Source organism: Bufo bufo, chromosome 6 (genome assembly GCF_905171765.1).
Source record: "Bufo bufo chromosome 6, aBufBuf1.1, whole genome shotgun sequence".
Taxonomy (NCBI): domain Eukaryota; kingdom Metazoa; phylum Chordata; class Amphibia; order Anura; family Bufonidae; genus Bufo; species Bufo bufo.
This window is the reverse complement of record NC_053394.1, coordinates 25,200,496-25,272,584: the sequence shown is the minus strand read 5'-3', so window position 1 is coordinate 25,272,584 and position 72,089 is coordinate 25,200,496. Positions and strand designations below refer to the sequence as shown.

The window sequence follows — 72,089 nt, the reverse complement described above, 5'->3', positions numbered from 1 at the left end:
TTCTGTTCCGCATTTTGCGGAACGGAATTGCAGACCCATTAATTTCTATGGGGCCACACTATGTGTTGCCAGGATCCGGAAATGCGGATCCGCACTTCTGGGTCCGCAATTCCGTTCCTGAAAAAAATAGAACATGTCCTATTCTTGTCCGCAATTGCGGACAAGATTAGGCATTTTCTATTATAGTGCCGGGGATGTGCGGTACGCAAAATGCATACGGATGTGTGAATGGACCCTTAAAGGAGTTTTCTGGCCTAGTAATGCTACATACGGATGTCATCCGTTTGTTTTTTTTTGCGGACCGCAAAACACATACGGTTGTGTGTAGGGCTGAAATGATTACTCGATTAAATCGAGTAATTCGACACAAAAAAATCCTCTATGCAAATTTTTTGCATCGAAGATTCGTTTGTGTCATGTGACCATGGAGCGGGAGTGAAGCGCTTGCTATTACTCCCGCTCCGTGGTCTCCCGCTGCACTAGGAATACTCACCTTTCCTCCTGACGTACGCACGCCGTGACCTGACGCACTGTGTGACGTCAGGCGCAGAGCAGCGCGGAACGATGGAGTGTCCGCAGCGCCCCTGCTGGAAAGGTAAGTTAGTGAAACCGAGGGGGTGGGGGCTCGACTAAGGCCGGGCGCCTGGAGTGCACAGCGTCATAGAAACCAATGACACTGTGCAATCCGGGTGTCAGGAGGAGCATGGCAGCAGAGATTATGGCACAATAGGGGGAGAGCTGATGGCACAATGGGGGGAGAGCTGATGGCACAATGGGGGGAGAGCTGATGGCACAATGGGGGGAGTAAAGCTGATGGCACAATGGGGGGAGAGCTGATGGCACAATGGGGGGAGAGCTGATGGCACAATGGGGGGAGTAAAGCTGATGGCACAATGGGGGGAGAGCTGATGGCACAATGGGGGGAGAGCTGATGGCACAATGGGGGGAGTAAAGCTGATGGCACAATGGGGGGAGAGCTGATGGCACAATGGGGGGAGAGCTGATGGCACAATGGGGGGAGTGCTGATGGCACAATGGGGGGAGAGCTGATGGCACAATGGGGGGAGAGCTGATGGCACAATGGGGGGAGAGCTGATGGCACAATGGGGGGAGAGCTGATGGCACAATGGGGGGAGAGCTGATGGCACAATGGGGGGAGAGCTGATGGCACAATGGGGGGAGAGATGATGACACAGTGGCGGGAGAGATGATGACACAAGGGGTAGAGATGATGGCACTGGGGGAGTAAAGCTGATGGCACAAGGGGGGAGAGATGATGGCACTGGGGGAGTAAAGCTGATGGCACAAGGGGGGACAGATGATGGCACAATGGGGGGAGAGCTGATGGCACAAGGGGGGAGAGCTGATGGCACAAGGGGGTTAGAGGTGATGGCACAAGGGGGTTAATGATGATGGCACAAGTGGTGAGAGATAATGGCACTGGGGGAGTAAAGCTGATGGCACAAGGGAGGGGAGTGATGGCACAAGGGGGCAGAGCTGATGGCACAAGGGGGCAGAGCTGATGGCACAAGGGGGGAGAGATGATGGTACAAGGGGGAGAGATGATGGCACTGGGGGGGCAGAGCTGATTGCTATGGGGTGGGGATGAGCTGATGGCACTGGGGTGGGTGAGAGCTGATGGCACTGGGGGAGTGGAGCTGATGGCACTAGGGTGGGGGGAGAGCTGATGGCACTGGGGGGAAGGAGAGCTGATGGCACTTGGTGGGAGAGAGCTGATGGCACTGGGGGAACGGACCTGATGGCACTGGGGGATAGTGGAGCTGATGACACTGGGGGGGAACAGAGCTGATGGCACTGGGGGGAACTGATGCACTTTGGCTGATCGCACAGTGGGGAACGAAGGGTGTTGGGGACTAATGGCAGGGGGTCTGATGAGTTTTTATAAAGGAAAACAGTATATTAATTATTTTTTTCTTATTAGATTACTCGATTAATTGTAAAAAATAATCGATAGAATACTCGATTACTAAAATAATCGTTTACTGCAGCCCTGGTTGTGTGCATGTACTCACAACACCTATGGCTCTACCGCGTGACCCATAAAAAATAACAATTTCACAGCCTGTCTGCGGTCCCGGCGTGGCAGTTCTGTTACCGCCTGCTTCCAGTCCCCGCAGGATCGGGAAGTGGCTGGTTTCTGTGACCGTTGTGGCCAATCACAGGGCCTCAGCGGTCACATCTGATTGAACGCTATGTCATTGGCCACAGCAGTCATGGGACCAGAAGCAGTCAGGAATGGAGCAGCGGCGTGTGCACGGCAGGACCAGGGACAGGTGAGTTGTTTTTTTTTTTATGGGCCGCACATTAGGACCATAGCGGTTGTCGCTCCTGTTACAGACGACGCCAAATATACCAAATAGCGTTTGGCGTTAGATAAATTTGTCTCAAATGCAGACTCAAAATAAATAACTGACTTAAAAAATCTCCCCCCCCACTCACAATGGCTGCTGGGGCTATTGTTGCGGCGGCCATGATTATGACTGGCCAGTCTCACTGCACCCCCTCACATGACGTCATCCTGTTCCCACGTGGCGAACCTTCCTCTGAGAGCCCACACAAAGGTCCTGGAGACCATTTTGCTAACTATCCCCACATATACGAACCAGATTTGCATATTCGCATAATTATAATAAAGATCTTCTTTGGGGGGGGGGGTCTAGTAGCGGCCCCCACCAGGAGCGAGTACCGCTATTCTCTCCTGGCTAAGGAAGATGTGCGCCCACCACAGCCATGACGGCATCTGCTGGCCCGAGCGGCGCTTCATGTGCGAATACACAGGAATCAATATTGGGCGCGGAGGGCACATTACACCCGTGACACAGTTGGTTAGTTTGGAAAAGAAGAAGCGACGCGAGAGAACAGATTGTCACAGCAGAAGACACGGGAAGGCTCGGAGCGCGGCAGAGCAGTAAACGAGCCATTATTTCGCTGATCAAAAGCCGACAAGAGAGAAGCTGAGGCTTCCAGCCCGTTCATTAGCAGCCGGCCCTCCGCCGTCACCACCACTCCATTATATTTAGATTAGAAATGAAATGTGGGCCTCCAAATGGTGCTGGGCCTGTCGATGAACCAAAGACAAAGCCCTGCCAACCACTGTGATATCTGTTTCTGGGAAAGCTGGGTGACAACCATGTCACCGTTACAGCTCCACAGGTAAATCAGCCTCACAACACAAGAGAACAGGGTTGCCCATAGCAACCAATCAGAGCGCAGCTTTCATTTCTCAACAGCAGAATACAAAATGAAAGCTGCGGTTTTGATTGGTTGCTACGGGCAACAAAGACAGTTTCATGAATCTCCCCCATTGTATGTTTGGCCTAGGTTGGTTGGTGCCCTGTGCATGACCTTCTATTGACACCTTCAATTATGATGTATGCACAGGGGCGGATTTAGCATTTCTGGGGCCCCAAACAAAGCTATGTCTGGGAGCCCCCAGTGCACTGCTAAGCTGTGCCCTGTCATCCTGCTAAGCCCCACCCCATCTTACTACTTAGTCCCACCCCCATCACCTCCCAGCTTAGCAGGGCAGGAATGGGCCCCCTCCTATGCCGGGCCCCTGTGCTTTTTTTTTCAGCCAACTGCTTGTAGCCAGTAGGGGCCAATCCTGATCTCTAGGGCCCCAAGCATTCGCTTGGTTGACATGGTGGTAAAGTCCGCCCCTGAGTGCCCAAGTCATACCCTGCCCAGTCAATAAACTATTGAATGCACCCCCTTCAGTAGCCATAGGTGATGCGCTTAAGTGATCCCGCATCCGTCCCATCCCTAAAAAAGTGCAAGAGGCAGATTATTCCTCGTTTTTAGAGGCCAAAGAGCCACAAGTACATTTTCTCAGCCCTAATACCCTTCAAAGTGCACCCCCTTCAGTAGCCATAGGTGATGTGCTTAAGGCGCAGGGTGCGCAACTGTTCCCGCATCCGTCCAATCCCTGAAAAAGTGCTAGAGGCAGAAAGAGCCCTAATACCCCCCAAAGTGCCAGTGATACATTCCTCGTCTGATGCAGGTTCAGATGTCTTGTGATGATGCCATCCATGACAGCACCAGGTGGCACGCCATAGGGGCAGCTCCACAACTTGCCCTATGGATAAAGCATTGCTGCCCACACGGGACAGAAGGTGTATAGCGTGCGTTTAGCACCTCAGACTCATATATACGGCAAGAATAACTAGCAGTAGATCTCAGAAGAGCAAAAAGATTTAAAAAAAGCCTCCAATTTTGGGTAAATAAGATGCAGAGGAAATACAGACGTGTAAGTGCACCCTGCAGAAGTCCAGGAAAGCTGAGGGAACTGTAATGGCATCTACAATGGTTGTCACCCAGCTTTCCCAGACAGTGATGTAACTTAAAGGGGTTGTCCCATGAAAAATATTCTGCATTTTTCCAGCCAGCACCTGGATCTGAATACTTTTGTAATTGCATGTAATTAAAAATGTAGTTTCACCTCTGAGCTATTCACTGAAATCTATCTGTATAGCGCCACCTGCTGTTGGCTCTTTTTCTCTGTCCTGCTCACGGAGATGCAAGCAGATGCTCAGTGCCATCCTTCTACTGCCACCAGCTGCAGTAGACAGGACGTGCCCCCGGCACGTCCCCTAAGCTGCCAGCATCTAGCCGAGCAATGAATGAGGAGATCTCTGGATCCATGTGAGGTCCAGGGCTGGTTCTAGCTCTGTTAGAAGAGAGTGTCATGAGCTGTATGATGTCCGATTAGTTTTTTTCATTCATCATGGGACAACCCCTTTAAGAATGAAGAGACTGAATTTTTATTTTTATTTTTTTAAATGGGGTTATTATTTTGGGGTGGAGGTGGCTGTATAAAGTGGTAGGACCAGGATGCAGGAAAACAAGAACCCTACGAGGGGCGTCCCGGTCCCTTGCGCAGGATTTCGCGATTCAGTAAGATAAAGTCAGTGTTTTAAATGATGGGGGTGGTAGTATTTTACTGATAAATGTAAATCCTCCCAGCATCAGGGGTGGCGTTCTTCAAAGGATGGCGACCAGGCTGTCTCGGGGGAGCCGCGGCCGCGTTCTGTTAAGTGGAGATAAGAGAATAGACGCGATGTTCTGCCTGTGGCTCTCCAGCTGCTGCGGCAGGTGAAGCACCGACGTCTACCTCTGTTCTAGACCGCGCAGAGCTGAGGACGTCGTGACAATAACAGGCATCGCAGCTTGTCTACGCCTGGGCTACAAAAATGGTGACGAGCGCACCTAACCCAGGAATAGGGTTTTTAATCGGCAGCTTTTTAATATACTTTGTGGTTTAGTTTTCTCACCTTCTTTAAGATCTCTGCTTGCTGTCAGTGAATGCGAGTATTGTTTAAAGTAGAGCCGAAGAAAAAATAAAAACATTTTGACCAAATGCTGCTCACAGTCTAGTGTCTATAGATGGATACATTTTTCCTGCACTGATACATTGTAACAAATTATCAGGACAGAAGAGAGGTTTGCAGTTGCTGATGTGGAGGCAGGTAACACAACTGCTATGGGGCCCGTGGTGAGGGGGGCCGGGTCCACCATCTTCTGCTTCCTGACACAAAGCCACCGCAATCTCCTGCAGCCACCACCGGGGACTATGGCTTTACTTGTATTTTCTTCTCTATACTATAGGAGGAATTCAGTTTGGCCTAAAATTTCAAAACTTCTTCTTACTTCTCTCACCAGTTCATGCCAGAAATTGGTGTAAATTATTCTGCAAATCAAGACCTGTGCGCGGCACGCATTGATCTCACTTTCTGCAGGGTGGAAAGGCAAAAATGTGCCAAATTTATTAGGAAATACTTTGCCGTACTATTACAGTCTGGTGCGGAAAAGAATTAAATCACAGTAGAGCTCCCCCTAGTGGCGGCTACAAACATCCAGAATTTTATCGACCCCCTATAAAGATACATTGTGACATTTTAACAGTGCGGAGCTCTGGAGCCGTTTATCCACCGTCACATTTTCCCAATGACACCCAAAATGCCTCAGTGCCCTCCCAATAAGTAATATGGCCAGCAGAGTGTCAGTAACATTAGAGTATATGTATAATTAGTGACTCCAACTAAGCAGCACTGTCTGTTGGAGTCAGTGATAGTTGGAAACCTGTCCCATCGGAGGCTCAGGCTTCTGCTCTGCCTCTCCTCCATGCTTTATACTGCAGCTGCTTATTTAGATTGCCTCTTGTGCATGCTTAGCAGGAAGTCAGAGCCGAGACAACTTCTATTATAGCAAGCAATTAGATAATTGGTGGGTGCCAGCTTTTGGCTCTGTGCCCCACTATGTACCCTACCAGCCTGCGCAGGTGTCCTTATAGCTGCCAAATGGATAGTGTCAGACTGTGCAGGGACACCTCCTCCACTGGTAACACCCATCTGGACCTTTACTGCAGACTGCTGGCAGTTCATTCATAAACTTCTAGTAGGAATAATAAAGGAATGGCACAACATAGAATTGATGCTCCAGAATTATTACTGTAACAGAGATGGCAGTGGAGGATACAGGACCACTGGGCACCGCATTACATTACGTGTAGTATGTCGTTATGCAACAGGTGTAAATTTAGAGGGGTGGTCTATGTAGGCCGAGGGTGTGGTCAGGCTAAAAGTGGGCATGGCCTACACAGCCCATATAGGGAATATTACTTAGGCCATGAAACATTGACTAATAGTGTAAAACTGTGGTGCAAAATGACGCGTCTGAAGTCACGCTTAAATATGTCTAAAATGAGATGCAGCACATTGAAAATTCACAATAGTAAATGGGCCAACGCCAGGAGACCACCACGAAACGTAAGTGGCGTAAACCGATGCAATTTCAAGGGTAAACTAATTGGTACAGATTGCAAGCTCTTGGGGCTCACCATTGGAAAGTATAATGTGGAGATTGGGACGACTGTAAAACCGACTCGGAGGGAAAATAACGGAAAGGTCAATTCTGTTCACAATAATAACATTTCCGGCGCTCTCGCTCTGGTTATTACTCTTCGGGGATGACGAGCGCCTCCTCGCCTCTGACAATTAGATGAATGAGAACCGTTTCTGTTGTTTCTATTGTATTTTTAATAAGAACGTCTCCAGGTTTTAGCTTTTCTTGTTTTCAATTCCGAGCGATAAAATGTGCAAATCTCACCAGCACGGGTCCAGGGCAATTTACTGGACGGGCCCCAGCGCCAGGAACGGTCCCAGGCCCCGGTACTGAGGCAAGATTTACAACGCCAAGGGGCACCAGCCGCACAGAGGAGGTTTATGCTGCTATTCTTTACCCTTTCACTGCTGGAAAGATTTTCATTCTTGAACCACACAAATTAAATCTGAATTATAAAATTAGAAATTGTCCTGTATATAGTATCTTAGACACTGGGCACATTGTGAAAATTCCTCCTCACTCTTTGAAGTCATGGTTGCTTTTATGCAATTTTGCATCAAATCATATTTGTGCCTTATAGAACTCCTTCCCAAGCAATCCCTCACATAACCACCAGAATTAAAGAGGAATGTAAAAATAAATTCCCCATTAAAAGTGTCCTGTCTGACCCAGGAAGAAGTACAACAGCAACTTAAAAAGATTAAAATAGGCAAATCGCCAGGACCAGATGGCATACACCCCCGTATCCTAAGGGAATTAAGTAATGTCATAGCCAGACCCTTATTTCTGATATTTGTGGACTCTGTACTGACAGGGAATGTCCCACAGGATTGGCGTATAGCAAATGTGGTGCCAATATTCAAAAAGGGTCCAAAAACAGAGCCTGGAAACTATAGGCCGGTAAGTTTAACATCTGTCGTGGGTAAACTGTTTGAAGGTTTTCTGAGAGATGCTATCTTAGAGCATCTCAACGGAAATAAGCAAATAACGCCATATCAGCATGGCTTCATGAGGGATCGGTCATGTCTAACTAATTTAATCAGTTTCTATGAGGAGGTAAGTTCTAGACTTGACAGCGGCGAATCAATGGATGTCGTGTATCTGGACTTCTCCAAAGCATTTGACACTGTACCACATAAAAGGTTAGTATATAAAATGAGAATGCTCGGACTGGGAGAAAACGTCTGTATGTGGGTAAGTAACTGGCTGAGTGATCGAAAACAGAGGGTGGTTATTAACGGTACATACTCAGATTGGGTCACTGTCACTAGTGGAGTACCTCAGGGGTCAGTATTGGGCCCTATTCTCTTCAATATATTTATTAATGATCTTGTAGAAGGCTTGCATAGTAAAATATCAATTTTTGCAGATGACACTAAACTGTGTAACGTAATTAACACTGAAGAGGACAGTATACTGTATATATATACTACAGAGGACAGTATACTGTATATATACTACAGAGGACAGTATACTGTATATATATACTACAGAGGACAGTATACTACTACAGAGGGATCTGGATAGATTGGAGGCTTGGGCAGATAAGTGGCAGATGAGGTTTAACACTGACAAATGTAAAGTTATGCACATGGGAAGGAATAATGCAAGTCACCCGTACATACTAAATGGTAAAACACTCGGTAACACTGACATGGAAAAGGACCTAGGAATTTTAATGAACAGCAAACTAAGCTGCAAAAACCAGTGTCAGGCAGCTGCTGCCAAGGCCAATAAGATAATGGGTTGCATCAGAAGGGGCATAGATGCCCGTGATGAGAACATAGTCCTACCACTTTACAAATCGCTATTCAGACCACACATGGAGTACTGTGTACAGTTCTGGGCTCCTGTAAACAAGGCAGACATAGCAGAGCTGGAGAGGGTCCAGAGGAGGGCAACTAAAGTAATAACTGGAATGAGGCAACTACAGTACCCTGAAAGATTATCAAAATTAGGGTTATTCACGTTAGAAAAAAGACGACTGAGGGGAGATCTAATTACTATGTATAAATATATCAGGGGTCAGTACAGAGATCACTCCCATCATCTATTTATCCCCAGGACTGTGACTGTGACGAGGGGACATCCTCTGCGTCTGGAGGAAAGAAGGTTTGTACACAAACATAGAAGAGGATTCTTTACGGTAAGAGCAGTGAGACCATGGAACTCTCTGCCTGAGGAGGTGGTGATGGTGAGTACAATAAAGGAATTCAAGAGGGGCCTGGATGTATTTCTGGAGTGTAATAATATTACAGGCTATAGCTACTAGAGAGGGGTCGTTGATCCAGGGAGTTATTCTCATACTTTATTCCCCTAAAGTGAGGACAATTGGCTTCTACCTCACAGTTTTTTTTGCCTTCCTCTGGATTAACTTGCAGGATAACAGGCCGAACTAGATGGACAGATGTCTTTTTTCGGCCTTATGTACTATGTTACTTACCGTATATAGTCTGATTAGGAGCAGGGGGATGATTACTTATGCAACTGCTCTTCTCACCCCTAAGACCTCTTGCACACGAACATATTTTCATTCAGTTTCCGTTCCGTTTTTTTTTGCAAACGGTATACCGAACCATTCATTTCAATGGGTCCACAAAAAAAATGGAAGGTACTCCGTGTGCATTCCGTTTCCGTATGTCCTATTATTGTCTGCATTACGGACAAGGATAGGACTGATCTATTAGGGGCCGGCTGTTCCCTTCCGCAAAATACGGAACGCACATGGACGTCATTCTTTTTTTGTGCAGACCGCAAAATACATACGGTCGTGTGCAACAGGCCTAATGGTGACAATCAGAGATCACATATATTCACCAACTGATAAGAAGGGCGATACCATGAAGAAAATGTCCTCCGTCTATACTCTGGGGGCAGTGGAGGCTGTAAAGGGGGGAGAGAGAGAGGACACCAACCGGCTGTGATCGGTAAGAGGAGCGATAACATGAAGAAAGGCTCCAGTGTTAGGCTACATGCACACAACTGTATGTGTTTTGCGGTCTGCAAAAAAAAAAAAAAAACCGGATGACATCCGTATGCCATCCGTTTTTTTTTTTTCAAATCCATTGTAACAATCCCTAACGGACAAGAATAGGACATGTTCTTTTTTGTTTGTGGGGCTACGGAACAGACATACCCATGCGGATAGCACACGGTGTGCTGTCCTCATTTTTTGCGGACCCATTGAATTGAACGGGTCCGCATCCTATCCGCAAAAAAACCCCGGAACGGACATGGAAACAAACAACGTGAGTGCACATGTAGCCTTCAAGTCAGACTTTAAGCCTTTCAGGCCCTGAGGTGGTTTTTTTTGCGCTCCCTGCCTTCCCAGAGCCATAACTTTTTTATTTTTCTGTTCACATAGCCATACAAGTTGTACTTTCCACCGCCACCATTTAATATTGCATATGATGTAGTGGGAAGCAATTCCACCACAGTTTTTATTTACGACCATCGATGTGCGATAAAACTGACCGATTACTTTTATTCTACAGGTCACTACAAATCCAGGGATACCTTAGGCTGCTTTCACATTAGCGTTTTTTGCTGGTTCTGGCAGGGTCCAGCAAAAACGCTTACGTTACTGATAATACAACCATCTGCGTCCGTTATGAACGGATCCGGTTGTATTATCTTTAACATTGCCAAGACGGATGCATCATTAAAGGGCTTCTGTCACCCCACTAAACTTTTTTTTTTTTGCTTACTTATAATCCCCACACTGCGATTTATGCCTACATAATGAAATTAATTATTTTGGTCCTGTAGATTTTGTTTAAAACATGCTTTTAAAATATGCAAATTACCTTGCTACCAGAAAGTAGGGCGGCTACTTGCTGGTAGCAGCCGCATCCTCCGATCCTAAAGACGCCCCCTCCGCATTGTGATTGACAGGGCCAGGGAACGGAATCGTTCTCTGCTGGCTTTGCCTGTTAGCATTCAAAATCTGGCGCCTGCGCCGCGGCCGTACCTGTCTTCAATCGGCGCAGGCGCACTGAGAGGCGGGCGCTCCATCCTCAATGCGCCTGCGCCGATGACGTCACATCTACACCCGGCGCAGGCACATTGAGGATGGAGCGGCCGAGCAAGCGGCCGCCTCTCAGTGCGCCTGCGCCAATTGAAGACAGGTACGGCCGCGGCGCAGGCGCCAGATTTTGAATGCTAACAGGCAAAGCCAGCAGAGAACGATTCCGTTCCCTGGCCCTGTCAATCACAATGCGGAGGGGGCGTCTTTAGGATTGGAGGATGCGGCTGCTACCAGCAAGTAGCCGCCCTACTTGCTGGTAGCAAGGTAATTTGCATATTTTAAAAGCATGTTTTAGGCCTCTTTCACACTTGCGTTGTCCGGATCCGGCGTGTACTCCACTTGCCGGAATTACACGCCGGATCCGGAAAAACGCAAGTGAACTGAAAGCATTTGAAGACGGATCCGTCTTCAAAATGCTTTCAGTGTTACTATGGCACCCAGGACGCTATTAAAGTCCTGGTTGCCATAGTAGTAGTGGGGAGCGGTATACTTACAGTCCGTGCGGCTCCCGGGGCGCTCCAGAATGACGTCAGAGTGCCCCATGCGCATGGATGACGTGCCATGCGATCACGTCACCCATGCACGTGGGGCACCCTGACGTCACTCTGGAGCGCCCCGGGAGCCGCACGGACGGTAAGTACACTGCTCCCCCGCTCCCCACTGCACTTTACCATGGCTGCCAGGACTTTAGCGTCCCGGCAGCCATGGTAACCATTCAGAAAAAGCTAAACGTCGGATCCGGTAATGCGCCGAAACGACGTTTAGCTTAAGGCCGGATCCGAATTAATTCCTTTCAATGGGCATTGATCCCGGATCCGGCCTTGCGGCAAGTGTTCAGGATTTTTGGCCGGAGCAAAAAGCGCAGCATGCTGCAGTATTTTCTCCGGCCAAAAAACGTTCCGTTCCGGAACTGAAGACATCCTGATGCATCCTGAACGGATTTCTCTCCATTCAGAATGCATTAGGATAAAACTGATCAGGATTCTTCCGGCATAGAGCCCCGACGACGGAACTCTATGCCGGAAGACAAGAACGCAGGTGTGAAAGAGCCCTTAAACAAAATCTACAGGACCAAAATGATTAATTTGATTATGTAGGCATACATCGCAGTGTGGGGATTATAAGTAAGCAAAAAAAAAAAAAAAAGTTTAGTGGGGTGACAGAAGCCCTTTAACTCCATTGAAAGTCAATGGGGGACGGATCAGTTTTCTATTGTGGCAGATAAAACTGATCAGTTTCCCAGGACGGAAAGCAAAATACAACATGTTGCGGTTTGCTCTCCGTTCTGGGAATGCAACTAAACGGAACGCATTTTGGAGCATTCCGTTCTGTTCAGTTTAGTTTTGTCCCCATTGACAATGAATGGGGACAAAACTGAAGCGTTTTTTTATTGAACCCCTATGACGGAACTCAATACCGGAAAATGCTAGTGTGAAAGTACCCTTATATGTATAGTTTTTCTTGCGTTTTGATAGTGATAAAAAAAAATTAAAGAAGTGGGAAAAAAAATCTGTTTTATATTTTTGTTGCCATATTTTGACCCCTATAACTTTTTTGTAACTATGTGCACGGAGCTGTATGGGGGCTCGTTTTTTGTGGGGCGATCTGAATTTTTTATTGATACCATTCTGGGGTGTGTATGACTTTTTGATCACTTTTTATTTAATTTTTCTGTAGAAAATGAAGCTTTTTTCCATTTTGCTGTTTGCCGTATGGGGAATATATTTTTATACTATGGGCGTTTTCGCACATCGCGACACCGATGATGTGTATTTTTTTAGTACTTTTATTTTGGGAAAAGGAGGGTAATTTGAATTTTTATGCTTTATTTTTAACCCCTTAGGGTCCATTCACACGTCCGTAAGTGTTTTGCGGATCCGCAAAACACGGACACCTGCAATGTGCGATCCGCACATCAGACACTATAATAGAAAATGCCTTTTCTGGTCCGCAATTGCGGACAAGAATAGGACATGTTCTATTTTTTTCCAGGAACGAAATTGCGGATCCCGAAAAAACGGATGCGGATCCTGAAAAAACGGATGGGGATCCAGGAAATGTGGATTTGCATCCGTTCAAGCCCCATTGAAAGTGAATGGGTCCGCAAATTGCGGAACGAATGAGGACCCAAATTACGGACGTGTGAATGGACCCTTAAGGACCCTGGGATTTTCCATTTTCATTTATTTATTTTTTACACTGTACACTATGCGGTAAAATTGACCAGTTATCTTCATTCTCCAGGTCAGTACGGTTCCAACGATACCACAGTTGTATAATTGTTATTGCATTTTAATACTAAAAAAAAAAAATTAAAACCTTTGAGGCAAAAAATAATTTTTTTTTTTATAACCATATTCTGTTCCCTAGAACATTTTTGTAGCTACGTGTACGGGGCTGTGTGAGGGCTTATTTTTTGCAGGTCGATCTGTTCTTTTCAGTGATACCAATTTTAAGTGTGTGCAACTTTTTGATCACTTTTTATTAAAAAATTATTGGGTAGTTGAAGTGACAAAAAATGGCAAATTGGGTGTTTTTATTTTTTTCCCCACTACGCCATTTGCCATAAATATTGTTATAATTTAATTGTATGGGCATTTTTGCACGCGGCGATGCCCATGATGTTTATTTTTTTTTAATGGTTAAGTATTTTTATTTTAAGGAAAGGGGGGTAATTTGAACTTTTTTTTTTTTTAACTTTTTTTAAAGTCACCTTGGGTGACAATAACTGGCAATCATTCGATTGCCCATAGTATTCAGTGATGTCTAAATAACCATCAATGCAGACTTCATTTGCACTATAGCTGTGATGGCTAACCTCCGGCACTCCAGCTGTGGTAAAACTACAACTCCCAAGATGCCCCCTTGTTTGGCTGTTCTCAGAACTCCAACAAAATGAATGGAGCATGCTGGGAGTCGTAGTTTCACCACAGCTGGAGTGCCGGAGGTCAGCCATCACTGCACTATAGAAATACAAGGCTGCCACCTAGTGGCCTGTATTAATATATACATCTAATTGACTCTGAAGCCGGCTTGAGGCTTCGGTCAATTAGCGCAAGGTAACAGATTCCCCGATCTCAGCCGGGGAAAGCTGTTACCGGACCCGAAGCGCGCGACTTCAGGTTCCAGTCTGCGCAGATGCCGTGGTCACATTTCACCACGGCATCTGAAGGGTAAAATAGCAGAAACCCCGCGGCTAAGGGGCCCGCTGCACGTGCGAGCGGGCGCCATGTTTAGGGATCGGACTCATGACGTACAGCTACATCATGGGTCCTTAAAGGGTTAAAAACCTTTTTTTTCCTTACACTTTTTTATAGTTCCCATAGGAAACTATAACATGCAATCATTAGATTGCTATGATCATAGACTCCAATGCACTTGCATTTAAATCTGTGATGATTTTACTACTTTCCTATGGAGCCCTATTACAGGCAAGGGCTCCATAGGAAATACTATGCAGCAGCCTCCTGTCATTCACAAGGAGAGGGGCTGCTGCACACACACTCCGGCTCCTCCGATCGCCACACGGGCGAGACGGAGCATAACCGAAAGCGTGCACCTTCGGTCATCAGTACGCTCAGATGCCGTGGTCAGGAGTGCCGAAGGTTGCTGATCCCTGTCCTAAATGGACACAGCACTTGTTAAGGTCCCTTTGTGCTAGTAATGGTTGGGGGTCCAGTTGACGGTCACTGCTCCCGTTTTCACCGCTCTCGGTGGGTCACATCCTCATTTACAAAACCTTGCTATGTCTCCAATACAGGGATGGCCAACCTGAGGCCCTCCAGCTGCTGCAAAACTACAACTCCCATCATGCCCGGACAGTCTACAGTTATCAGCCTACAGCAAGGCATGGTGGGAGTTGTAGTTTTACAACAGCTGGAGAGCCGCAGGTTGGCCATGCCTGCTCTAATACATCTAGACACCCAATGATCATTTGAAGATCTCCTATCCTTCTGTGTATCAGCTGTTACGCACATCTGTTTCCATGGTTACAGACTACAAACATGAATGTAGTCGGATCCCACAGTCACACTCCCTTTCATCAATCCCCATACTTCTTTATCAAATGCGGGCGGCACCAGACTCCTCCAAGACTTTGCAGAGTATCGCAGGAGCCAAACTCCTGGCGAAGAATCCAGATGAAGGAACAGAACACGTTCTTTTATTAATACATTGTACAATTATTATTATTATTATTATTATTAAACATTGTGAAACAAAACAAAACAAAAAAAAAAAAATGTTGTTATACTATAACCCCTATCAGGCAGAGCGAATTAGCCTTCATTGCACTCGGCCACGAGCAGTAACTCTGCAGAGCATCTGCCCTGCTGTAGAGGAATGTTAATCCACCCACATAGCTACAAGAATAATAATACAAGATGGCTGCCCCCTCATGTTGTAAGAGCCGGAGAGTGCCTTGTCCCCTCCCCCACCCAGACGTAAAAAAAAAAAAAAATAATGTCCGTCCTGCTCTCCTTTCTCAACATCACGGAAAATCTCAGACTGTCTACACCAGTGACATGCAAGCCTCGGCTCCCGGGAGGCAGTGAGACTACAACCCTCATCATACTCTGACTGCTGCATGCTGGGAGTTGGAGATTTACTATACTAGCAGAGCCTACAGCTTGCAGGTCAATGGTCTATAAGAAATAAACAAACAAAAAAACCTACATCTAGAGAATTTAAATATTAACTCCACCCCCACCGCCCCTTGCAATTCTCAGGCCCCGCCTCCCCTCTACGCAAACCCCCCATGTAACGAGACTCCATTTACCCCCTGTGTATGACCCTAACAGAAGTTTTTGCCCTCTCCCTAATGTCGCTCCCATATTTGTATCAAGCGTCTTATGTAATTTCCAGATGGGAGGTAAAAAAAAAAATTAAAAAAAGGGCAGACATTAGGATAACAAAAAAAAAAAATATAGGGGGTAGAGGGACTGGGGAGCGGTATCAGGAGATGATGCAGCGGTGAGCGGAGGGACTGGTCCCTTTCGGAATATTCAGAATCTTGTTTCAGTCGCAGACGTTCCCTGTAATGAGAGAGGAGAGCGCAGGTCACAGGAGATGAATCTTCTATACAGGGGCCTAGACCACAGGGGCTGCACAAGAAGAGGAAACTAATCTACTGATCAGCTGCAATCTGTTAGGAAACCTGCAGCGCCACCACAGGAGAAAATGAGCATTACAAGTAGTTCTTTAAAGGGCATCTGTCAGCAGTTTTGTACCTATGACGCTGGCTGACCTGTTACATGTGCACTTGGCAGCTGAAGGCATCTGTGTTGGTCCCATGTTCATATGTGCCCGCATTGCTGAGAAAAATGATGTTTTATTATATGCAAATGAGCTTCTAGGAGCAATGGGGGCGTTGCCATTACACCTAGAGGCTCTGCTCTCTCTGCAATAGTCGCACCCTCTGCAATTTGATTAAAAGGGCCAAGTGCGATGGCATTTACACTGCCTGCCCCTGTCTAAGTGGAGAGGAAGCGGCAGTTGCAGAAAGGGCAGAGCCTCCAGGTGTAATGGCAACGCCCCCGTTGCTCCTAGAGGCTCATTTGCATAAATTAAAACGTAATTTTTCTCAGCAATGCGGGCACATAGGAACATGGGACCAACACAGATGTCTTCAGCTGCCAAGCGCACATGTAACAGCTCAGCCAGTGTCATAGGTACAAAACTGCTGACAGATGCCCTTTAAAATCAATGCAAAATCTGTAAAATGTGACATACTGGGTCCTCAAGAGACATGGGCACCCATGTAAGCATTCTGCACAACGAAGGCGACCCAGTCTCAGACATCTCCTTCCAGGTTCAGGCTGAACAGGATTCTGCAGCATTCTAAAAAGGCAGCTCTCGGTGTGACTGGAGTAAGATACGATGTGAGCTGAGCAGTAAGACAAAGCATTTGCACAGTTGCTCGGCATTATAATATACACTCGGGGGACCTCGGATATTGGTGACAAAGCTCCGCTCTGCATACGCCATGTCACTCTGTCCTTTAAAAGGGAACCCGTCATCAACTTTATGCTGCCCATACTAACGGCAGCATAAGGCCTCATGCACACGACCGTGGTTTGGTTCCGCATCCGAGCCGTAGTATTTGCGGCTCGGATGCGGACCCATTCACTTCAACGGGGCTGCAAAAGATGCGGACAGCCCTCCGTGGGCTGTCCGCATCCGTTGCTCCTTTCCGTGGTCCGCAAAAAAATATATATAACCTGTCCTATTCTTGTCCGTTTTGCGGACAAGAACAGGCAGTTATATCAATGGCTGTCCGTGCCGTTCCGCAAATGGCGGAACGCACACGGACGCCATGTTTTGCGGACCGCAAAACACACAACGGTCGCGTGCATGAGGCCTAAAGTAGAGACAGGCGAGTGGATTTCAGAGGTCTGTCATTTAAAAGTTAGTGCCGATCATTGCAGACTGGGCCTGGAAAAGAGTCCCGGCCACCTGAGAAGAGTCCTGGTTATTCATGATCTCCTGCTGATGACTGACCGGCTTCTACCTAGTTGTCTCCCTTTCTCTCTAGGAGAGAACTGCCAATCATCAGCAGATGGGGGAGAGCAGGAGATTATAATAACCAGGACTCTTCTCAGGTAGGTTTGACTCTTTTCAAGGCCTGGGCTGCAATGATTATGATGCTGGTTCTCGGCAACCACTTACTTTTAGCTGATGAGTGACACAGCGCTGACATCAGCATTTCTGTCACTACTTTATACTGCCCTCAGTGAGGTCGGCGTAACGTTGATGACAGGTTCCCTTTAAAAATGTGGTCAATTGCTGACAGTGACAACCATGAGGTCTCCAGGGCAGCGAGCACAGAGAACGGCATACATAAAACATGGACGCCTCAACGGGCCTAGAAATTAGCTGAAAAACAGCCCAATAGGGCGAATAACCTCCCTCTGTCAATTACAGTGAGTTGGGGGAGGGGTAAGTCACAAGTTTCTAGCCATTTTAAAAGGCTGACAGGGCATGAAAAGGAATCGGGCCGTGAGATCCTCCACCCACGTGGGAATCGCCGCGGTATAGATGTATTCACTATTGAAAAATGACAGGTCCTAATTAGATCATCATTTTGCAATTTTCATCAGAAATAAAAACGCAGACGGGCGACGATATTGCTCAGCGGGAAGGTTTCTTGATTACACCGAACCCAAGCTGAAGCTTTTGAGGGGGCAAAAAAATAAAATAAATTTAAAATCTCAGAGCTCCACCTGCTGGTAATTACGAGGTACTGCAATGAGCACACACCTCCGAGGCAGAGAGTCTTCCATACACATGGATGACCGTTAGAGAGAATCAGAGGATTTACTTTATCAGCTCCTAACGGGCACAACGGAAAAAGAAAATGCTGCACTGCAGATCCTTATGTCTACCGTAAATATGGTTCTTGCAGGTCCCTTTAGTACGAACTCCTTAAACAGTAACTCCTTCATTTCTTTCTAAAGCGAAAATAGGAAACTTTGTAATATATCTTATTATAATAAATAATAATAATATTTATATAGCGCCACCATACTCCGCAGCGCTTTACAAGTTCACAGGGTTCATGTACAAAACAAGTAACTGGCTAATATACAACTGAAACACTAGGAGCCAGGGCCCTGCTCACAAGAGCTTGCAATCTATGAGGAATTGGGGGCGACACATAAGGTAGGATTATTAGAGAGAAAGCCTCTTTCTTCATCTATCAGCCACTAATGAAACGTCAGGTACTTGCTAATGACGTCCACAACTTTGACCTGAAAGGGAGGGTCAGCATTTTGGGACGGTAGAAACAACCCCCCGTCATTTTCCATAGATTTCTCTTTGATGTGAACGGAGTCATCTCTGTGCGCACACCTCCTCCTTGCTGACTAACATCCCGCCTGACGTCAGCGCTAGTGGCTCTGAAATCCGAAGCGAGGGGGATGTCAATAAGCGAGGAGGAGGTGTGCGTACACAGCCAGAGAGGGACCGTTATTAAGCTAAATGCGGCAATACTGTGGCGTAAAAAAGTCGCACATTATGGCGCACGCCATATGTGTGCCATAATTTGCGACTTTTTAGGCTTCTCTACACTTTTCCGAAGTGGTGAGAAAGGGGGAGGGGCTTATCTGAAGTGGGCAGGGCTTCTCGCTGCCTGCTGTATTTACTATAACGAAAAAATGTGGGGGATTCAGTCAGCACAACCCTGTATGCAGGTGCACATCGCTATGGCGAAATACATATACAAACGCAAAATACAAATGCAATAGCACTCTGCAACCAGCACTCTGCCCTGCCTCTATGCTGGATGTTGAATGAGGCATTGGTGTACATTTTGGCCAAAGCGTAATAAGCCACTCACCACGTCAAGGTCGCCTCTATGAGTGGTCCCTAACACTAGTACCTACCTGTCATGGGCCATGATAGCCACACAAAGTCCAGGGAGCGCAGGTACAGCATCCATGCCAGGCACACTCTGCTTTTAACCCCGTCCGGTGCCATGACAGCTTTCATCGGATCCAGGGATGCAAGTACCAACATGCATGCTGAGCCCACCATATACTTCTCCTGGAGCCAAATGGCCACTGGTAGGTGCTATATAAGCAGACTCAGTTTTATACTGACTTTAAAACCAGCCTCCAGGGCAGACTAACTGGTCAGGTGTGCATGACTCAAAGGAGATCGCCACGCCTCCAATATATACTACAAAGAAAAAATGTGGGGGGTCAGCCCGCACAACCCTGTATGTGGTGCACATCACTATGGCGAAATACATATACAAACGCAAAAACACAAATGCAATAGCACTCTGCAACCAGCACTCTGCCCTGCCTCTATGCTGGATGTTGAATGAGGCATTGGTGTACATTTTGGCCAAAGCGTAATAAGCCATTTGGCTCCAGGAGAAGTATATTGTGGGCTCAGCATGCATGTTGGTACTTGCATCCCTGGATCCGATGAAAGCTGTCACGGCACCGGACGGGGTTAAAAGCAGAGTGTGCTTGGCGTGCATGCTGTGCCTGCGCTCCCTGGACTTTGTGTGGCTGTCATGGCCCATAACAGGTAGGTACTAGTGTTAGGGACCACTCCATAGAGGCGACCTTGACGTGGTGAGTGGCTTATTACGCTTTGGCCAAAATGTACACCAATGCCTCATCCAGCATAGAGGCAGGGCAGAGTGCTGGTTGCAGAGTGCTATTGCATTTGTATTTTGCGTTTGTATATGTATTTCGCCATAGCGATGTGCACCTGCATACAGGGTTGTGCTGACTGAATCCCCCACATTTTTTCTTTGTAGTATATATTGGAGGCGTGGCGATCTCCATGCAGTCATGCACACCTGACCAGTTAGTCTGCCCTGGAGGCTGGTTTTAAAGTCAGTATAAAACTGAGTCTACCAGTGGCCATTTGGCTCCAGGAGAAGTATATGGTGGGCTCAGCATGCATGTTGGTACTTGCATCCCTGGATCCGATGAAAGCTGTCATGGCACCGGACGGGGTTAAAAGCAAGTGTGCCTGGCGTGCATGCTGTGCCTGCGCTCCCTGGACTTTGTGTGGCTATCATGGCCCATAACAGGTAGGAACTAGTGTTAGGGACCAATCATGGAGGCGACCTTGACGTGGTGAGTGGCTTATTACGCTTTGGCCAAAATGTACACCAATGCCTCATTCAGCATCCAGCATAGAGGCAGGGCAGAGTGCTGGTTGCAGAGTGCTATTGCATTTGTATTTTGCGTTTGTATTTACTATAACGTTCGCCAGAAAGTGGCGCAAATTATAGCTGAAGTCTACGCCAGACTGTAGCTGGCGTAGACTTCAGTTTCTGGGGCACGGCAGGGCACAGAGGCACCCGATTTGTTAATAGGCTTTTGCCTCTTAATAAATTAGGCGCATCTCATGCCACAGCAGAGAGATCATGACTGGCGGAGGGATGCGTCAGTCTGCCCCCCCATGACTCTGCAAGTCTTCTGCATCACCTCCAGGTATCGTGTTTGCGTTCATCACGCTCCAGTATTACCGCACGTAACAAGGGCACTTTTCCTACCGTCCCCATGCAGTCAGTTTGATACCCAAAAGGCTGATAATGGGTTTCCTTAAGAGAACAGTAAAATTCGACCCCCCCCCTTACAATTATTTTCCTAAACATGGCCATGAAGGTCTTGTTTCTTGCTTGACGAGCTGCAGATATTTTGGAGAAACGTATACAGCGCTCAGTTCATTCTATGATAAAAATCATGGGGGGGGGGGGGGGGGACGAATTAAGGTACATCTTATTTAGTAAAGTCAATTTCTTTACACCTCATTACATTGTAATGGAGAGCAGTCGCAGGGGGTGCACTGGGGGAGCTAATATAAAGGGGAGGGGGCAGATTACATAAACTTTGGCACAGTTTTTACTGGAACGAATGGAAAATATTCTCCCCGAGTGTGATAATCATGAGGCAGGTTAGTGTATGCCCACATCAGACTAAAAGGCTGCGGATTTGGCACCAAAGAAAAAAAATAATATACAAAAAATAATAATAATAATTAAAAAAAATATATATAAAAATCAGCTGTACTTTACAGTACCAGCGATGTGATTTTAGAAACCTCACCCGCCTGCTGTAAATTGGTGGTGCGGATTTTAAATCTGTAGCTGCGGTTTAGTGTTAGACCATTAAAATGTATTGCCTCCGTGGAGGCAAAATTCGCTCAAAACTTCGGTGTTCATTTCTGCATTTTTAAAAACGTTTTAAAATAGCAATCCGAAGTGGGGTTTAATACCGAGGGAGGCAATACATTTTAACACACGTTGCTGCGGCTCCGCTCCACACTTTGAAACTGCTGCGCAAAACAGCATTTGAACTCACCTATCACCAGTCGTATCTGCGAGACGGCCTAATCGTGCTGTCTTCAGGTCCCTGGATGGCGAGCTGCTCCTCTGCGCCGCCTCGCCTCCTGTATGGCAGCCCCCTCTGGTTCCTGTAACGGGAGGTCCCTCTCTGCCATTCATCATCAAACTCGGCAGCATCATCTGTAGTGGAAGACATAAAGCGTAGAGTAGTCGTAGACAGCGGCGCGGAGGGGCAGAACTACATTGAGACTCCAGTGGCGGTGCACATCCGCTCCGTTCTCGGGGTCTCCATCTCCGTTAGCGGAGGCTGTTTTCACGCTCGCCAGCACGTGAGAGGCCCTCTGCAAGGCTATGGTATACAGCGCCTCTACAATCACATAGGGAGCGGCAGCCTTAAGTAATACTTATCATTCCGAATTGTGATCAGGATTCTGGAGGGACACACATTCATATCTGAGGCTCAGGAGAGGAGACAGACTGCGCTCTGCGCAGCAGCATGTCACAGGCAATGTGAAAGTCGTTAGTTGGCAGTAGCCATACATCACCTACAGAAGGAGGCAGCAGAACATTACATGTCTAATGGAGGCCGGAGTTTTACATCACAAGCAGCAGCCATTACATGTGCTGCCCTCCCAGCTTTCCACCGCCACAAGCAGAGCAATCTACACGACGAGAGGCTTTTCTGCTCACTTTCATCCATGTTGATGAACTCTTGTCTTTCCTCTCGGTCTCCGGTGCGGTGGTTGTGCGAGCGCTGCATGATGTGCGACCGTTCCCTGATGTGATGTCCAATGCTCATCTGTTCCATTCCGCTGTCTGAATCCCGCACGGTGCGCCGGGTTTCACGGATCTTAAAGGAAAAGAATATATAGTTGACCTAACAAGCCCGACCCTCACCGTGTACATCCAGTATGAAGCAGCAAGGAAGCACCCGTACACGCACACGCAGTGAAGCCGGGCGTACTTGCTGCAGCCTCATCAGCGCATGCCCCAAAATGTGGACTCAACAGAGCATGTGCGGGAAATTCAGAGAGGCCGAACCCAAGTGGCACATCAATGACACTATAATGGCGATTATGACGACGGGTCGGACAGCTTGAATATTCGGACCTGGGGTAATTTTTTTTACCAAAATGCTTTTTATATATAAGCCTATAAAGAGCTGAAGAATGTGGTTATGCTGGTGGTTTAGTGCAGGAGATGATTTATTACTGCCCCTGCTGTCCCCATTGGAGTAGAGATCAGGATAGCTCATCAATATCTCACTGGTGGAAGTCTGACACCCAGCACCCATGCTGATCAGCTGCTTAACCCCTTAAGGACGCAGGGCGTACCGGTACGTCCTAACTTTAAATCGCAATTCCGGCGCCGCGGGGGTTAAACGGGATGCCGGCTGAAATCATTCAGGCGACATCCTGTCACAACGCCAGGGGGGGTCATGTGACCCCCCGTATCGGCGATCGCCGCAAGTCATTTCAGACCTGCGGTTTGCTGCGCTTTCTGCAGTTTCTGATCCGCGGGGATCAGAAAAACTTTAGTGTCCCTAAAATATAGATTTTGCACCCCTGCATGATTTTTTGCTGGCGGGCGGTGCGGCAGGCAGGATCGCGATCCCCCGCCCGCCTCCTCTTGAAAATTTGTTGGTGTCAGCCGTTGGTGTTGGTGTCAGCCGTTTAACCCTTTCCATACCGCGGTCCGTACGGACCGCTGTATGGAAAAGGTTAACAGTAAGAGGGAGCTCCCTCCCTCTCCCATCGGGGGGCTGCTGTGCCTTTGCAGCCCCCCGATGGAGAGGGAGAGAGCCCCCAGACAGCCCCCCTCCTTACCCTTCCCCGTCTGCGAAGTTCTGACCACTACTGAGCAGACGGGGAAGGTTCCCATGGCAATAGGACGCCTTCTCAGGCATCCTGCTGTCCATGGTGCTGAACAGATCTGTGCTAAAGGCATAGATCTGTTCAGACAAGTGTAAAATACAGTACAGTACAATATATATTGTTCTGTACTGTATTATACAGACATCAGACCCACTGGATCTTCAAGAACCAAGTGGGTCTGGGTCAAAAATAATAATAATAAAAAAAAAATCAAAAAAAATCAAAAATAAAAAAAAACACATTTATCACGGATTAAAAATGAAAAAAATTAAATTCCCTACACATGTTTGGTATCGCCGCGTCCGTAACGACCTGATCTATAAAACGGTCATGTTACTTTCCCCGCACAGTGAACGCCATAAAAATAAAAAAATAAAAACTATTAGGAAATTGAAATTTTGCCCACCTTACTTCCCAAAAAAGGTAATAAAAGTGATCAAAAAAGTCGCATGTACGCCAAAATAGTACCAATCAAACCGTCATCTCATCCAGCATAAATCAAACCCTACCCAAGATAATCGCCCAAAAACTGAAAAAACTATGGCTCTTAGACTATGGAGACACTAGCGTTTTAAAGTTATCAGCACTTAAAGTGACACTGGTCAGATTTGCAAAAAAATGGCCAAGTCCTTAAGGCGAAAGAGGGCTGAGTCCTTAAGGGGTTAAAGAGGCCATAGTGTTAAAGGGGTTGTCCGGGTTCAGCTCTGAACCCGGACATATCCCCGTTTGTACCCAGGCAACCCCCCCTGACTTAGGCTACTTTCACACTGGCGTTTCGGGGTCTGCCTGTGAGATCAGTTTCAAGGCTCTCACAAGCGGCCCCAAACTGATCAGTTTAGCCCCAATGCATTCTGAATGGATGCGGATCCGTTCAGAATGCATCCGTTTGGCTCCGTTCCGCTCTGGAGGCGGACACCAAAACGCTGCTTGAAGCGTTTTTGTGTCCGCCTGGCGATGCAGAGCCAAACGGATCCGTCCTGACTTACAATGTAAGTCAATGACATTGACACAATATTGGTGCAATTGTAAACGGATCCGTCCCCCATTGACTTTCAATATAAAGTCAGGACGGATCCGTTTGACTTACACTTAGACTTTTTTTGACTAAGTGATGCAGACGGATCCGTACTGAACGGATACCATCGTTTGCATTTATAGGTGCGGATCCGCACATAACGCAGGTGTTCAGCAGTTCATGCTCCGATGCTCTCCTTTGCCCTGCACTGAATCGCTCTCCTTAGGGCTGCCAGGCAGAGACTTCCGCCCACCAGTGAGCCCAGTGACCTCACCGGCACTGATGGGCAGGTTTTAGCGCTGCCCTTGCCTGTAAAACGGCTAGGGCAGCGCTAAAGCCCGCCCAACCGAACACACTGCTGGGCATAAGCCTCCGCCCGGCAGTGTGTTATTGTATATAAAAGAGCCCTTGCCCTGTGCGTTCCATGCTCCGATGCCAACATCGGGGGGGGGGCCTGGGTGAAATTATGGGTATGTCTGGGTTCAGCTCTAAACCCGGACAACCCCTTTAGGGTGATCGCCATTGCCTCCTCACAGCATGCCAAGCACAGCGCCATACATTGTATAGTGGCTATGCTTGGTATTGCAGCTCAGTCCCATTCAAGCGCCTAAAACATGTGACTGATGAGCGTGACGTCACTGGCCTATGAGGAGGGAGCAGCGCGGTGTCTTCAAAGAGCTGATCGGCAGGGTGCTGGGAGCTGGACACCCACTGATCAGACTAATTCATGGAAAAGCCCTTTAAATGGTCCCATCTCCGTCCACTACAAGGTGAGCACAGGTGCTGTGCCTGTGAGATCGCCAGGTGTTGATGCTGCAAATTAAGGAGACGAGCGGTACTGAGAAATCCCTCACCCCACCAGGTGCCGTGCGCATCTGCGAGGTCTCCTGATAAACTTTAGGGGCTCCGCTGCCCGCCATATTAGAGTACGAGATGACTGTGGAAGATGAGAAGGTCTGACAGTTGGAGGCGCTTGTCATTTGCTCCTGAGGAAGGAAAGGAAACCAAAGTGAGAATTGGGAGGAGGGGGAGGGGTGAATGGAGCTGAAAATACAACATGGTGGACTAGTCCAGCAGGAGACCAGGGCAGAGTAATCATCTACACAAGTACCAACCATGTCGGGGACGCCAGGCAATGGCACGGGTAGAAGATGTCAGACACTCACCATACCTCCCATCAGGTCATTCATCATAGAAAACATGTCCATAAATCCACCGCCCTGCACAGAAAGACACAGACATCAGTACCATGGAACGTAATCACGTTGCTTCTCTCCAACATCCCACCCTCCACATTTATGTGTGTGTGAGACCACCCATGACCAGCGTATTGTGGTGGGACAGTTTCCAAAATGGACAATCCCTTTAAAGATTGGCAATACGCCTTTTTACACTGCCAGCCTGTGCCGCCCTAGAGCTACTGTTCGATGCATAAAGGGGGCAGGTGATAAGAGATTGTGAGGGTGCGACCCTTGGGACGAGGGGCCTGCATATTGCTCTCTAAGAATCGGTAGTGCACATGTCCGTCCACCTAATGTAAACAACGCTCCATCAGCCCCACTGAAATTAAAGGGGTTTTCTGGGAGTTTTATACCGACGAGCAATCCTCAGGATAGGTGGAGGTCCGACACCCGAGACCCCCGCTGTATGAGAAAGCATGCAGTAGCGCCACGGCCTTCTCCAGCTTTTCCTAAGCCAGTGACGTCATGTTCATCCATCACTTGGTCGAGGAGCAGCTCAGCCCCATTGAAGTGAATGAGGCTGAGCGCGATACCAAGCACGGCCACTATACAATGTATGGCGCTGTGCATGGTGAGCACGGAGAAGGGAGCGGCTGCCAGCTGATCAGCCGGGGTCCCAGGTGTTGGACCCCCACCGATCACATACTGGTGTCCTATCCTGAGGATAGCTCAGCAGTATTAAAGTCTTAGAAAACCCCTTTAATGGAATAGTCCATTCAGAGAGGGGACCCCTCGTTCTCGGGATCACTGGGGGTCCCTGCAATCCAATATTTATCCCCTATCCGGTGGCCAATAAGAAGGTTTGCTCCAGTCTTTATAGGGGCGGTACAGATAAAATGTATACATACATGGATGGCCCTCATCCCACTCACCATTCCCATCATGCCAAATGGACTCAGCGCTCCCGCCTGGCGTGTACGGGGAGGGGCACCAGTCACGGGTCATGGAACAAACGAGAGAGAAGACAGACAATGAGACCGACATAGTAAATAACATGGGGGGGAGATCGGAGACGGTTAGGAGGCGTCACCTGCTGATGTCCCCCAGATTGTGGAAGCGCCGGCACACTCCCATCCGTCAGGCTCAGGAAGGGCGACATTCCAAAATTCCCGGAAAACATACGTCTCATGTGCTGACGGTGCAACGCAAACGGATCCCTGCCAGGAAGAATAATAAATCGTGGTAAGATGGGTAAGACGATAGAATATAAAGGGGAAGGAGGGAGCGGGGTCTGAGCTCACATAAGGAACATGGCCGGATCTTGGGGATCGGTGTCTCTCATGAAGCGAAACATGACGGCGGCGCTTTATGTTCAACTGGCGGATGTTTCTTAGTCGAATCTAGAGAAAAACAGGTAACAAAAGTGGACAGATCAGAGACATAGTCCTCTCCGCTATTCCTATACCCCGCGTCGCTCCTGATACCCGCACGGCCGCTACTGCATCTACCCGTCCTGCGGATCAAAACATCCGTCGATGGCGGTGGGAGAGCAGCCAATAGCAGGCCGCGATGGGGACGAGCCTCCCTAGTGTCACCTGCGATGCCAGGGAAGTTCGGAGATGCAGAGGTGGCCGTGTGCGGAGCGGGGTAAGTATCATCCATATGAGGGGCCTGAGCATTGGGGGGGGGGGAGGGGGCTGCAGGATGGGGCAGAACATGTGAATACACACCAATCAGCCAGAACATTACAGCGGATCTGTGCTATACACTGGGCGCACATTACGGCGACGCCTGCGGTGCTGCTAGTCTCCATCATAGGACAGAGGGAGCACCCACCCCCTGCCTAACTGCTCAGATGCCACTGTCACTACTGACTGTGGCAGGAGACGGGTTAAACAGCTGCAGCGGGTGGTTGTCAGCTACATTACACAATGGTACCTGCTGCATACAGAGAGGCCTCAGCTCCGTACAGCGCATATGGAAAGTCTTCTGACCCTTTCACTTTTTTCACATTTTGTTGTCGCCTTGTGTTAAAATGTAAAAAAAAAAAAAAAAATCTGGCCCCTGCGCCCCGGGACACACACACACAGGGCTCCGGCCCCTGCGCCCCGGGACACACACACACAGGGCTCCGGCCCCTGCGCCCCGGGACACACACACACAGGGCTCCGGCCCCTGCGCCCCGGGACACACACACACAGGGCTCCGGCCCCTGCGCCCCGGGACACACACACACACAGGGCTCCGGCCCCTGCGCCCCGGGACACACACACACACAGGGCTCCGGCCCCTGCGCCCCGGGACACACACACACACAGGGCTCCGGCCCCTGCGCCCCGGGACACACACACACAGGGCTCCGGCCCCTGCGCCCCGGGACACACACACACAGGGCTCCGGCCTCTGCGCCCCGGGACACACACACACAGGGCTCCGGCCTCTGCGCCCCGGGACACACACACACAGGGCTCCGGCCCCTGCGCCCCGGGACACACACACACAGGGCTCCGGCCCCTGCGCCCCGGGACACACACACACAGGGCTCCGGCCCCTGCACCCCGGGACACACACACAGGGCTCCGGCCCCTGCACCCCGGGACACACACACAGGGCTCCGGCCCCTGCACCCCGGGACACACACACAGGGCTCCGGCCCCTGCACCCCGGGACACACACACACACACAGGGCTCCGGCCCCTGCACCCCGGGACACACACACAGGGCTCCGGCCCCTGCGCCCCGGGACACACACAGGGCTCCGGCCCCTGCGCCCCGGGACACACTAGGGTTGGGCGATATACCGGTATCACGATATACCGCGGTATTAAAAAAACGGCGATATGGCGATATCGCTGTTTCCTAATTACCGCGGTATTTTGTGACGTCATAGAAGCGGTCATGTGCGCTGACCGCTTCTATCTGCGGCCGCCCGCCCCAGCATGAACCGATACTGGACATTTGCAGAGTACTTGTACTCGTGCAAATGTCCCCGATACCTGCTGGCCGCTTGCGGCGGCGCTCTTAGCAGTTCGGCGTGGGGGAAGGAATTCTGTGACTCGCATTCCCGACACCCGACCTCTGACAGGACGCTGTGATCCGCGCAGGTCACAGCGTCCTGTCAGAGGTCGGGTGCCGGGAATGTTCTTAAGTCTCTGCATTGGTGGCAGTGGGCAGTGCGCCCCCCCCCCCCAGTATTAATCATTGGTGGCAGTGGCCACAGGGTCCCCCTCCCATCATTGGTGGCAGTGGGCAGTTCCGACCGGAGTCCCAGCAGTGTAATGCTGGGGCTCCGATCGGTTACCATGGCAGCCAAGACGCTACTGAAGTCCTGGCTGCCATGGTATGTTAGTGAGCAGCATTATACTCACGTGCGCCGTGGCCGCCAGGCGCTCCTTCTTCTCATAGGCCTGTGCGGCGCATTGCTAATTCTATAAGCATTAGCAATGCGCCGCACAGACAGAAGAAGGAGCGACCGGCGGCCACAGCGCACGCGAGTATAATGGTTAATACTGGGGAGGGAGGGGGGGCGCACTGCCCACTGCCACCAATGATGGGGGGGGAGGGGGACCCTGTGGCCACTGCCACCAATAATAATACTGGGGGAGGGATTCGAGGGTTGAGTTACCAGAGGGGGCTGATAAGAGGGAGAGGCTCGGGGGCACATGAGAGGCTGATCAGAGGCTGGGGGGCTGATCAGAGGCTGGGGGCTGTTTTTTGGACTTTTCGTCTCCTTGTGGCCGCCCCATACAGTATAACGCCTCCTTGTGGCCGCCCCCATACAGTATAACGTCTCCTTGTGGCCGCCCCCATACAGTATAACGCCTCCTTGTGGCCGCCCCCATACAGTATAACGCCTCCTTGTGGCCGCCCCCATACAGTATAACGCCTCCTTGTGGCCGCCCCCATACAGTATAACGTCTCCTTGTGGCCCCAAGTGTTTTTTTCTTCTAAATGGGCATTTATCGCGATAAATTTGTTAACATCGTTATCGTGGGAATATTTTTGATATCGTCCAACCCTAGGACACACACACAGGGCTCCGGCCCCTGCGCCCCGGGACACACACACACAGGGCTCCGGCCCCTGCGCCCCGGGACACACACACACAGGGCTCCGGCCCCTGCGCCCCGGGACACACACACACAGGGCTCCGGCCCCTGCGCCCCGGGACACACACACACAGGGCTCCGGCCCCTGCGCCCCGGGACACACACACACAGGGCTCCGGCCCCTGCGCCCCGGGACACACACACACAGGGCTCCGGCCCCTGCGCCCCGGGACACACACACACAGGGCTCCGGCCCCTGCGCCCCGGGACACACACACACAGGGCTCCGGCCCCTGCGCCCCGGGACACACACACACAGGGCTCCGGCCCCTGCGCCCCGGGACACACACACACAGGGCTCCGGCCCCTGCGCCCCGGGACACACACACACAGGGCTCCGGCCCCTGCGCCCCGGGACACACACACACAGGGCTCCGGCCCCTGCGCCCCGGGACACACACACACAGGGCTCCGGCCCCTGCGCCCCGGGACACACACACACAGGGCTCCGGCCCCTGCGCCCCGGGACACACACACACAGGGCTCCGGCCCCTGCGCCCCGGGACACACACACACAGGGCTCCGGCCCCTGCGCCCCGGGACACACACACACAGGGCTCCGGCCCCTGCGCCCCGGGACACACACACACAGGGCTCCGGCCCCTGCGCCCCGGGACACACACACACAGGGCTCCGGCCCCTGCGCCCCGGGACACACACACACAGGGCTCCGGCCCCTGCGCCCCGGGACACACACACACAGGGCTCCGGCCCCTGCGCCCCGGGACACACACACACAGGGCTCCGGCCCCTGCGCCCCGGGACACACACACACAGGGCTCCGGCCCCTGCGCCCCGGGACACACACACACAGGGCTCCGGCCCCTGCGCCCCGGGACACACACACACAGGGCTCCGGCCCCTGCGCCCCGGGACACACACACACAGGGCTCCGGCCCCTGCGCCCCGGGACACACACACACAGGGCTCCGGCCCCTGCGCCCCGGGACACACACACACAGGGCTCCGGCCCCTGCGCCCCGGGACACACACACACAGGGCTCCGGCCCCTGCGCCCCGGGACACACACACACAGGGCTCCGGCCCCTGCGCCCCGGGACACACACACACAGGGCGCCGGCCCCTGCGCCCCGGGACACACACACACAGGGCTCCGGCCCCTGCGCCCCGGGACACACACACACAGGGCTCCGGCCCCTGCGCCCCGGGACACACACACACAGGGCTCCGGCCCCTGTGCCCCGGGACACACACACACAGGGCTCCGGCCCCTGCGCCCCGGGACACACACACAGGGCTCCGGCCCCTGCGCCCCGGGACACACAAGGCTTTTTAATTGCAACAATAATGTTAGCACTGCGCCCCCTGCTGTTTCTATTGAACAACCTTTCCGGGTCCACCTCAGTAGGGCCTTGCGGCCACGCATGAGGATTGCTGATCCATTCACTTGAATGGGGTCCGCGATCCGCATCCGACGGTCCCCACTGCATGCACTACTTTTTTGTGGTGCGGAGGCACGGCCAAAAAACCCACGGAAGCACTCTGAAGTGCTTCCTTGGGGTTCCTTGCATCCATTCTGCACATTCAAGTGAATGGGTCCGCATCCTTGATGTGGTGCCAGAACGGGCGGTGCCCGGATTTTGCGGACCCACTGTTTGCGGGCGGCAATACGGGCCCGGCCGGAACACGGTCCTGTGCATGAGGCCTAACTGTGCTGTAGTGGACACACATGCTCAGTCTCGCCTCTCTTTGCTCTTTCAGGTATGCGGAGGAATCCTTGTATGGGGAGGCACCAGCTTCTGAAGCTGCAGTGTCCACCCTGCAGTGATGCGCTCCTCTCTGCTATTCCTATAGACAGGCCAGGGATGCACTCTTCTCTGCTATTCCTATAGACAGGCCAGGGATGCACTCCCCTCTGCTATTCCTATAGACAGGCCAGGGATGCACTCCTCTCTGCTATTCCTATAGACAGGCCAGGGATGCACTCCTCTCTGCTATTCCTATAGACAGGCCAGGGATGCACTCCTCTCTGCTATTCCTATAGACAGGTCAGGGATGCGCTCCCCTCTGCTTCTCCCATAGACAGGTAAGGGATGCACTCCCCTCTGCTATTCCTATAGACAGGCCAGTGATGCACTCCTCTCTGCTATTCCTATAGACAGGCCAGGGATGCACTCCCCTCTGCTATTCCTATAGACAGGCCAGGGATGCACTCCTCTCTGCTATTCCTATAGACAGGTCAGGGATGCGCTCCCCTCTGCTTCTCCCATAGACAGGTAAGGGATGCACTCCCCTCTGCTATTCCTATAGACAGGCCAGTGATGCACTCCTCTCTGCTATTCCTATAGACAGGCCAGGGATGCACTCCTCTCTGCTATTCCTATAGACAGGTCAGGGATGCGCTCCCCTCTGCTTCTCCCATAGACAGGTAAGGGATGCACTCCTCTCTGCTATTCCTATAGACAGGCCAGGGATGCACTCCTCTCTGCTATTCCTATAGACAGGTCAGGGATGCGCTCCCCTCTGCTTCTCCCATAGACAGGTAAGGGATGCACTCCCCTCTGCTATTCCCATAGACAGGCCAGTGATGCACTCCTCTCTGCTATTCCTATAGACAGGCCAGGGATGCACTCCCCTCTGCTATTCCTATAGACAGGCCAGGGGTGCACTCCCCTCTGCTATTCCTATAGACAGGCCAGGGGTGCACTCCCCTCTGCTATTCCTATAGACAGGCCAGGGATGCACTCCTCTCTGCTATTCCTATAGACAGGTCAGTGATGCACTCCTCTCTGCTATTCCTATAGACAGGTCAGGGATGCACTCCCCTCTGCTTCTCCCATAGACAGGTCAGGGATGCACTCCCCTCTGCTATTCCTATAGACAGGCCAGGGGTGCACTCCTCTCTGCTATTCCTATAGACAGACCAGGGATGCGCTCCTCTCTGCTATTCCTATAGACAGGTCAGGGATGCGCTCCCCTCTGCTATTCCTATAGACAGGCCAGGGATGCACTCCCCTCTGCTATTCCTATAGACAGGCCAGGGATGCACTCCCCTCTGCTATTCCTATAGACAGGCCAGGGATGCACTCCCCTCTGCTATTCCTATAGACAGGCCAGGGATGCACTCCCCTCTGCTATTCCTCTAGACAGGCCAGGGATGCACTCCTCTCTGCTATTCCTATAGACAGGCCAGGGGTGCACTCCCCTCTGCTATTCCTATAGACAGGCCAGGGATGCACTCCTCTCTACTATTCCTATAGACAGGCCAGGGATGCACTCCTCTCTGCTATTCCTATAGACAGGCCAGGGATGCACTCCTCTCTGCTATTCCTATAGACAGGCCGGGGATGCACTCCTCTCTGCTATTCCTATAGACAGGCCAGGGATGCACTCCTCTCTGCTATTCCTATAGACAGGCCGGGGATGCACTCCTCTCTGCTATTCCTATAGACAGGTCAGTGATGCACTCCTCTCTGCTATTCCTATAGACAGGTCAGGGATGCACTCCCCTCTGCTTCTCCCATAGACAGGTCAGGGATGCGCTCCCCTCTGCTATTCCTATAGACAGGTCAGGGGTGCACTCCCCTCTGCTATTCCTATAGACAGGCCAGGGGTGCACTCCTCTCTGCTATTCCTATAGACAGACCAGGGATGCGCTCCTCTCTGCTATTCCTATAGACAGGTCAGGGATGCGCTCCTCTCTGCTATTCCTAATAGACAGGCCAGGGATGCACTCCCCTCTGCTATTCCTATAGACAGGCCAGGGATGCACTCCCCTCTGCTATTCCTATAGACAGGCCAGGGATGCACTCCTCTCTGCTATTCCTATAGACAGGCCAGGGATGCACTCCCCTCTGCTATTCCTATAAACAGGCCAGGGATGCACTCCCCTCTGCTATTCCTCTAGACAGGCCAGGGATGCACTCCTCTCTGCTATTCCTATAGACAGGCCAGGGGTGCACTCCCCTCTGCTATTCCTATAGACAGGCCAGGGATGCACTCCTCTCTACTATTCCTATAGACAGGCCAGGGATGCACTCCTCTCTGCTATTCCTATAGACAGGCCAGGGATGCACTCCTCTCTGCTATTCCTATAGACAGGCAGGGGATGCACTCCTCTCTGCTATTCCTATAGACAGGCCAGGGATGCACTCCTCTCTGCTATTCCTATAGACAGGCCGGGGATGCACTCCTCTCTGCTATTCCTATAGACAGGCCGGGGATGCACTCCTCTCTGCTATTCCTATAGACAGGCCAGGGATGCACTCCTCTCTGCTATTCCTATAGACAGGCCAGGGATGCACTCCTCTCTGCTATTCCTATAGACAGGCCAGGGATGCACTCCTCTCTGCTATTCCTTTAGACAGGTCAGTGACAGGCCCCCCTCCCCCACAGCTTATCCCTATGGACAGTCAGCGCTATACTCGGCTCTGCTTTTCCTATGGACCGGCCTCCTCCCCCTCCGCTCTCCCCCGTTACCTGTTCCCCTCCGGGATCGGCTCCGTGCTCCCTGTAACACAACAATAACACAGCCTCGCAGCGGAAGTGACGTCAGACAAACCTATCTTCCATAACGGAGAGACGAAGCCTGTGCACTTCCTTCTTTCCCCCAGCATGCACCGCGCACGATGTGACGTCCCAGAGGGGTGTGGCCGCAACGACCTACAGAATGAGCGGCTGCAGTACCGAGGGCGCCTGTAGGTGTCGCAAAGAAGCACTTTTGTGTCACTCAGTAGCGGTGCACTGCGCAGGCGTATTTTTTTGTCCCTCTAATTGTATTTTTTACTTTTATATTTTTTTATTTCAGTGTATTTTTTTTTAACAATAAATATATGTGAATCAGTTTAACACCCAGTTTTAATTTTATAGGATGGGCGCAGATTGATTCTTGGACCTAATAATACAGCTTGAATGGCCATTATATACTAAGTCACTAATAAACTAACTCTATCTGACCTGTGGCTCATCATGGACCCCTGAGCCTCGTCCGCTGTGTATAGACCACAGATGTGGCTGCAGATCCTGTGGACATGCCCTTGCTGTCTGAGGTGGGAGTACCCCTTTAACCACTTCCCGTCACACTAACGCCGATAGGCGTCAGGACGGCGGCGCTCTCAGCGACGCCTGTTGGCGTCATCTCGTGAGACCCGAGATTTTGTGTTCACAGCGGCGCGCAGCTCTGAAGTTAAACTACATCCTGCCAGCGCTGATCTTTCGCTGGCGGGCTGTAGATGTTTAAAAAATCGCATCAGAAAGGTATATCAGACGCTGTTTTGTTAACAGCGTCTGATATACCTGCTACCTGGTCCTCTGGTGGTCCCTTTTGCTTGGATCGACCGCCAGAGGACACAGATAGCTCTGTAAGTAGCACCAAACACCACTACACTACACTACCCCCCCCTGTCACTTATTAACCCCTGATCACCCCATATAGACTCCCTGATCACCCCCCTGTCACCCTTCTGTCATTGATCACCCCCCTGTAAGGCTCCATTCAGACGTCCGTATGTGCTTTGCGGATCCGCAAAACACGGACACCGGCAATGTCCTTTCCGCATTTCGCGGATCCGCACATTGCCAGAACTATATAGAAAATGCCTTTTCTTGTCCGCAATTGTGGACAAGAATAGGACATGTTCTATATTTTTGCGGAACGGAAGTGCGGACCCGGAAGTGCAGATCTGCAATTCCGGATCCGAGTGGGACAAAGTCTGTCCCCATAGAAATGAATGGGTCCGCAATTCCGTTCCGCAAAATGCGGAACAGAATTGCGGACGTGTGAATGAGGCCCAAGGGTCCCTTATCACCACCAGTTACGTAGCTACTTGTTAGGTAGTTAGCGCCCACAGCACCGCAGTCGCTGATTAGTCGTGGATTAGCGTCATCGCTGTCGCTAATCAGCACTAGTACTATATAGCATCTGTAAGTGATCAAGACTGATCGCAATCAGATCTATATCAGTACATTAGGGTCACCTTAGGCTCTACAAAAAACGCAGTGTTCGCCCGATCAGGCCTGATCTTGTGCGCACACTTGCCTTCAGTCCACCCCACCGCAGTGACAGAAATGTTTTTTTTTCTGATCACTGCAAAAACACCGTAAAATCGCTGCAGCGCTATAAAGATCACTTTTTAGGGCATGGCGAGTTCATAGAAGTTTTTTTTTTTTTGGCACAAGTTAGCGGAAATTTTTTTTTTGTTCGTTTGTTTTTGTTTTTCCTTACAAAGTCTCATATTCCACTAACTTGTGACAAAAAATTAAATCTTACATGAACTCACTATGCCCCTCACGGAATACCTGGGGGTGTCTTCTTTCCAAAATGGGGTCACATGTGGGGTATTTATACTGCCCTTGCATTTTAGTGGCCCTAATGCGTGAGAAGTAGTTTGGAATCCAAATGCGTAAAAATGCCCTGTGAAATCCTAAAGGTACTCATTGGAATTTGGGCCCCTTTGCCCACCTAGGCTGCAAAAAAGTGTCACACATGTGGTATCGCCGTACTCAGGAGAAGTAGGGCAATGTGTTTTGGGGTGTATTTTTACATATACCCATACTGTGTGTGAGAAATATCTCTGTAAATGACAACTTTTTATTTTTTTTTATACAAAGTTGTCAATTTACAGAGATATTTCTCTCATCCAGCATGGGTATATGTAAAAATACACCCCCAAACACATTGCCCAACTTCTCCTGAGTACGGCGATACCACATGTGTGACACTTTTTTGCAGCCAAGATGCGCAAAGGGGCCGAAAGTCTAACGAGTACGGGCGTTGCGGGAAAAGGTGCGGGTGCGTTGCGGGAACATGCACGATTTTTCTGCGCGAGTGCAAAACATTGTAATGCGTTTTGCACTCGCGTGAGAAAAATTGCGCATGTTTGGTACCCAAACCCGAACTTCTTCACAGAAGGCTTGGGATCTGTGTTCTGTAGATTGTATTATTTCCCCTTATAACATGGTTATAAGGGAAAATAATAGCATTCTGAATACAGAATGGATATGAAAATAGCGCTGGAAGGGTTAAAAAAAATGATAAAATTTTTTTTAACTCGCCTTAATCCACTTGTTCCCGCAGCCGGCATCGCTTCTGTCTTTAACTGTGAGCAATAGGACCTCTGATGATGTCACTGCGTTCATCACATGATCCATCACATGATCCATCACATGATCCATCACCATGGTGATGGATCATGTGATGAACGCAGTGACATCATCAAAGGCCCTTTTGCTCACAGTTAAAGACAGAAGAGAATCCGGCTGCGGGAACAAGTGGATTAAGGCGAGTTAAAAAAAAAATTCTTTTTTTTTAACCCCTCCAGCCCTCAGAATGCTATTATTTTCCCTTATAACCATGTTATAAGGGGAACTAATAATGATCGGGTCCCCATCCCCATCCCAATCGTCACCTAGCAACCGTGCGTGAAAATCGCACCGCATCCGCACTTGCTTGCGATTTTCATGACACCCCATTCACTTCTATGGGGCCTGCGCTGCGTGAAAAACGCAGAATATAGAACATGCTGCTCACAATTTAGCCCCGCCCAAAATGCCAGAACAGTAAACACACCCCACAAATGACCCCATTTCGGAAAGTAGAAACCCCAAGGTATTCACTGAGGGGCATAGCGAGTCCGTGGGAGATTTCATTTTTTTTGCCAGAAGTTAGCAGAAATGGAAACTTTATAAAAAAAAAATTTCCTCAGAAAGTGTCATTTTCCGCTAACTTGTGAAAAAAAATTAAATCATACATGAACTCACCATGCCCCTCCGCGAATACTTTTGGGTGTCTTCTTTCTAAAATGGGGTAATTTGGGGGGTATTTATACTATCCTGGCATTCTAGCACCTCAGGAAACATGACAGGTGCTCAGAAAGTCAGAGCTGCTTCAAAAAGCGGAAATTCACATTTTTGTACCATAGTTTGTAAACGCTATAACTTTTGCGCAAACCAATAAATATACACTTATTGCATTTTTTTTATCAAAGACATGTAGCACAATAAATTCTGACACAAACTTGTATAGAAATGTAATTATATTTGAACAATTTTACTAGAAAAAGTTAAAAATACACTTTTTTTGAGAGAATTGCGGTCTATTTTGATTAATATCAGAAAAACGAAAAATCTCAGCAGCAATCAAATACCACCAAAAGAAAGCTCTATTTGTGAGAAGAAAAGGAGGTAAAATTCATTTGGGGGCCAAGTTGTATGACCGAGCAATAAACGGTTAAAGTTGTGGAGTGCCGATTTGTAAAAAAGGGCCTGGTCACTAGGGGGGTATAAACCTGTGGTCCTTAAGTGGTTAAGTTCCATTCTAATCCGCATGCAGATAGCTCCCCCTAGTGGTGAATTTTATTTATAAAGTCAGATATATCCCAAAATGAATTGTCATCACATTTCGGATCTAAAAACGAAATGGTGGATGTTAACCCTTTAGTGACAACCACCGTATATGTACAAGGGACGTGCTTGGGGACAATATGCGAGGGGATCAGGAGCTGAGGGGTTACCATGGCAGCAGGGGGCAATACAGAAGTAGTGTAGTGTACAAGTGATCATATATTCAATTTTCCTAATGGAACTATAAAAAAAATAAAGTTTAATAACGTTTTTTAAAAATCTTTAAAAAAAATTATAATAATAACCCCTTATTGACTGGGCAGTTTTCTATTTTTCCATTTTAGTTTTTTACTCCCAGCCATAATGTTTTTATTTTTCCATTCATTTATGAGGGCTTGTTTTTTTTTACGGGACAAGTTGTACTTTCTAATGGCAGCATTTACGGTTGCACAATGTAGTGGGGAAAAAATTCCAATGAGGGTCGAATTATATAAAACAAAACACAATTTTGCTACAGTTTTATGGGTTTTGTTTTTACAGCGTTTCCTATGCGGTAAAACTGACCTGTTCCCTTCATTCTTCGGGTCAGTACGATTATGATGATGCCACATTTGTATAGTTTGTCTTGTGTTTTAATACTGAAAAAAATAAAAACTTCGGAAAAAAATAATCTTTTCTTTGCATCACCATATTCTTACCCCGCCATCCCATAGCTTTGTATGGAGCTGTGTGAGGGCTCATTTTTTGCGAGACGATCTGTACTTTTGATTGATACCATTTTGGGGTGTGTACGACTTTTTGATCACTTTTTATTCCATTTTTTGTGGGAGGTGAAGCGACCATAAAAGGGGAAATCGGCCAATTTTAACTTTTTTTCTGTTTCGCTGTTTGCTTTATGGGATAGATATTTATATCACGGGCGTTTTCGCACACGGCAATACCCATGATGTATATTTTTTTAATTGTTTATTTACTTTTAATTTTGGTGAAGGGGGTTAATTTGAATATCTAATATATAAAGCTGAGTGTATGTGTGTGTGTCCGCTAAAGGAATCTGCACCGTCGCATTTACAATCACAAAATTTGGCACACAGGTACATCAGGTGTCCGGGAAGGTTTTAGACCAGGTCTCAGCTCTCTAGGACGTACCGTTGCTGAGATATTCCCAAAAAATGCATTAGCCAATAGAAGCTTGGTCACATGACCCTCATCAGCCAATAGAAGCTTGGTCACATGACACTTATCAGCCAATAGAAGCTCACAGGTCCTCCAGCCTCCACATACACAGCTTTACTCTAGGTTTCCATAACAAACCAGCCAGTTTTCTTCACTGCTGTAGGAGAGCTTTAAAGGAAATCTTTTACCAGGATAATCGCTATTGAAGTAAAGCCATGGCCTAATAGCACTTAGTACCTTATTTCCAGATGTGCCTTTGTTCCAGCAATAGATGTTTTTATCCTTTGAAAATCCAGTTTATTTGGTATGCAAATGAGCCAGCAAGGTGCCCAGAGGGGCCTCACTCTTGCAGGAAGGAGCCCAGACACACCCCCTGCCACAATGTGTCCACCCTCAAAATATTTAAAACCCTGCCCCTAGGTCCCGCTAAGCCACACCCCTGATCTGGTTAGGCCACGCCCCTCTCACTCCTGAGCCCACGGAGATTTAAAAAATTAATGTAAAAAATCAACTTCTGTCAGCTGCAGGGGTGGGAGGGAGGGTGACTTTCTCCCTGCAGCTCACACTCAGACAGCACGGTGCTGCTTTATGAGAGTGAGCTGTTCAGAAGGACATCCCTGTGTCCGTCCAGGGCCTGCGCCATATAGAGGACAGGGAGTCTGAAAGCCGGACTGTCCGGCCTAAAACCGGACCTCTGGCCTCCCTAGGAGCAGGCTGCTGTGGAGGTCACAGTTAAGGGGACGGTCCGCTATGGAGGTCAGTGTTAAGGGGCAGATTGCTGTAGAGGCCACTGTTAAGGGAGGTCACTGTCAAGGGGGTTGTGTGCTGTGAAACTCACTGTTAAAGGGAAAGGCTGCGTAAAGGTCAAAGTTAAGGGGGTGGACTGCTGTGGAGGTCCAATTTTAAGGGACGGGCCACTGTGGGGGGATCAGTGTTAAGTAGTGGGGGGCTGTGGAGGTCACTGTTAGGGTCCATTCACACGTCAACAAATGGGTCCGCATCCGTTCCGCAATTTTGCGGAACGGGTGCGGACCCATTCATTCTCTATGGGGACGGAATGGATGCAGACAGCACACAGTGTGCTGTCCGCATCCGCATTTGCGGAGCGCGGCCCCAATCTTCGGGTCCGCAGCTCTGCAAAAGATAGAACATGTCCTATTCTTGTCCGCAGCTGCGGATAAGAATAGGCATTTCTATAGGGGTGCTGGGCGGGTGTGTTGCGGCCCTGCAATTTGCGGGTCCGAAAAAACACCACGGACGTGTGAATGGAGCCTTAAGGGGGCGGGGCACTGTGGGGGAATCAGTGTTAAGTGGTGGGGGGCTGTGGAGGTCACTGTTAAGGGGGCGGGGCACTGTGGGGGGATCAGTGTTAAGTGGTGGGGGGCTGTGGAGGTCACTGTTAAGGGGGCAGGGTGCTGTAGATGTCACTGTTATAGTGGATAGTGTTGATATATTTTAATGACACACACAAACATTAAATGAAATAGATTAAATATTCCCGAGTGAAGCCGGGTCCTTTAGCTAATATATATATATACCCCGGTATTTTTAAAAAATATTTTTTTTTTATGTTTTTTTTTTTACACTTTTTATAGTTCACCTAGGGAACTATAACAAGCAGTCATCAGATTGCTTCTCTCATAGACTCCAATGCTATTAGAATTAAGCTAATGGGGTCATTTATCAAACTGGGGTAAAGTAGAACTGGCTTAGTTTCCCATAGCAACCAATCAGACTCCACTTTTCATTTTGGACAGCTCCTTTGGAAAATGTAAGGTGGAATCTGATTGGTTGCTAGTAATCCAGTTCTACTTTGCACCAGGTTGATAAATGACCCCATAAGTTCCTATGAAGCCCTGTCACAGGCACTAGGCCTGCGGCCTATCAGAGGCCGGTGCAGGCGGCGCGATGACGGAAGAGGTCTGCATCGCTGAAAGCGGCATCGTATTAGTGTAATTATATGGCACACAATGCAGGAGATGAGCGCGATGGGGGCACTTCTTATTGGTACTGGGGGGCACTATGGGGGCATCTACTGAGAGCACAAAGAAGGGGTATTTTATTTGGGGGGCTCTGTATAGGGGCATTTTGTACTGGGACATATTATGGGGGGTACTATGGGGGAGGGGGAAAGAGGAGTACTATGGGGGCATCTACTGGGGGCACTAAGAGGTATTTTATACTGAAAAACTATGGGAGACACTGAGGACATCTACAGGGGGCTCTGTATACATTATGGGGGCACTATAAGGAAGGGGGAGAGGAGCACTCTGGGGGGATCTATATAGGGGTATTTTATACTGGCACACATTATGGGGGCACTATGGGGACATTAGCTCAACTGGGGGGCATTAAAAGGGGGTATTTTTTGCACTGGCACACATTATAGCGGACATTTTTCTACTATCACATTATAAGGAGAATTATTACTACTGGGGGTCTATGGGGAACATGATTACTAGTATGGGCACTCCGGGAGCATTATTACTTCTGGGGCACAGTGGGGACATGTTGGGGGCACTGTAGGAGCACTATTACTACCAAGTGTGCTCTAGCAGAGAATTATTCCTATTGGTGGGACTTTTGGGAGCACTATTACTGCGGGGGCACCTTGGCACAGTATCAGCTTACCACAATTACTTTTGGTTGGACATTATGTTTACACTATTAGTGTCGGGGGCACTATTTGCTGGGCACAGTTATTTTAGGACACTGCGTGCCTGTAATTATTGAAGGGGGCGCTATCTGCATGGTACTACTATTATCAGGGGCTTTATCTGTTCCTGCAGTATAGTATTGGGGGTGGTAGGATGATTTGTCCAGAAGGTGGTTTTGCCTCAGGCAGCAGAAAAGCTAGGTGCACCCCTTTGCGGCAGCCTCCGATCACTCAGGAGGACAGGGGCTGTTGCAAATACACTCCGCCCCCCCTCCCGATCCTCACCGGTGGGAGACGGAGCATGGCCAGGAGTGCGCACTTCTAGTTTATATTCTCCCAGATGCCATGGTCACATTTCATCAGGATCAGTGTTCCCGCCGGTGGCAGACATTAGCCCCGGGTGCCTGCTGGAGTCAGCTGGCGCCATATTTGAAGTCTTATTAATCTCGTATTAATCTACAGGTGATTTTTGTTTTTGTGTTTGTCCTACCCGCCTTCCATGAGCCATAACTTTTAAAATTTTCCGTTGACACAGACATAATAGGGATTATAGTTTGTGGGGCAAGTTGTATTTTTTAATGACACCATTTAAGTTACCATAACTTGCATTGGGAAAAAATTTTTTTGGGGGTGAGACAGAACAAATACTAAAAATACTGTGCTAAAAATTACAGGATGACTTTACTCTGTGGATCGGTAGCATTACAGCCATGCCAAATTTATATAGTTTCTATTATGTTTTACACCATTTTTGTGGGGTGAGCAGTAGTATTCATTAGTACCATTTTGGGATACATACATCTTTTTGATCACCTTTTATTCTTTTTTTTTGGGGGGGGGACATTGTGACCAAAAAAAACGCAAATTGTCAATTTTTTTTTATGCCATTCAACGCGCATGATAAATATTTTTAAATGTTATTCGTTTGGGTAGATACGGAAGTGTCGATACCAATGGTGTTTATTTTGTTATTGTTTATTTTTATGTGTAAAATTCGTAATTAAAAAAAAATATATATATTTTTCTTAAATGTTTAGAATTTTTATTTCCTTTTTTTCACTGTACTGTTTTGTCTCCTTAGGGGACTTAAATATGCAATATTTCTTCTGATCCCTTGTACCATAGCCTGCAATAGATTACTGTTGCAGTCTATGGGATTTTCACAGACTGCCTCAAGCACGGCTGTTAAAGCAGCTCAGTATGACAGGCTAGGGAGGAGACATCAGCTTCTCTCCCTGGGCGTTCCTTCTCCCTGGCTGTCGAATCGCAGCGCAGAACGTCACAGCCAGGGAGAAGGTGAGTTTTTTTTTCTCCCTGGCTGTGACGCTCTGCACTTTGATTGGATAGCGATTGGATAGGGAGAAGGAACGCCCAGGGAGAGAAGCTGATGTCTCCTCCCTGGTGTTCCGATGCTGTTACTTAGCATACAGCGCGGGAGAATGTAACAGGGGCCACAGCGACGCAACGGAGGTGCACCCAGAAGTAATACTAAGTGCAGGGACATCCCCCGTGTATGCCCTACATATTCTGCTACTTAGTTAATAAAGTATGGACCCATGAAAGGTCCTCCAGTGGCCAGCGGGGCTCAAGGGGCAGTTGCCTTGGGCCCCCCAGGGCCAACTGGGCCCGGGGCATCTGCCCCTTTTGCCCCGCGTTAAGGACAGCCCTGACAGTGGCATCAGAGGGGTTAAATGACAGGGATCGGAGTCATCTCCAATCCCGGTCAATGCTGGAAAGTGTCTGCTGTATTATACAGCCAGCACCAGGGACAGGCATAGAAATCATCCCACTACCTGCTCTGGCTATGCTGCAACAGAATACCAGAATCTGATTGCAAGTGTACACCTAACCTTACCCGATAAATTGTACCCGCTGCCTTTTATATAGTGTGCAATCCTTCCCCCATGAACTGTGCCTTCTGCTTATTGTATAATGTGCCATACCTCCCATGAACTGTGCCTGCTGCTTATTGTATAATGTGCCATACCTCCCATGAACTGTGCCTGCTGCTTATTGTATAATGTGCCATACCTCCCATGAACTGTGCCTGCTGCTTATTGTATAATGTGCCATACCTCCCATGAACTGTGCCTGCTGCAGTTCCCCCCCCCAATGCTGACTTACTGTTTGTGCTGCTGGCAGAGCGCAGTGAGGGCCGGGGGCAGATCTTCACAGCTCTGGACTGGGTCTGGACTGGTGAAGCTGCTGGATCAGGTCAGGCCTGGACTGGTCAGTCAGGTCACAGTCGATGAGTGCTGGCAGAGGATCAGGGCAGGGACAAGGTAGTTTGGTGCCCCAAGCAGATTAGGAAAATAGCGCCCCCTTTATAGACGTAATTACAAAACTACCTTATTTGCTAATAAAATGAATTTTAAAACATTTTACAAGGGGCAGACACAGAATACTAAAGGATTTAATCCAGTCACAACTGATCTTTCCCTGACTGCTGCAGAATCTCCTAATACACACCTCAGCTGCTGCAGAATCTCCTAATTTACACCTCGGCTGCTGCAGAACCTCCTAATACACACATCAGCTGCTGCAGAACCTCCTAATACACACCTCAGCTGCTGCAGAACCTCCTAATACACACATCAGCTGCTGCAGAACCTCCTAATACACACCTCAGCTGCTGCAGAATCTCCAAATTTACACCTCGGCTGCTGCAGAACCTCCTAATACACACCTCAGCTGCTGCAGAACCTCATAAGACACACCTCAGCTACTGCAGAATCTCCTAATACCTTAGCTGCTGCAGAACCTCCTAATACACACCTCGGCTACTGCAGAACCTCCTAATACACACCTCAGCTGCTGCAAAATCTCCTAATATACACATCAGCTGCTGCAGAACCTCATAATGCACACCCCAGCTGCTGCAGAACCTCCTACTACACACCTCAGCTGCTGCAGAACCTCATAATACACACCTCAGCTGCTGCAGAATCTAACAATACACACTTATGCTGCTGCAGAACCTTCTAATACACAGATTAGCTGCTGGAGAACCTTATAATACACACCTCAGCTGCTGCAGAACCTCATAATACACAGATTAGCTGCTGCAGAACATCATAATACACACCTCAGCTGCTGCAGAACCTCCTAATACACACCTCCGCTGCTGAAAAGCATCATAATACACGTCAGGAGGGATTTTCTCATCAGTGTTGGAGACCTAAATGACAAGTCTTGTGGAGCTGTACACACTACCCAGATAATTTTACCCTTACCTTGTGCAAGTAACCCAGCTTTCCCAGGATCCTGAATGGCAAACCTGTCTAGCCATGAGGAAGGGGAAGAAGACATGGCTGCAGCCTGAGAGAACAACTTACAGCTTTTCTATTGTATTTTTCATGGTCTGCAATTGTGATATCTGGCAAAACAAGAGCAAATAATAAAGATTATGTTAATTGTGTAGGTTGTTCTTCTTTTTATTCTGGTTTTAGGGGTTAACGGTAGTAAAGTTGTAGCACATGTGGCCGAGCTCTCAGTGGTGGCAGAGGCTCATTCAGAGTTTTGCTCTGGGGCGCTCTGATTTCTGTGTTTGCCCCTGTACAGTATATCACCGATAAGATGTAAGAAAAGACTAAATTAGAATTTTATTATTTCTTTATTTTTTAAAGTCACAGTTTATTATAACACAGAACACATGTCAGCTCTGATCAATATCACTCACAGGAGTGTAATAACCTGAGCGCCGTTGCGCGGCGCCACCGGGGGCCATGTAATAACGAGCTTCAAATAATAATCACGTGATGCAGGATAAAATATAGATAAGTGAATCCATTAGGGATGAGGAGACCCAGCTCTTTCATGTTCGTGGACGCTTTACTCTGATGGAATAGAGAACTAATCCCACATGACTGACGGGCACATCAGGGCGCGCACGAGCGGCTAAGAGATTCGCAGATGCACCTGCCTGTTTGACTAGAGCGCAGGGTGTCGTGTCTATATGCAGTATGAAAAGTCTCTGCTGACCTACATACTGATTAGAGATCAACAAAGTATTGAAAAATAGGATTTGGCTGCTTCGCCGAATAAGAATAACTAAATAATGCTTCGTGGCGAATTACGATTGCACCGCCCCCCATCCCCTGTCAGTGTACCCCTCAGATGGCGCGTTCATGGCATCTGACAGTAATAATACAGTGTAAAATAAAAAAATAAAATAAAAAATCATACTTACCTCCTTCGTTTGATCACCAAGAATCGGTCGCCGCCACTTTGATTGAAGATCTAGCGCGAAATCTTGTGCGGCCCGTAATGACATCATCACGTCGGACATTATACATCACCGCGCACAGGATTTTGTGTGAGATCTTCAATCAAGATGGCGGCGGCCGACTCTACGCGCTCAAAGGATAGGTACGATTTTTATTTTTATTTTATACGGCCATTCAGGGAAAACCGATTCACTACCATGAAGCATTAGGAAATTCGGCTTTGTGGCGAATGGAATTTACCCTGAAATTCGGATTGAAGTCCATGAAGTAGACTTCGATTGACTCAATACTAATACTGATCATTATACTATTTGCAGGGTGTGTAGACTTTTGTAACGAAGGGTACTTTCACACTAGCGTTAGAAGAATCCGGCGGGCAGTATGCAAATGGCTATAATTTGTTTCCGGATCCGTTTGACAAATGCATTGAAATACTGGGTCTGTCTCTCCGGTGTCATCTGGAAAAACGGATCTGGTATTTATCTTTTTCACATTTTTAAAGGTCTGAATGGAAAACCGGATCCGTCAATGCGGCAATTTCATGAACACTTGGTACCGGATCCGTCATTAATACATTTCAATGGATCCGGCAATCCGGCATATGTTCCGGAATTTTGGCCAGAGAAAATACCACAGCATGCTGCGTTTTTTTTTTCTCCGGCCAAATACCGTAAAAGGGACGGAACTGAAGACGTCCTGATGCATACTGAGCAGATTGCTCTCCATTCAGAATGCATTGGGATAAAACTGAAGCGTTTTTCCCCCCCGGTATTGAGCCCCTAGGACGGAACTCAATACCGGAAAACTTTAACGCCAGTGTGAATGTACCCTAATTTTGTTTTTATTGTTCCAATGTATCTAAACAAAGCAATTAAATCTGAAAATGAAATATTCTTGATTAAAAATGTCCTGCCGCTTTGTGTACACAGCTCCTAGGCGTCTCCGTAGTTACAGACTACAGACTCTGTGTAGTCAGATCCTGCAGTCATGCGTTACTCCTCTTATTCCTCATTCATTGACCGCGGAGCAGAATGCACAAAGTTTGTAGTCTGTAACCATGGAGACGCATAGGTCTGCATGCTAGCTGTATGCACAAAACAGTGGGAGATTTGCTGACAAAAGAAGTGTCTTGCTGTGATATACCCACCGATGGAGGCAGAGGGACATGGCAGGGTATCTTTGACAGTCCTCTGGCTGCCATAGTAATCCGTCAGCACCCCACGTTCACATGGCAGAGTTGCTGATGGGCTTACACAGGGTCCTCCCCTTCTTCTGTAACATCTAGCTGCCACGGTCAGTATTGACTGTAGTGTCTAAGGGATCAAACGGATTATTACTATATGATAAAGTGATTATTACTATATGATAAAGTGATTATTACTATTGCAGCACTGTGTGGGAAGGGGTTAATTATGGGAATAAACATTTTTCATATAATTCATTTATATGTTTTTTTTTACCCCATTAAATATTATAAATTATATACTAAGGCCTCTTTCACACGACCGTTTTTTTCTCCGTTTACTGGCCGTTTTTTGCGGTCCGTATACGGAACCATTCATTTCAATGGTTCCGCAAAAAAAAAACAGAATGTACTCCGTATGCAAAACGGACCGCAAAACACTGAAAAAGCCATACGGTCGTGTGCAGGAGGCCTAATTATGTAAAAATAGGGGTATACTGGTTTTTACAAGTTATCCCCTATCCACAGGATAGGGGATAACTATTAGATTGAACAGGGTCAAGAACAGGGTCTGAATAGTACTTATTCCCCCTTAGTACCCCAACACAATAGTTATGCCCCCTTAGTGCCCCCACACAGTAGTTATTTCTTCTTAGTGCCCCCACACAGTAGAATGCCCCCTTAGTGCCCCCACACAGTAGAATGCCCCCTTAGTGCCCACACATAGTACTTATTCCCCCTTAGTACCCCAACACAGTAGTTATTCCCCCTTAGTGCCCCCACACAGTAGTTATGCCCCCTTAGTGCCCCCACACAGTAGTTATTCCTTCTTAGTGCCCTCACACAGTAGTTATTTCCCCTTAGTGCCACCACACAGTAGAATGCCCCCTTAGTGCCCCCACACAGTAGTTATGCCCCCTTAGTACCCCAACACAGTAGTTATTCCCCCTTAGTGCCCCCACACAGTAGTTATGCCCCCTTAGTGCCCCCACACAGTAGTTATTCCTTCTTAGTGCCCCCACACAGTAGAATGCCCCCTTAGTGCCCCCACACAGTAGAATGCCCCCTTAGTGCCCACACATAGTACTTATTCCCCCTTAGTACCCCAACACAGTAGTTATTCCCCCTTAGTGCCCCCACACAGTAGTTATGCCCCCTTAGTGCCCCCACACAGTAGTTATTCCTTCTTAGTGCCCTCACACAGTAGTTATTTCCCCTTAGTGCCCCCACACAGTAGAATGCCCCCTTAGTGCCCCCACACAGTAGTTATGCCCCCTCAGTGCCCCCACACAGTAGTTATTCCCTCTTAGTGCCCCCACACAGTAGGTATGCCCCCTTAGTGCCCCTACACAGTAGTTATGCCCCCTCAGTGCCCCCACACAGTAGTTATTCCTTCTTAGTGCCCCACACAGTAGTTATTACCCCTTAGTACCCCCACATAGTAGTTATGCACCCTTAGTACCCCCACACAGTAGAATGCCCCCTTAGTGCCCCCACACAGTACTTACGCCCCCTTAGTGCTCCCACACAGTAGTTATTCCCCCTTAGTGCCCCCACACAGTAGTTATGCCCCCTTAGTGCCCCCACACAGTAGTTATTCCATCTTAGTGTCCCCAAACAGTAGAATGCCCCCTTAGTGCCCCCACACAGTACTTATGCCCCCTTAGTGCCCCCACACATAGGCCAGAGGATGATCCCCAGCCTGTGCGCTCTTCTGCCCAGCTCTGCAGGAATGATGACATCATCACATCACGCCTGCTGGGGAGAGCACAGGCCGGGGAATGGTGGGGCAGGGAGCTGACAGCACATTCTAGGTAAAGCATGGGGGCAATGTTTCGGTAACACTTTGCTGTTCTAATATTCATCTTTTTGTTTTTCACCCTTTTTATTCAGTAAATATAAGTAATGCCTTATAATGTACATCAATAATGAATCCTTCGTTTGTACCATATAAATCCTCCGTTACTTCTTGGTGTATTCGTGTAACATAAAAAGCGCACACAGCAAATAAAATATTGTTTTCATCATAAAACCACTTGATAAAGAGGAAAAGCACATAGACTGTGCACACCATATAAAGCTATATTACCAGAGTGAGCTGGAAAAACGTCTGACTAACACTAAGAAGTAATGCACAGAGCCGCAAACCAGTCCAACGTACAGATTTTCCGTGCACTCGAGTGAAAAACAGGCAAATACAAGTCGCCTAGGCCAGCAGATATTGTCTGTGAGGCGTATCACGAAATACAGGAAGGACACGCAGCAGCACACGGAGGCGATGGTCAGCTTCCAGGGCGAGAGGCACACACGGCCATACTGGACACTTAGGCTGGGTTCAGACCTGAGCGTATTTGATATGCGCGTTTAACGCGCGTTTTTGTCGCGCGTTTTTATGCACGTTTTTTGCAATAGTAAACGCGCGTTTGACGCGCGTTTGTGTGATTGACTGCAGTGTCCTATGGCCACAAACGCGCGTCAAAACGCCCCAAAGAAGCTCAAGAACTTGTTTGAGTGTAGGGCGTTTTTCAGCGCGTTCAAACGCGCTGTAAAACGCTCAAGTGAGAACCAGGGCCATAGGGAAGCATTGGTTTTCATGTGTTGAGCGTTTTACAGCGCGTTTGAACGCGCTGTAAAACGCTCAAGTGTGAACCCAGCCTAAGATAAGCAGCAGCACTCAATGTCAAGCAGCAGCTGCGAAAGTCACTCATTTTATGCTGCATTAAAACCTATAATTCAGATAAAATATCATCACTTTACAGATCCAGGAAAAACGGAACTTGTTCAAAATGATCCCGTCACTATGGAAATGCAGTGAAATCTGCAGGCAGTGTGTTATAGATGGACAGCGCCTCTGTCAGGGACGCGGTGGCTGGCTCTGTTGTATAGTGCTATCGCTGGATCGGTCATGGAGCACTGTGGCTGGCTGTGATGGGGGCACTATAGCTGTGTCATTTATATGGCGTCTGTGGTTGGCTCTCTTATATTGGGCACTAGGGTGATTCTGTTATGGAGCACTGTGGCTGGCACTGTTATAGGCCATTGTGGCTGGTACTGTTATGGGGCACTGTGGCTGGCACTGTTATGGAGCACTGTGGCTGGCACTGTTATAGGGCACTGTGGCTGGCACTGTTATGGAGCACTGTGGCTGGCACTGTTATGGGGCACTGTGGCTGGCACTGTTATGGAGCACTGTGGCTGGCTGTGATGGGGGCACTATAGCTGTGTCATTTATATGGCGTCTGTGGTTGGCTCTCTTATATTGGGCACTAGGATGATTCTGTTATGGAGCACTGTGGCTGGCACTGTTATAGGGCATCGTGGCTGGTACTGTTATGGGGCACTGTGGCTGGCACTGTTATGGAGCACTGTGGCTGGCACTGTGGCTGGCACTGTTATGGAGCACTGTGGCTGGCTCTGCTTTGTGGCACTGTGGCTGGCACTGTTATGGGGCACTGTGGCTGGCACTGTTATGGGGCACTGTGGCTGGTACTGTTATGGGGCACTGTGGCTGGCACTGTCATGGAGCACTATGGCTGGCACTGTTATGGGGCACTGTGGCTGGCACTATTATGGGGGATTGCAGCTGTTTCTGTTATGTCGCACTGTTGATGGTTTTGTTATTTGGTACTGTCATTGGCTGCATGCAGTACTTTTAGTCCGGCTGCCTCTTGGCGTGGGCTGCCGTGCTGCCGCCGGAACTCCACCCCCTGCCCCCATTTTAGTCAATGGGGACGGAGCGGCAGTCCGGGGGCACACGTGAACTAGCGGCAGGACAGATCCGACAGGCTGTTCACCCGCCGGAACAGCCTACCGGAGTCCCCTGCCGCTAATGTGACATTACCCTAAAAATAAGCCCTGATATGGCTACACCACTGGAAAAATCAAAGGAAGGCGGTGAAGAAAAAATTCTGATTTCTTAAGGGGTTAAATTTCTAGCCTGAGAGCTCAATAGGGAAGCCTTGACCACCAGTTCTTTACCTTCTTATAGGTAATATATATTGATGAGATACATCCAGAGTTCCCCCTAGCATTCTATGGATGTATTTTTTGTTGTCCTGGCCAAGTTTTTGAAATTTTCTTCAATGTTTTACAGACAATGAAATAAATTTTTTGGCCTAGCTGGAAGGAAGGCTGATGAAATTAACAGGCAGGGAAATTAGGCAGCGATAGGAATCTGCCAAATGCATAAAACACATGGCTAATTAGTGAAAAGTGCTAACATCAGCTGAGCGGAAACGAGATATTGTATTTTCATCTTCCATCTGACGCGTAGATAAAAGGGCAGGATTGTTCTGACTTCTTGGCTGATTTACATGAAGCGGCGGTGTGGTTTTCTGCTAGAATTTCAGTCAAATTCACACTGAATCTTGTTTTTAGAAAGCACCAAAACATACAAAAACATACAGCAAAAGTACAAAAGGGACTGGATTACAAAAACACGACTGCTTTTATATTATTATTTGAAACATATTTTTTTTTACCTTTTTATCTGACTTTTAGATTACACGCTATAACGTTTATCTTCTTCCATGCCATGTCATTTATTTTTTATGTTTAGTTTTATAAAAAATTTTGAAAAATTGGAACATCAATATAAGAAAAATCTGGAATGCTTTTGGGGCAATGTATTATTATTATTATTATTATTATTATTATTATTACATTGTACTCATTTTTAACTGAAAATTATTTTTCAATTGGTCTTCATTAAAAATGTTCAGCCCCTTTCTCTGTACAGCCTTGAGATTCTCTAGGACCAGACTCTGTGTTTATACTGTTTCTCATCAGGCAGCTCAGCTGACGGCTCCTTATCTCTGCTCTCTGACCTCCTAAACTCTCATTATAGCTTCATTCTTATCTTACTGATAAGAATATGACTTTAAAAAAAGCATTTATCAAATATAAAGGATGTATATGGGTGGCAGATAACGGTAACCCTTTATGACAAAAACTGCGAAAATGTTTAATAAAAACCAATAAAAAAAATTATTTTTAACCCAAATTGGGTAAAATGTAGTAAAAAATAAATTTGCCCCCGAAGTAGTGGTAGCACCAAGATCTTGTGGTAAACTGCAGCAAAATTTGGCACCACTTGTTGCATCTTTGACACAGCTAGTTTTAGGGAAATCCACTAAACCTAACATTCAAAGTTGGCATGGGTTACAGGAATTTATTGGTCGTGGACTAAGATGTGCCATTTTGTGCAACAATTTTGCCAACATTTTGGCCTGCTTGCAAAGATACTTGCAAGAAGACTTGCTAAAGTGATAACTGAATTGATCCACCCAAATCAAACTGGCTTTCTTCTCTCTAAAGGCACACATTGCAACCTGCAGCCAGGGGCGTAGCTATAGGAGGTGCAGCCGCTACCGGGCCCAGAAGCCTGATGGGGCCCAAAGACCCATGTGCCGCATAAGAAGACACCAGTATTATAGAAAGTGCATGCTGGTCAAGTTACTCCTCTGGCTGGAGGGAAGGGGTTAGGTCAAGAATTTGGTATGGGAGGGGGGTTCCGTTTCACTTTTTGCCTCAGGCAGCACAAAGTCTATGTACTTCCCTGCCCCTGGCCACAAAGCACTGAGGGAAGGGGGCCCAAGCTGAACTCTTGCACCAGGGCCCATGAGCCTTTAGCTACAGCCCTTCCCGCAATGTCTCTTTGCAAACATAAAATTTTCTGATGGGGGTTCCTGTTCCATCCTGTCTCTTGATGCCACTAAGGCTTTTAACAGGTTTGAGTGGGAATTCCTATGGAATATTTTGAGGAGATCTGGATTCAGGATTTGGATTAAGCTCTTATATAACCACCCAACGGCTAGAGTCAACGTTAGCGGAATCCTTACACCTTTTATTTTATTTGAACAGAAGCACCTGTCAGGGATGACCTCTTTCATCATTACTGTTTGATATTTACATTGAACCATTGGCTATGAGTGTTAGACATGATAGCATGATCAAAGGCTTTGGGCTAGAAGGTGAAGAAGATTGTATACCTTTATATGCAGATGACATACACGTTTATGTAAACGACCCCATTTCAGAAAATTATCCAACTTGTTGAAGGTTTTGGCAAGGTATCAGGATTAGAGATTAACTGGTCAAAATCTGGCCTCTTGCCTCTAGATGGTAATGGGAGGGCCCTGAGGGTCCTGGGTGCATCTGAGAACTGCAGAACCTGCAGAACCTCTTTAAATGAATAAAACGCAATAATAAAAACTGTCCCTAAGGGTGTACATAGCCTTCAAGTGTAAGTACTTGTGGACAGGGCTGTCCTAAAGCTGGATGGTTAGGTGGCGTCCACCTGCCCCCGAAATGGTGTGCTACAGTGTACAAATAACATACAGTGCCCTCTTATATGGCCTATACAGTAAGGTGCTGAAACACTGCCATACATTGGTCACATAACACAACAATACCGTTGCCATAAAGGGAATCAGCACAGTACTGTACATAAGGAGTCCAGATCTCAGTTTTTTATTTCTTTACATAATGGAGAGGGCTCATGGGCATGCACAGCAGTCCTAACAATGTATTTCAGCACAGCAGTCCTGACAGTGTATTTCAGCACAGCAGTCCTGACAATGTATTTCACCACAGCAGTCCTGACAATGTATTTCACCACAGCAGTCCTGACAATGTATTTCACCACAGCAGTCCTGACAAATAGTTAAGGCTGCATGCAGCCTGTTATTGTGGGAGGGGCCAGGTCCCCTTACTTAAGCCCCCTCGTACAGCTCACCATCACCGCGCCCGCCGACCAGCACTTCCTGTGACTCACGTCACTTCCGGTAAGCACGCCTCCCCAGGTAAGTAGCGCCGCACGCCTCCTGCCTCCCGCCGGTGTCTCCGGTCCGTCCGACCGACTTCGGGACCGAGGTCGGCCGCAGGCCCGCTCCCCCTCACCGCCTCCGGCCCCGTGAGCTCCGTCCACCGCCGTCGTGTCGCGTCCGTCCTCTCGCGAGAGGTCGGGCGCATGCGCAGCCGGCTACCGGGCCGGCTGCCGCATCAAGTCCTGCACGCTGGCCGTAGGGGTGGTGGACAGAGGGGGAGCCCCGCTCACGGCCGCTCCTGCCTCCCACGCTCCTGTCATGGCCGTTCTTGCTTGCCACACTCCCGTGCCCCAGAGTGCAGGCCTTTCCAGCATCCACAGTGCACACACACTCGGGGGGTCTGTTACATACAGCTGCATGCTCGTGCAGGGGTACATTAGTCAGCCGACCGCCCGTGCCTTCTGCCAGCCCATGGTTGTTATGGTGGCCAGCCTGTATTCGTGCAGGTTGGCTAAGCCACGCCCATTTGGTGTCAACATAGCAGGGCTGGCAGATGCAGCTTCAGGTCATATCCGCCACTCTGGCCGGTCAGTGGTCCTGACACGCATTAATTGCCCATCACGTTGAAGTGGCGCTGTTGGGTAATTAATGGTCCGCCCCCTTCACGTCTCTCCTGGCTCCATCCAGCTCGCCGTGCCTGGCTCCTAGGTTTCCACCTCCAGGCCACCCGCTCCGCCAGGTTGGCACGGACCACAGACTCCTCCACGCCCACCCAGGGGGGACCCGTGGCCTTTCAGGCCTGCGCACGCCCCTGCCAACCCACGGCCTCCGAGCCTGTCCCACGGGGGCTCCGACCCTTGTGGCTCCCCAATTTTTCACATGCATGTTCCTTTCCCAGGTGCCAGTAGCGTTCGTGGTCCCCGACGAGTTTTTTCGCGACTTCCTGACGTCAGGTTCATGTCCGCAGAAGGTCGCTGCCGGCCAACTCGCGGGTATTCGCAAGCTTGAGGGTGTTCAGGTAGGTAATCCTGGGCTGCTCCCCGCAGTTCCTCCCACCCATATCCCGGGTTGCCTCCACGGAGGCAAGCAGGGATGTTTTCTTTCTCACTCAACCTGAGACGTTCAGGCATCTTCTCTGTCCTTCTTAAACCGGAGGCGTTCTGGTCCTTCTCTGCCCAGGTACCCTGAAGCGTTCAGGTGTCTTCTCTGCACATTCCTGCCTGAGTCAGTCAGGTGTCTTCTCTGTCCAGGTACCCTGAAGCGTTCAGGTGTCTTCTCTGTCCATCTTGGCCTGAGGCGTTCAGGTGTCTTCTCTGTCCAGGGACCCTGAAGCGTTCAGGTGTCTTCTCTGTCCATCTGGCCTGAGGCGTTCAGGTGTCTTCTCTGTCCAGGTACCCTGAAGCGTTCAGGTGTCTTCTCTGCACATTTCTGCCTGAGTCAGTCAGGTGTCTTCGCTGTCCAGGTACCCTGAAGCGTTCAGGTGTCTTCTCTGTCCATCCTAGCCTGAGGCGTTCAGGTGGCTTCTCTGTCCCAGTACCCTGAAACGTTCAGGTGTCTCCTCTATCCATCCAGCCTGCGACGTTCAGGTCTCTTCCCTGCCGGGTGCCCTGATGCGTTCGGGTGTCTCCCCCGTCCGCTGTCGCTTTGGCATCAGGGTCGTTCCTGGTCTCGTTAGCGCACGGGGGCAGCCACCTTTAGGGTAGTCAGTCGGTGCGACAGGTGTCTCCCAGTCCCCACGCATCTTGCAGCACCCAGGCAACTTGCTCGCGTCCCCAACCTGAAACGTTCAGGTCACTCCTCACCGCCCGTCCTGGAACTCCCGGGCCTCCTTCTTACCACAGTCCTTCGACTCCTCCTCCTGGCTCCCCAGATACCCCTTTTTTTTTTTTCCTGGTTCATGTTTTATCCACGTCTCCCTGTTGCCATTAGCAGCCGACACAGCGGTGTGTCCGCACGCATCAGCATTGGTTTTCAGGTCCTGCGCTGCAATTTTCTCACGTCGCTCCTAACTTTTCCAGTCCTCAGGGCCAGCCGGGTCGTTCCCGTTAATCCTCAGACGGTAAGGCAAGGGTGTTGATTCCACGCTCTCAGGTACGTCCTCAAATATGTTCGCCCTCGTCCTCAGCAGTCAGGGTACTCGTCCCCAGGACCTCTCCAGCTGCCATATTGTTGTCTCTAATTCCAGGTATTGCAAGGTCTCCACTATCTTGAAGCTATGTCGCAGGTCTCTGATGTCGACGACACTTTGTCCCTCCCGGGTACTTCGGTCTCCAGCCAAGGTGGCCCTGTTGCCCTCCGAAGATGGACCGTGCCGAGGCTCATTGCGGAGTTGGCCAAGAGAGGTATCAGGCACCCAGCCTCAGCCAGGAAGGCCGAGCTATACCGGCTATTGATGACCGAGCCCAGCCCTCCTGTAAGAGAAGATCCACCCCCTGCCATCCAGCAGTCCCTGGTGCTGTTACAGGCCTCCTTGGATTCGCTCATCTCGTCCGTTGCCGACATCAGGACCAGGGTGGTGGACTTGGAGTCCAGGACACCAGCGTCATCCCAGGCAGTGGTCCCCGTCACCGATCCCCCGCTATCCCTGCTTCCGGCTCCAGGTACGTCCCCGGCTGCTCCGGTGGTGGCTCCTGCGCACTTGGTGCCGGACCACATCAGGAGGGACATCTTGGCGGGCAAGGAAGTGAATCTCGCGTCCATCCTGATTGCGTCCCACGATGCCGCAGACAACAAGACTTTTGACTGCGGGGAGGTCTCGGTGGTCCTTCGGGCCAAGGATGGACGTCTCAACCGCAAGCTCTCTGTCGTCGAGTTTGTTTTGGCCTTCGGCCTGTTTAGAGACGTGCTCTGCTCCGCTTTCCCGGCCCGCCGGGAGGAGCTGGACACGTATCTACACAGGGTCACGGGACTTGGGCACAAGTACGGCGGCACGGCGTTTTATGATTACCACCGCTCCTTTTCAGCCAAGGCCGCCGCCGCGCTTGCCCAGTTTCAGTTCTCCGTCAACTGGGCCATGCTGGACATGGAGTTGTTCTGCCAGCATTTCGCCGGTCTCCGGGCCCCCGCTTGTTCGACCTGCCAGTCGATTTTCCACTCCACTGAGTGGTGTCCTCAAACGGCCACGGCCCAACCAGACAAGGCTATTCCAGGCCCCTCTGGGGTCCCCCGCAGTCCCTCCACCACCGATAAGTTGGGTAGACCCATTGTCTACCTGGGCAACAGTCAAGTTTGCAATAACTTCAACTTTGGTTCCTGTCTGTTTAGCGGTTGCAGGGCTCTGCACATCTGCTCCATTTGCTTCAGGGCTCACCCCAGGTCCACATGTCCCAAGAAGGCGTACAAGCGCCTATGACTAGCCGACTGCGACATCGACCTCCTGGCTCTCCTGTTACGGGACCATCCGGTGCCAGGGTTCGTGGACTTCCTGGTCACTGGCCTCTGCTCCGGGTTTGACACAGGGTTGGTGGCACTACCCCATTCCAACTGGGAGTGCGACAATCTGCAGTCAGCCAGGTCAGATCCCACCGCTGTACAGGAACTCCTGAATTCGGAGGTGGAGAAAGGGTTCCTCCTGGGCCCTTTCAACCAGGTTCCTTTCTCCCGCTGGCGGATCAGCCCCATAGGCATCGTGTCCAAAAAAGATTCGAATAAAAAACGTTTGATTTACGATCTCTCCGCCCCCCATGATTCCGTCATCCCCAGCATCAATTCGCTCATCCCTTCTGAAGAATTTTCCATGACCTATGCGTCCATAGACTAAGCCATTGCCCTCATCCTTAGCGCCGGGAAAGGCGCCTGGTTGTCTAAAACTGACATAGCGGACGCCTTCAAACTGCTGCCCATCGCCCCTCACCTTTGGCAGTTCTATGGCATCAGGTGGGAGGGCAGGTTCTATTTTGCCAACAGGTTGACCTTCGGCTCAAAAAGCAGCCCGTGGTTATTCGACCAATTGGCGCAGGCCCTGCACTGGATCCTGATCCACCACGGCAGCGCCCCAGCGGTCATACATTACCTGGACGACTTCCTCCTCATAGAACCTCCGCTATGTCGGCCATCCGGGCTGCTCTCCCTCCTGGAGATCTTTGCCGCCCTTGCCATCCCTATTTCGCAGGGAAAGACCGCGGGGCCGGTCACTTCCATCACCTTCCTGGGTATTGTCCTGGACTCAGACAGAATGGAAGCCAGGCTTCCGGAGGCAAAGCTGTCCCAGATACGGGAAGTCGTGGCCAGGGCCATCACCTCTTCCCAGGTGACCAAGGTCGAGCTACAGTCCATCCTGGGTCGGCTGAACTTTGCCTTAAGGGTCATGCCCCAGGGCAGGGCTTTCATTTCCCGGCTGCTCTCGCTCCTTCCCTCAGCCTCCGAACCCAGCAGCATTGTCCACTTGGACAGGGCTGCCATGGCAGATTTGCGCATGTGGGACAGCTTTCTGTTATCTTGGAACGGGGTCAGCCTGTTTGTCCCCTCATGGTCCCAGTCATCTACCAGGGTGTTTGCTGATGCCGCAGCATCCCGGGGTTTCGCGGCCATCTTCGGGTCCCAGTGGCTGGCTGGCCCATGGCCTCCTCAGGTCAGTTCCGACCCTCAGTCCCTCAGCTCATCACCGTTCCTGGAATGTTACCCCATCGTGGCGGCCGCATCCGTCTGGGGTCATCTCTGGGCGAATTCCAGCGTCATGTTTATATCTGACAGTCAGGACCTGGTGGACATCATCTCCAAAGGCCGAGCTAAGTCGGCCAGGGTCATGTCCTTGTTGCGCAAACTGGTCTGGCTAGCCATGACCCATAACTTTCATTTTTCATGTTCCCATATCCCAGGTGCCAGCAACACGGCGGCCGATGCCTTATCGAGGTTCAATTTTCACACCTTCTTTCAGGTATGTCCAGAAGCAGACCGGACCGGGGCCCGGATTCCCGGCTTCAGCGACCTGATGTTGGACTGAGGTCTCTGCTGGCAACCGCCGAGGACCTCAGGCACCGATCCCTTTCGGTCAACACGGCTCGCAACTACGGCACAGGTTGGAACCACTTCCAGAAGTTTTCCAGGGACCATCCCCAACAGGATATGTCCTTCATTGCGTACATCATGGCTTTCATGGCCCATTGCCATGTCAACCTCAAGCTGGCACCCAGCACCATCCGTTTGTACCTGGCCGGGGCACAGCATTTCTTAGCCCTTCAAAACCCTGAAGTACGCGCGGCGTTCACATCCCAAGCCGTCAAGGCCACGCTCAGGGGCATTGAGAAAAACAGTAAAGACTCCAACCCGTCCCGTCGGCCGGTCTCCGGTGAGCTGTTTAGGCAGCTGTCTGCATCCCTAGATGGCAATCCTTTTGGCCATTTCACTAGTCTGGTCATCAAAGCCGCCATGTACCTAAGCTTCTACGGCTTCCTTCGTCCAGGAGAATTTTCAGTTGCTTCCCTGAAGACGATCTTCCTGAAAAAGAAGCAGCTATCCTGGAGCCAGGATCATCTGGTATTAAGCCTGCCTTCCACCAAGACGTCCCAAACCGGTCCTCCCATACTGATCCGTTTCTTCAAGTCCGGGAACGCCTGGTGTCCGGTGGTGGTACTCCAACATCTCCTGGGTTCCACACCATCTCCAGATCCAGAGTCTCCGTTGCTGCCATTCCAAGGGAAACCCCTATCCACGTCACAGTTTGTCTCCCACATCAGATCCCTGGTCGCAGGGTTGGGGGTGGACCCCAAAACCATATCAGGACATTCGTTCCGCATCGGAGCGGCTTCAGCGGCTTCCAAGCACGGGACGCCTCCGCACGTCATCCGTCACATGGGTAGGTGGAGATCTGCTTGTTTTTCCCGGTACATCCCGGATCCGCTGACTGAAACCCGGCAGGTATTCCGTTCCTTGGTTTTGTAACCCTGTTCCACATGCATTAAACAGCAGCACTTCTCCTACCTGGTGTCTTTTTGGCCCTCTTTTAGGCAGGCCCACGTCCCGTGGCTCCAGGCACACCCCAGCCACTGTCTAGCCCCCTCCTGTCACCTTACTGACCGTGGCCGCGGCCACAAATAGTTAAGGCTGCATGCAGCCTGTTATTGTGGGAGGGGCCAGGTCCCCTTACTTAAGCCCCCTCGTACAGCTCACCATCACCGCGCCCGCCGACCAGCACTTCACCCACCCGTTCCCCCCCCCTTTTTTCTACTCTCTCTAGGGTTGGCCCTCTTTTAGGCAGGCCCACGTCCCGTGGCTCCAGGCACACCCCAGCCACTGTCTAGCCCCCTCCTGTCACCTTACTGACCGTGGCCGCGGCCACAATGTATTTTAGCACAGCAGTCCTGACAGTGTATTTCAGCACAGCAGTCCTGACAGTGTATTTCAGCACAGCAGTCCTGACAATGTATTTCACCACAGCAGTCCTGACAATGTATTTCACCACAGCAGTCCTGACAATGTATTTTAGCACAGCAGTCCTGACAATGTATTTTAGCACAGCAGTCCTGCCAATGTATTTCAGCACAGCAGTCCTGACAGGGTATTTCGGCACAGCAGTCCTGACAATGTATTTCAGCACAGCAGTCCTGACAGTGTATTTCAGGACAGCAGTCCTGACAATGTATTTCACCACTGCAGTCCTGACAGTGTATTTCAGCACAGCAGTCCTGACAATGTATTTCAGCACAGCAGTCCTGACAGTGTATTTCAGCACAGCAGTCCTGACAATGTATTTCAACACAGCAGTTCTGACAATGTATTTCACCACAGCAGTCCTGACAATGTATTTCAGCACAGCAGTCCTGACAATGTATTTCAACACAGCAGTCCTAAAAATGTATTTCACCACAGCAGTCCTGACAATGCATTTCAGCACAGCAGTCCTGACAATGTATTTCAGCACAGCAGTCCTGACAATGTATTTCAGCACAGCAGTCCTGACAATGTATTTCAGCACAGCAGTCCTGACAATGTATTTCAGCACAGCAGTCCTGACAATGTATTTCACCACAGCAGTCCTGACAATGTATTTTAGCACAGCAGTCCTGACAATGTATTTTAGCACAGTAGTCCTGACAATGTATTTTAGCAGAGCTTAGAACACTGACAGAGAAAGAATGGGGACAGTAGGGAAGTAAAATATAGCAATCTGGGCTCCTTATCTGCAGTACTACTAATATATTACACTATTACACTAGATAACACCAAAAATAATATAAAGTAAGTTGCCTAAATAGCAGTGCCACACGATGGCAAATAAATACCACCATAGGTGCTTGCACCGTTAATGGGGACTCTCCTTGGCTGGCCCTCCTAATGGAAGTGCTATCTAGCTGTCACTGTTTTTGGGGTGATTTCTTAGCTGGCACCGTTAATGGTAGTAATCTCAAGCTGGCACAGTTTATGGGGAATTGCTTTGTTGGCACTGTTAATGGGGGCACTCTTTGGCTGGCACTGCTAATGGGGTATTGTTTGGCTGGTCTTCTTAATAGTAGTACTCTAGCTAGCATTCTTTTTGGGAACATTCCTTGGCTGGCACTGTTAATGGAGGCGCTCCTTATCTGGCACTGTTAATCAGGACTCTCCTTGGCTAGCACTGTAAATTTGGACATGCTTTGGTTCTCTTAATGGTAGTACTCTCTAGCTGGCACTATTTGTGGTGCATCTCTTGTCTTGCACTGTCAATGGGGTTGCTTCTTGGGTGGCACTGTTAATCAAGTCACTTCTTGGCAGGCACTGTTAATGGAGTATCCTTTCTCTGACACTGTTAATAGGGTACTCTTAATGGTGGTGCTCCTTGATTGACACTGTTATTGGGGCACTTCTTGGTAGGTACTGCTAATGGGTACATTCTATGGCTGGCACTGTTAATGGGAACACTCTTTGTCTGGCACAGATAATGAGGGCATTAATTAGCTGGCACTCTTAGTGGTAGCACTCTAGCTTATTGGGCCATTTCTTGACTGTTAATGAGGGCACACTCCATAGCTGGCACTCTTTGTAGGAGTACTCTCTAGCTGGCACTGATTATGGGGGCACTCTCTGGTTGGCACTGTATATGAGAACCATTTGTTTTTGGGGCGCTCTGACAATATTCAGCCCCTATGTGAGCCGTGTGTCTGACCCCCAGTAACCAGCTGAGAGCATGCAGTGTGGACAACCTCCAAGGAAATGCTGCTGCACTGCTAGAAGCTGCTGAATTCAGAGTTAATGCTCCTTGAAGAAATGGGTGTGGTCTTGTCTGGAATGGGTGTGGCTTATCAGGTTAGAGGGAGTGTCCTCATTTTCCCTAGCTGTCTGTGCACCTCACTGGGTATTGTCGTCTCCAGATGTTGGCACTTCCTCCGGGCTCTGACGCTTGTTTAGTTCACGTCGTATTTGATGTTTTGAAGACAAAGCTGTGGTTTTACGTGCGGTTGTGCCCAGGTGGAACTTTCAGCTGCGCCACCTCCGGAGCTGCATTCAGAGTACACACCTTCAAATATTAAATAATAGAGTGTTATTATTCTGCAGGAAGCCACAGACACCGCAGGTCACCTGCTCATTCACCAGAGGCCACGTTTGGCCCAAATTTGTTTTTGTGCCTTTTTTCCCCCCTCATCTGCAAAGAGTAGTGGACCACAAGTCTCAGCGTGCAAGGACGTATTGATTGATTCCTCTGTTATTCCTCATGGAATTGTATGAATAAATGTTCAATATCTTGTTGGCTTTAGAGGCAGCAGACTGGCATTGAGCACTTGAATTTTGTTTATTATCAGCTCACCCAGCAACGATCCATTCAGGGTTTGGCGTAGTTTTTTGGAAGACAGCGGACATGTTTTTCTAATTCTGGACAACCCCTTTAATCTGGAGCCTGCCTTTGCTTGTCTATAAGTGTGTATAGAGTATGTATATAAGTATGTACGGTAATTGATTGCAGGATCATGTAGGTATAATTATATGTGTATTTTAGTGCATGATTATGTGGGTAAACTTATCAATATTATTAACACTTTTTGGATTGGTGGCATTATATTTGATAACTGGGATGTCGCCCAGTATACCTACGTTATGTATAACAGCCTGTATACCACATGATTTTGTTCTAATCAGGCCACATGTTTTTATGTAATCACATGACTCAGCAATCACATGATTACACCAAGACGCTGTCTGACGTCCTCTGGATGCGCTCCGTCGCGTGCTACATGCGCGGTGGTGGCGTGGGGACGCGCTGAAAGATGAGGTCAGCCAAAAAATATTAAATTATAAGCACAATAAAAAAAATACTAATAAAAGGGGGAAAAAAAGTGCAAAATAAAAAAAACAAGTCATTGTCCCCCAGAGGTCTTTTAAAGACCTCTTGGGGGACATACAGTGCTGCAAAAATATATATATAAAAAAAAAAAGAATTTTTTTTTTGTAAAAAGATGTAAAATAAATAAAAGACAACTATAAAAAGGAAAACGTGCAAAATAAAATTGTTCACTCTCATATTATGTGGCAAAAATATATTTTAAAAATAAATAATAAAGTGATGATAAAAAAATAAAAAAATACAAAATAAATAAAATACAAATAAAAGGGAAAAAAAAAAGAAATGTGCAAAATAAAAAGTCAGTGTCCCCCAAAGGTCTTTTTGTAGCAGAAATATATATATATATATATAAAAAAGTTAAAAAAAAAGTTAAAAAAAGTAAAAAAAAAGTAAAAATAGTAAAATACATAAAAGAAAAAAACGCCCACACCAACCAAAACCATTACAATTATCACCCCATTCATGTGAAACTATACATATTGCATAATAAAGCAATCCAACACATATAGGGAACAAATTATAATAATTTGCATATTTAAATAACGAGCTATAGTTTGAATAAAAATGACTTTAAAAAAAATTAATTGTACAGTTTCCCCCTAATAAAACTAAAAAAATATATTCGAAAGCCCTGTGTTATGTAATCAAAAGCTGCAAAAGTTATGTGTTTGTACCACGTGTGCTAAATCCCAAAAAAGTGACTGGCCATTAAAGGGTTAACCAATAAGTGCTTTCCCGGCTAGTAAGGCCTCATACACACGACCGTACCTTTTCTTTTGGTCCGCAGGACACCAGCCACGTGTGTTCTGCATTTCGCAGAACGGAGTAACGGATGCGGGCAGCACATGGAGCGTTGTCCGCATCTTTTGCGGCCCCGTTGAAGAGAATGGGGCCACATCCGTGCGTGAGCCCTCAGGGAAAATGCTTACTGGTTATTGCAGGGCACCTACAGTATATCTGGGGGTGCAGGAGGCGGTAAGTGAGCGCCGTCCTCTGCAGTGAAGGAAAGCGCTTATTAGTGAATAGGAGGCAGGAAGGAAACGTCGCCACTTAAAGGGAACCTGTCATGTGGATATTTGATTATAATCAAACTAATTATATACAATCATTAACTACTAAAAAGTACCTTAGATGTATTCACTTACTGGTGTGACAGATGGTTACCTCATAATATACACACAAAGACGCCACATGCCGCATGCTAATGAGATGATTTGAGTCCGGCGTGATGTCATGGAGTCCAGCGTATATTTAATTAACAGCTATAGCCACTCCCCTGCCCACCTGCTGCTGATTCATATGGAAACAAACTGTCATTCAGCAGCAGGTGGGCGGGGAGAGTCAGGAGCTCATGAATATTCATGACTCATCATTATCAGCTGGAGCTTTTCAATATAAGATGTTGGCAGATTGACTGGGTCAATTAAAGAAAGTGACCCAGCATTGTGCTAAGAGAATCAATCGCTTATTTATGTTACCCTTAGTTAGGACACCATAAAACTGGTGACAGGTTCCCTTTAAAGGAGTTTCCTAGTTAAAATTATTTTTAATGATTTTTTAAGTTCCTGCAGCATGGCCTCTGACACAGAAGATTCCCACTGCTCCGTGCTGCTCTCGCCGTCTCCATCCTCCGGTCCCGGAGAACCCCTCCCGCCAATGACTGACTTTATCGGTGACACGCTGCTTGTGGCCACATCACCACTGACGCCAGGCATTGGATGCAGCAGTACAAGTGACTATGGCCACAGCCATAGTACACAGTGCCGGAACCAGAAGATGGAGACAGCGGCAGGGAGCAGGAGAGTATGAACCTTCTGTCTCAGGCCCAAGCTGCAGGAACGTGTTAAAAATCATTTTTTTTACCAGGAAATCTCTAAGCCCCTGTCACACGGCGCCATATTCAGGACAATTACTGGGAACAAGTGTCCATAGGAGCGCTCAGTCCTGATATCTGGCGGTATAATCGCGCCGCTGATCAGCCGATAAACAAGGAATCGCTCGTTTGTCGGCTGATTTGCATATTTTATCAGGATGAAAAACGTACGATTATCGTCAGCACATCTCTCCGTGTAATCAGGGATCGGCTGCCGATAACCGATCGAAGTGAGTGAAGGAGGAATGACTGCGGTAGCGATCATTCCTCCCCTGTCACTTTGCACTAGCCGGTGTAATAGGCTGATGGAAACAAGCGCTGATTAACTTTTTTTTTTTTTGGTGCCCCTTTGAAAACGTGCGATGTGACAATGCGGCTCCCAGACCAAAAAAGGTTGTGCACCCCTGGCCTACAGTTACCTATTATAGGAGTGATATAGCACATGTAGATGAACGTAATCACCTTCCCTGGTATTTTGTAATCATTACGGCACCTCTTTATTATTTATTTTCAACTTTTTTTGGGTGTATGTATATCAGCGGTCCCTTTGGACAGACACAATTACTGCCCAGGGCTATACTTGTTTCAATACTTTGGGATATGGAGTGCTTTATCTGATGTATGGGCCTCATGCACTTTTTCTGTATCTATTTCCATCGTGCCTTTCTTTTCTAAATATTTGATGTGTAATTATGTACTTTGATCAATAAAGATTATCATTATATATATTTTTAGTCCCACTTGATCTTTTTTTGTTTGTATTGGCTGTTATTTTTGATCTAGGGGCAGTGTTTGATAATTATGAGGTGGTTGTAGGTTTTTATTATATCTTGGTGTGGTCAGGACAAGTGTGGTCCCCAGACTAACCCCCAGGGGGATGCAGTCATCCATTCCCCCTGCTCTACACTTTTTGGTTCCAGCTCGACACACAGGAAGTGGCTTGGACTGCCCATTCAGCCAATCGCTGGCCACAGTGATGACCCGCCTCATCCAGTGATTGGCTGAAAAGGCAGTCCATACCAAGAGGTGGAAAGCAGCGGGGACCGCAGCAGCGTCAGACCACACTTTTTCTGATGGCTACCTCTCGGAAACGGTTCCATCAGTGACCACAGTCATTCCTTTTTTCCCGCCACGTGGATTCCAAATTTTAACTCCCCCATTTTAATCGATGCGCTGTAAACGTTTGGTGTTTTTTTTACATTTCTGCACTGAAAGCCATGGCAAAAAAATGCAGTGTGAACATAGCCTAACAGTAACAAGTGATGGTACTTTACTGGGCATGCTGGGACTTGTGGTTGTAGGATAGCCGAGTACAGTTATAGGGTTACATGAAGCGGCGCTCTCTTTCTCTAGTAAATAGCAGTCTCACATTTTCCAGTGACAGAGACAGTCAGAGACAGCAGAGAGTGAGAGAGCCCGATGTACATTTTCCAGTCTCTGTATCGCCTCTCAGAGATGTCACTTCTCAGCTGCCTCTGACAGGCGGGAAGAAAGTCAGCACATTGTGACGTGTGACATACATATATATAAGAGGGGAGACTGCTGCTGACAACTGACACCCACAGAGATGTATGTGAAAACTATCTGTCTCTTACTCTTCTCCGCCATGATCCCAGGTAAGAGAAGGATGACCACCGCTGACAGTGTGCAGTATACTGTGTGTCCACTGCTGATAGTGTGCGGTATACTGTGTGTCCACAGCTGATAGTGTGCGGTATACTGTGTGTCCACTGCTGGTAGTGTGCGGTATACTGTGTGACCACCGCTGATAGTGTGCGGTATACTGTGTGACCACTGCTGATAGTGTGCGGTATACTGTGTGACAACTGCTGGTAGTGTGCGGTATACTGTGTGACCACCGCTGACAGTGTGCGGTATACTGTGTGTCCACTGCTGATAGTGTGCGGTATACTGTGTGACCACTGCTGATAGTGTGCGGTATACTGTGTGACCACTGCTGATAGTGTGCGGTATACTGTGTGACCACTGCTGATAGTGTGCGGTATACTATGTGACCACTGCTGATAGTGTGCGGTATACTGTGTGACCACTGCTGATAGTGTGCGGTATACTGTGTGACCACTGCTGATAGTGTGCGGTATACTGTGTGACCACTGCTGATAGTGTGCGGTATACTGTGTGACCACTGCTGACAGTGTGCGGTATACTGTGTGACCACTGCTGATAGTGTGCGGTATACTGTGTGACCACTTCTGATAGTGTGCGGTATACTGTGTGACCACTGCTGATAGTGTGCGGTATACTGTGTGACCACTTCTGATAGTTTGCAGTATACTGTGTGACCACTGCTGATAGTGTGCGGTATACTGTGTGACCACTGCTGACAGTGTGCGGTACACTGTGTGACCACTGCTGATAGTGTGCGGTATACTGTGTGACCACTGCTGATAGTGTGCGGTATACTGGGTGACCACCGCTGATAGTGTGCGGTATAATGTGTGACCACTGCTGATAGTGTGCGGTATACTGGGTGACCACTGCTGATAGTGTGCAGTATACTGTGTGACCACTGCTGATAGTGTGCGGTATACTGTGTGACCACTGCTGATAGTGTGCGGTATACTGTGTGACCACTGCTGATAGTGTGCGGTATACTGTGTGACCACTGCTGATAGTGTGCGGTATACTGTGTGTCCACTGCTGATAGTGTGCGGTATACTGTGTGTCCACTGCTGATAGTGTGCGGTATACTGTGTGACCACTGCTGCTAGTGTGCGGTATACTGTGTGACCACTGCTGACAGTGTGCGGTATACTGTGTGACCACTGCTGACAGTGTGCAGTATACTGTGTGACCACTGCTGATAGTGTGCAGTATACTGTGTGACCACTGCTGATAGTGTGCAGTATACTGTGTGTCCACTGCTGATAGTGTGCGGTATACTGGGTGACCACTGCTGATAGTGTGCGGTATACTGGGTGACCACTGCTGATAGTGTGCGGTATACTGTGTGTCCACTGCTGATAGTGTGTGGTATACTGGGTGACCACTGCTGATAGTGTGCGGTATACTGTGTGTCCACTGCTGATAGTGTGCGGTATACTGGGTGACCACTGCTGATAGTGTGCGGTATGCTGGGTGACCACTGCTGACAGTGTGCGGTATACTGGGTGACCACTGCTGATAGTGTGCGGTATACTGTGTGACCACTGCTGATAGTGTGCGGTATACTGTGTGACCACTGCTGATAGTGTGCGGTATACTGTGTGACCACTGCTGATAGTGTGCGGTATACTGTGTGACCACTGCTGATAGTGTGCGGTATACTGTGTGTCCACTGCTGATAGTGTGCGGTATACTGTGTGACCACTGCTGATAGTGTGCGGTATACTGTGTGACCACTGCTGACAGTGTGCGGTATACTGTGTGACCACTGCTGACAGTGTGCAGTATACTGTGTGACCACTGCTGATAGTGTGCAGTATACTGTGTGACCACTGCTGATAGTGTGCAGTATACTGTGTGTCCACTGCTGATAGTGTGCGGTATACTGGGTGACCACTGCTGATAGTGTGCGGTATACTGGGTGACCACTGCTGATAGTGTGCGGTATACTGTGTGTCCACTGCTGATAGTGTGTGGTATACTGGGTGACCACTGCTGACAGTGTGCGGTATACTGTGTGTCCACTGCTGATAGTGTGCGGTATACTGGGTGACCACTGCTGATAGTGTGCGGTATGCTGGGTGACCACTGCTGACAGTGTGCGGTATACTGGGTGACCACTGCTGATAGTGTGCGGTATACTGTGTGTCCACTGCTGATAGTGTGTGGTATACTGGGTGACCACTGCTGACAGTGTGCGGTATACTGTGTGACCACTGCTGATAGTGTGCGGTATACTGGGTGACCACTGCTGATAGTGTGCGGTATACTGTGTGACCACTGCTGATAGTGTGCGGTATACTGTGTGACCACTGCTGATAGTGTGCGGTATACTATGTGACCACTGCTGATAGTGTGCAGTATACCGTGTGACCACTGCTGATAGTGTGCGGTATACTGTGTGACCACTGCTGATAGTGTGCGGTATACTGGGTGACCACTGCTGATAGTGTGCGGTATACTGTGTGACCACTGCTGATAGTGTGCGGTATACTGTGTGTCCACTGCTGATAGTGTGCGGTATACTGTGTGACCACTGCTGATAGTGTGCGGTATGCTGGGTGACCACTGCTGATTCGTATCCTTTTGGCTCTCTTCATCTCTCTGCAGTTTCCGCGGATCATGTTACTGGTGTCCTGGGGGGCCATGTAGTTCTGCCGTGCACCATGTCTAAGGATTTGTTGGAAGCAGGACGTCGGTCTTCATACCCCTCCAGCTTTGTGTTGTGGCAGCGAAGAGATAGGTAAGGACATGACGTGCGCCGCCACATGGGGGGTTTTATCTACAACATTCTTGGTTTGGGTCATTCAGCCTCTCAGTAGCTTCTCTATTATTTCTGTGATTATATCCGCCATATTGCTGTCTATTCTGCTATCGTCAGATCTCCCATCTACGCTTCTAGCTGTGTAGTCTTCCATCTTCTCTAATGTTCTCTTTCAGTTTTCCTCTCTTTCTAATCCTCTAGTCTTCTCTCTAGCTGTTGGGCGAATGCTCATTTTTTCAGCCCCCCATACACATGCAACCCTCGGCCAAGTGTGCATGTGTTCTGAATGGAGAGAGGGGTGTAAGTATTGGGCATGACTGATCCCTCTTACTCCAACATCTGCTTCTGAGGGACGGCTGGGACTCCACCATACTCTGGAAGGTCGTCCAGCCCGGCCAGAATCAGCAGGTTCTGCCTACGTTCATCTTATGTATATGGCTGCTGATTCTAGGTCTGAATCCTGGAAGAACAGAAGATTGGCTGCTGAATTCCAACATGCCCGATCCTTGTTCTCCTCCATCATCTGGAAATGATTAGGGAAGAGTCTGGAAACCGCCATTAGAGTGTCGGTAGATCCTGACAACGTAGTCAGCATTTATCTAATCTCTATGGACAGATTCAGTCTTCTATAGTGTCGAGTGACTCCACCAAACACATGCATGCTTGGCCGAGCCCCGTGCATGTTAATTTGCCTCTTATCTTCCATCCCAACTCTACTTTTAGTCCATTGCCATGATCTTTTCTTCCATCCCAACTCTTTGAGCGGTCATGTATATAAGGTGAATGTCGGCTGAAGACACCGATTCCGTCGGGACCAGACAATCATCTAATGTGTATGGAGTGTACGGGCGCTTGGCTTTCAGCATGTCCAATCCTTTTTTTCTCAGGGGCGATAAGCCACCGCCAGAGGTATCTGGCATTGCACACCATTTCACTCTGAGAACACATGCATGCTCGGCTGAGCTGAGTGTGCATGTGTATGGGGGAAATTCAGAAGCTATTCAACACGTATGACCAGTCTGACTTCTTGTACCACCTCAACAGTCTTTCTTTATTTTCAGGATTCCACAGACGGTGCACAAGCTGCTCCCGAGTGGGGTCACTTACACCTCTCGCCGAGCCAGGGATCGTGTCTTGGTCCCACCCTCTTTGACCAATCAAGGAATTTTTTCATTGCACCTAAACGGTTTGATGGAGCAAGACGCCGGAATGTACCGTGCGGTGGCCAGATACGGCGGCAGCAAGCAGAAATGTCTAGCAACCCTGAGAACCATAAAACGTACGTACTTCTACATTTTTGAGGGATAGTTTAGGGTTAATTCTGTATTTTTGACTGCGGTATAAAATACCGCCACATAGTTCCTGCTTTTACATTTCATCTCGAGGAATGTTATAAAACATTTCCACTCGAAGCACCTGATAAGGAAAGTTCATCACTAATGAAATGCTCGGAAGGTAAAGTGCCGCCACGTCCCATCCATCTGATAAGCCCGCCTCATCTATTTGGTGACATTTCTTTAAAGTGTCAGTGAGCGGTAGAGAGGCTTCACACTGCCTCTTAAACATTGGCAAAGACAATTAAAGGGTACACTAGGGGGGGGGGGGGCGCTACTGTCCCCGATAGCCTGGACACCCACAACTTGGAACCCCAATCTCACACATGCCTTTGGAAAAGGCAGCGTCATAGGATCCTGCTACATTCCCTAGTTTTTTTTATGTTCCTGTCTGTTGGCAATATTTAGGCACCATATAGCATATGATAAGGTGGGGTTGTCGAAGGAAGGTACTGTACAGGGCGCCAACCAAATTAGGTCAGGACCTGTGTAAATAATTAGATGCAAAATATGTATATAATTAATGGATCCAAATATCTCCATTTACTACCTGGAAACTGTCAGCACACTGCAGCTGACGGATCCAAAGTACAAAAGACCAACAAACAACGCGAATATCAGGGTCTGGAGCTGTACTATAACCAGGTGAAGTGAGTTTTTTTAGATGCTCATAGTTTGACTATAAAACCATAAAAAAAATCTGCTAATAGCTGGTACAGAATAGGATCCTGCTTCATTCATGTTACTTTCTGTGGCGGTATTATTTGGGCGCTATATAGTATTTGATAAGGTGGGGTTGTCAAAGGACGCTACTTACAGCGCTCTTATCAACTTAGGTCAGGTCTTGTATAAATATTCAGATATAAAGTATGTATATGATGCATGGATCAAAATATCTCCTTTTACTACCTGGAAACTGTCAGCACCCTGCAGCTGACGGATCCAAAGTACAAAACACCAACAAACAACCCAAATATCAGGGGCTGGTGCTGTAATATAACCCCCTGAAGTGAGCTTTTTGGATGCTCATAGGTTGAACTGTGAAGACTATAA

General features: G+C 48.8%; 2 protein-coding genes across 6 annotated transcripts in view; one reads left to right on the top strand and one right to left on the bottom strand.

Moving 5' to 3' along the window:
• Nucleotides 1-15,034: 15,034 nt before the first annotated feature.
• On the bottom strand, nucleotides 15,035-34,492 carry MLF2 (myeloid leukemia factor 2). 5 transcript variants are annotated; one of them, XM_040435924.1, is made up of 9 exons: nucleotides 34,318-34,466; nucleotides 27,070-27,168; nucleotides 26,859-26,985; nucleotides 26,701-26,736; nucleotides 25,754-25,807; nucleotides 25,442-25,573; nucleotides 22,389-22,548; nucleotides 21,715-21,878; nucleotides 15,035-15,921 (listed from the first exon to the last, which is right to left on the bottom strand). In XM_040435924.1, the coding sequence occupies exons 2-8, from the start codon at nucleotides 27,120-27,122 to the stop codon at nucleotides 21,718-21,720; spliced, it is 723 nt and encodes a 240-aa protein (XP_040291858.1). In that variant the 5' UTR covers nucleotides 27,123-27,168; nucleotides 34,318-34,466; the 3' UTR covers nucleotides 15,035-15,921; nucleotides 21,715-21,717. The 5 variants fall into 5 exon arrangements, with proteins under 5 accessions (XP_040291858.1, XP_040291861.1, XP_040291859.1 ...); XM_040435927.1 differs by lacking the exon at nucleotides 15,035-15,921 and having other exon boundaries at nucleotides 21,718-21,878; nucleotides 34,400-34,492; XM_040435925.1 differs by lacking the exon at nucleotides 15,035-15,921 and having other exon boundaries at nucleotides 21,718-21,878; nucleotides 27,070-27,182; nucleotides 34,318-34,465.
• Nucleotides 34,493-66,801: 32,309 nt separating this feature from the next.
• LAG3 (lymphocyte activating 3) overlaps nucleotides 66,802-72,089 on the top strand; it is a 15,310-nt gene continuing 10,022 nt past the window's right edge. The window contains exons 1-3 of the mRNA XM_040437115.1: nucleotides 66,802-66,928; nucleotides 69,549-69,681; nucleotides 70,764-70,981. Of these exons, the coding sequence (XP_040293049.1) occupies nucleotides 66,880-66,928; nucleotides 69,549-69,681; nucleotides 70,764-70,981 (400 nt within the window). The 5' untranslated portion in view covers nucleotides 66,802-66,879. The remainder of the gene's footprint in view (nucleotides 66,929-69,548; nucleotides 69,682-70,763; nucleotides 70,982-72,089) is intronic.

Excerpts from the sequence above, each read along its gene's own strand:
- MLF2 (XM_040435927.1), bottom strand. The coding sequence starts at position 27,122 with ATGTTTCGCTTCATGAGAGACACCGATCCCCAAGATCCGGCCATGTTC. Across the intron at positions 26,986-27,069 it reads GATCCGGCCATGTTCCTTAT|GGATCCGTTTGCGTTGCACC; the intron begins GTGAGCTCAGAC and ends TCTTCCTGGCAG. Across the intron at positions 22,549-25,441 it reads TGCGCACGGCACCTGGTGGG|ATCCGTGAAACCCGGCGCAC; the intron begins GTGAGGGATTTC and ends TTTTCCTTTAAG.